The sequence below is a fragment of the Thalia democratica genome, chromosome 7 (genome assembly GCF_965202585.1).
Source record: "Thalia democratica chromosome 7, ktThaDemo2.hap1.1, whole genome shotgun sequence".
NCBI classification, from domain to species: Eukaryota; Metazoa; Chordata; class Thaliacea; order Salpida; family Salpidae; genus Thalia; species Thalia democratica.
Window position 1 is genome coordinate 61,236,975 of NC_139171.1, and position 72,089 is coordinate 61,309,063.

A 72,089-nucleotide genomic window follows, 5' to 3' on the forward strand; every position below is an offset into this window, starting at 1 on the left:
AAGGAAATGAGCTAAAAAGTTTGAAAAATTTCAAATAAAAAATATGAGTCATGTCATGGACATTAAACTGTTCTGGTGTTCGACTCGATAACTAAAAGGTTTTTTTGTACACCAAGTTCCCGAACCAAAGTTTTTGTGCTTTTTTTGCTATTCATCAAACAATATGCAATTAAAATTATTTTATCGATTACTGCAGTTGATAATTTTATACAAGGCTGGTTTCAATAGTTGCACCATTAAAGGTTCTTCTTTATAAAAACGGGCTTTTTCAAGCCTTTAAATGAGGACCATTTTTTAATAAAACATTGTATGAACTTAAGGGTAAATAGATGTATTACCTAATCAAAAGTATTGTAAATTTTTAGTAAAATTTAAAATGTTACGTCATTAACCATATCTGACGCAAATTTCAGTGCGCTAAAATTTTTTTTTTCGGGTTTTTGATTAGTTTATCATAAGTTCACTGAAAACGGACTTTTGTCTGAAAGCATTTTGAACTTAACTAGTGTGCAATAAGTTTGTAATTTTTCTAACCATGGTTTGATTTTTTAAAGATTTGATGCAGAAGAAAAATCACAAGTAAAAAATTGACTGTGTCCCGGACTGATTTGAGAATTTTATATAAGTCTTGTCTTTTTTTCCCTTAGTGTTTGTGTTGTACTTTCTGTTAATAATTTAATTTTTTTATATCGTAAAGCTACGAAATTGTATTTATTTACAAACTAAAAATTTGTTCCAAGTCTGTGCTTGATTAGAACTAAAACGGCAAAGTTTCGATGATCAGACCTAAATGGTATGATCACTACTTTGTATTAACTTTTGTCTAACGCTGTACAAAAGTCCAGAATAAGGCTCTGTATACATTCGCAAATGTTTTCTTTGATTTAAACTAAGAATGGACTTATAATTTGCTGATTTAAAAAACTGTATAAAACTGTTCTGAAAGTAGAGATTAATAAACTTGCTTTTAAAAACTTGACTTGTGTAAGTTTATTAAAAGTAAAAGGCCTTTTTTCTAAACTTGCGTGGATTAATTCAACAAAGTATAATTGTTTAAAAAGTGAAATTCGAAACATTTACCTACTCATGGAAAAAGAGAACATTTTTAAAGATACTAACAAAAACCATAAAGCTTTAACATTTACTAATAACTTTGAAGTGAACTTGAGTTATCAGTTAAAATAATATCAAATTTGTTTCTAAAGAAGACATTTTACCATCTGACACGAAAAATAACAAGTTTGAAACGTAAGTGATTTTCAAAACTGTTCTACATTAACATGATTAAATAAGATTTAACAAATTAGAAATTATATTAACTTTGAAATAATTTTAACTGTGTACGGAAACTTTTGATAGTTGAAAAAAAAAACTCGTTTTTTTTTTCAAACTATTTAAAATTTTTAGTGTGTAACACACTATTCTTATAAACACAATTAAACAAATTTAAAAACAGTTATTGTGACGAAAAAGATTAAAGTGTTAAACTGGTTCGCCCAATTTTGCAGTGACCCACAGAAATTATACTTTGAAGTTTTGAACCAAACGCTCAAGATAAAAAATTGAGTTCTCGGATATAAAAATGTTTTATAGTGCAAAGAACTTTCCACTTTTGATTATAAAAAAGTTATCATACACGAAAAAGTTTTGAGACAAATATAAATGGTGGATGTCAGTAACAATGAAAAGTTTAAAGACTTTTTTATTTAATAATTTTACAATTGTTTTATTTCTAATAAAAATTCCAAAAGTATTTTTTCAATTTTTTTTGACATCTTTAGAAAATGTTAATCTGCATGCAAAAGCTCATTCAGAAAAACTTTTTTTGCACATGAATAATTTCAACAAAGAAAAATAAACAACTGGAATACCACCAAATTTATCTTATGTTGTGAAAATAAGAAGGTACGCAAATATTCTGCTAATAAAAAAGTAATCCATGGAAGTTTAATAATCACTAATAAATTCCTTGGAACGCTTGTACTTTGAAACAAAGTTTGGTTCACGGAGTAGCATTTAAAAATTTTAACTAATTAAGAAAATGTGACACTTACAAACCGTTTAAGATGTTTTCTGTTAAAATTAAATGTATTACAAAAAACTAAAATTGTGAAGTGTAAAAACCATAAGAACATATTGTTTTTTAAAATCAGCTCACTAAATTTTATACTAAGGTAACTTTATAAATCAAAAAAAAAAACAGACAGTTTTAAACATATCTTCTAACCAAGTACCTAACTTATAAAACAATCCTGTAACATCAGCAAAGTAAAATAACGTTTTAAGTTAGTTTGTTTTAGATAAAAGATTTAAACAACAACACCACAAAATTGAAAGAACACCAAATAAGAGTGTTGTAAAACTATGCTAAAATATTTAGCTGCACCATAACTAACCCAACTTTGCCGAATTAGTTATTTTCATACCGTTTAGTCAAATGGCTATAAATTACTATACATTGTTTAAATCTGATAATCAATAACAAACTAAACTTTATACAAAAAAGTTTGGAAACTTGTGTTGGATCGTAGTGTTACGTCACCATAAGCTTTAAATGTTATTTATCTTTATTATTATTCAGATCATATTCCAGTTTATTTAAGTCATCTTGTTGTATTGCTCTATTCCAAAATGATAAAAACTTTATTTTTTATTAGTTAGTGTAACTGTTTTATTTCTAAACAAATTATTAAAAATTAGCGTGTGCAGTAAATATATGCTATTTTCTCAGATACTATGGATTAGACTGTTAGGATGATATTTTATATAAACCTGTATTTTTACTAAGCTACCTAAGTGACTCATTACCCAACTTTTAAATAATCTTTTTTAATTAGTTTAAACTTTATACTTGTATTATTTTAAATTAACTTTTAATTTAAGCGATCTTAAACAATTTATTTTTTTTGTATTATGTTTAACCGAACTTTTACAGTGAAAATAAATTAAACAACAAAGTTATATTTAAAGTTATGTTTTCATAAAACTTAACTGATTTTAGACTAAAGGAGATTTAACTAATTTGCAAAAATATTAAAACAACGAAATTTTATTTTACAACACTAAATTATCGCAAGAAATCAAAAAAAGGTGGTATAAATCGAAAACAAGTGGTAAGAATTTAGAAAAAGTTAATACTAACAAAAAAAGTTTCATTGCAAAAAAATAGTTCAACAACCATAAATTTTTGTATACCACATAAAACTAGTTAAAAATAATTTAAAATAATAAAGAAGGTTAGATAATAAAGAAATAACAAACAATTGCGACAATTTTTTAATTTATATAAATTATTTATGAGCTATGGACTTATATTTAGTTTTATATTGCAGTACATACAATAAAAATAATTTGTTTCATCACAAAAGAATAATAAAAGTATTTAAATATTTATGTACAAAATCACTAATCAAAATTTTCAACTTAAATGCATTTGATTGTTTAGTTAGAATATTTTTTCTAAACAAACTCTTTGGTAGAAATATGTAAAATATAAGCAAAATTTTAGATGTGTTTACACTAAAAAAACATTAATTTAAACAAAATAATATTGTGGCTTATGTTTTAAGAAAAAAAATTGAAGCTTTATCGGCAAAATAAAAAAGTTGAAGTTTTTAATAAATGAAGTAAAACAAAAGATACTAGAAAACTTAATATTACAAAATACAAGATTTTTAGATAAAAGCTTTACCAATTAAAATAAAAATAAATAAATATGATATTTTTTTATGAACCACGTAAATTAAACTGGAAAATGTTTAGATGAAAAAAAAACTTAACTTTTAAATTAAACAAATATACATGTTTAACACCATTGTAAATTTGCCTGTAAAAACTTTTATTTTTAAATATGTTACTTTAAAAAAAAACTTGAATATTTTATTTAGCAAACTTTCTACTGTCTAAATTGTAGTCAATAAAAAAAAAAAGTAAAAAAAAAAAAAAATAAAAGGCTAAGATAGATAAAAAAATAGACAGCTGAAAATAGTACACCAATATAATTTTGATATTTACCACATTTTAGTTGCAAACTAAATTATTAGTGTAAAAAAATGTTATTTTTTCAGACAAATTAAAAGTTAAACTAAGTACCTATTAATACAAATTTTATTTTATTAAATATTATATTACCAATTCAATCAACTACGTTCTTTACAGAAATTTAAAAATAAATCAGCTCTTAACTAAAGTTAGTAAAACAAGTTTTTAGTGTTTTAATAAGTTAGTTTTTAAAAAACTAATTGAGAATACAGGACATTCTTATGGAGAGCAGTTATTTTAAAATTGAAAACTTTTCTGTAAAATGTATTTTACAAATGTCAAATTTAATTATTATTTTATTTTTTATAATCAATCATACAATAACATTTTACTTATGACTTAACAATTATTTACTTTTTATCAAAAAAGAATTATTCTAATAACAATTTATTTTAATATAATTAAATCATTAAATTACAGATATGACGTCACAATCAATTATCGGCGGAACTCTGCAGCCAGCTCTTTATGACGTCATCCTTCTTCTGCACCCCCTCCACCACGTCCTCGATTTTCTCCATGGATCGTGACGTCACCTCAGCTGCGTCATCGTTGTGTGACGTCACTTCCTCCTCCTCGACTATCGTCCCGCACTCCTCGTTGTCATGGAGATCTTCCTCGTTTTGGGGGTTCCCCTCGTTCTGGTCGTTTATCTGCTCCATCAGCTTCCTCCAGTTGCTGTCTGTAAAAGTAACGGGACAGTTTACTGTTTAGTTAATTACTTTTTCCTTGAGCTTAATTTGTTATGACTATACCTCAAGGTTGAATACTGAACAGCAAGCTAAAATAAATAAAAGAGTTACAAATTAAGTACATGACTTAACATTAATTTATAAAGTTTTCCCCAACATACTGAAAATGCCCAGAAAAGAGGCGAAATGGAAACTATAACTTAAATTAATAGTTGCATTAAAAATTATAGAAAAACAATTATCATTAAATTCAGAAAAAAAAAACTTTATTACACTACATTTAAAGAATAAATTTTTTTTATAGGGACATGGGGGTAAATCACGATTTTTACAGCTTCATCTTATTTTGTTGAGTTTTAATTAAGTTACAAAGTTGCTATTTTGCAGATTTAAAACAGTTTTTGAGAGACAGCAGGTTTTAGTCGGAGAGTACAATAAGTTCTTTACGGGAGGAAAAAACTAAAACGACAGACAAATAGAAATCAATAAAAGTCAACCTCCTAAATTTTTGGGATAAATAGCTCAAATTTTTAGGAAATGTTCCTTGTAATTTAGAAAAATCTGCCGTAACAATTTGAAAAAATTATAAACAATTTTTTTATCATTTAAATTGAATACAGACTTTAAATTTTATACCTTAAATATTTATGCAAAAATTTATCAAAATTTAATATTACTAAGTTCAGCAATTTCAAATTGTTATAAATGTTAAAACTAACTATCATTGAGTTCAGATATCGGTTCTGATATGAAACTCTGCAATGATTTGCAACTCGCAGCTGAAGGGTTTCTCGAGTGACTCATGTGGAATCTCTTTCCTTTGTTAGGGGGCTTCCCTACCTGCTACAAATAGAAACAGTATAAAATATTTAAGTTGAATGCAGGGATTAAATATGTAGTGGGTATACCTTTCTGAGTTAATTTTAAAAACAATTACAGTAACCTCTCGCATCTTTACGCACTCGTGACGTTACGCTCTCTAGTTTAGTTACGCATTTTAGAATTCTAAATAATTCAAACAATGAAAATCTTAGTTTTCTTTAATATTGCACAAATTAGGTTTATTGCATATATTTAATGTAAAATATGTTTTTAAATATTAACTCACCACTCTATATCTTTATATTTTGTAAACTTATGTTCCTCGACTTATTGATAAACATTTAGTTATACTTCAGTATATCAGAAATGTGTTAGCAATAAAAGATTAAATTAAAATTATGAAAGAAATATGACTGTGTTAAATAATGAGAGTATAATGAAATAATGAGAGTTTGTAACACAAACAAATAATACAGTACTCTTGCCGTATATATGAATAAACATCTAAAAAAGAAATCTTTGAATCTTCCTAGCAGAAAGTAGCAGTGATACTTTATAAATATAGAGCTTACACTTAACACAAATCTCAATTGTTTCTTTTTAGTAAACATATAACTAATTTTCATTTAACGTTTTGTTTTATTTAAGTTCTTCTTCTGTAACACTTGCCTTGCACAGTAATTTGCTAAGGAAAATAGAATATAAATGTCGAGTATCAAATAAGTCAGATATAAGTAAAAGATAAAATCTACTTATTATTAAAATTAGTAAAATTTTTCTACAAGTATTATTATTTATATAAAATTAAATTCTTTTTTTATATGTATAGTTTTATCTTTTGTTTTCGTATTTATAAATTAAGTAAACAAATAGTTAAAAGTGGAAAAGTCCTCAGTCTGCTTCTAACTAGAAGCAATATCAAAAAACAGCCATTATAGTAAGTATATTTGGTACCTCTCGTATCTTTACGATCTCTCGTATCTTTACGCACTTTTTATGTGGACACAATGTGCGTAAATAAGCGAGAGGTTACTGTATTCATTAAATTATTTAAATTTTAGTAAAATTTTGTCAACTAAAAGTATTTCAAAGTTTGTTAGATAAACATAACAGAAATGTTAAAAATAACAAAAACTACTAAAAACACTATAAAACATAAGATTTAAAACAAGGTTTTCTTGCTAAGACTGTTTCAAAATAATTTTTTTTACTATTTTTTTTAACTATTTTTAGTTATTTTTTGTAAATTAAATATAACTATATCTACTTCTATTTGTGAGTTTAACATTATTACTTGAAAATAAACTAAACCTCATCATTATTTTTTGTTGAATTACTTTAATTGATTTACAATTTAAAAGACTTCTTTTTAATAAAAAATAATTATACAATTACCAACAAACCTCTTTATTATTCTCGGTAATTTCGTGCTGATAAATTGAAATCATTTCTTTGTATTTCTGTTGCGCATCTCTCACTAGGTTAACTAGTTTTCTGTACATATCCTGTTATTACGTCATAATTATAACTGAGAACATCATAATAATGCTTTACACCTTATTGTGAGTTGTCTATCACGGTTTCATATTTTGATGTACGCTGTAATTTTTTTTACGACGTAATGTAAGCTTTACTATCAACTTGTTAATCAGTATCTTAATTATCCATCATCTCTATATATTAGTTTTCAATTTCCCTTGTGGATCGATTACTGTGTCTAATTTGTTTCAAACTCAACATTTAAATATTATTATTATGCCGTAATACACAAGCTTTTTTCTTCATAATATGGTGTTCAACATTACATATTTTTACTTGGTAAAATTAAACAAACAAAAACGAATTTGATAGAAACTTTAATGGATTTTTATCTAAGACTTCAGAATTGTCATACAGTACATACAAAGTACATACATACTGTTAGCTACATACAAAGTTGTATTTTGAAAATTTTGCAAGTTATGAATATTTATTAAAAACTAATCCTGCTAAAGTCTAAATAAATTTTACTTTTAAAATTATTTTGATGTGTAAAGTATTTCTTAATATTAAATGAGTTTTCTTGAATAAGTTTCCGATTAATTGATAATACCTTTGTTTATAAACGGCTTTGAATTAAATTCCAGCTCTCCAATAATTCGGCCACATCTATGAAATTTATTTTTAATTTATACTAAATGAGAAAAGACACTTGAGTCAAACAGACTTGTTACGTCACTACGATATTCGAGTGCTGTTTTCCTCAAAAAATAAACTGTGTTTAAATTTCGATGGCTTGAAACAAGACTTTATAAAGCTCTCGTTAGTCAAGTGATTTGTTATTATAAGTTTAAACGTTTTGTAGCCTTATAATTACAAAAATAACTTGTTTGATTATATACCTGTTGACGTATAATAAACCTTAAGCCTTATAATGACAAAAAAACAACTTGTTTAATTACATAACAGTTCACATTAATAATGAAAGTATTTTTCACTTTGTAAAAATGACAATAAAAAAAAAGTAAGACAACAGCATAAACAAATTAATAACAGTTAAGAAATCAACATCCAAAAAGAATTATCAATTCTACAATCAAACATATCAACCGTTCAGCTTATCTTCTGCAGTAATATTTAATTAAATTTACATTCAAACTGCCATTTAAATATTCAAAGCAGCAAAACACAACGAATTGTTTGATTTTGACTGGAGTAAAATACTAAACTAACAATAATTTAAGTGGAAAATACTTTATATGGGAAAGGGTCAAAATTGCACAATTACAAAATTGCATGACGGCAATTTTGCACCAAGGGTCAATTTTGCACAAGAGTAAAAAAAAAAAGAAAATCTAAAAATCTAAAAGATAAATCAATAAAAAAACAAAAAGTTACTGACCGAGGGTAAGGGGTAAGAGTGAATGTAAAAATAAAAAGATAACTAATAAAAATTATTATCAAAAAGAAACAAGAAAAATGAATATATATTAATACATTAATTAAAAAAATAACTAATATATATTAAAAATAAAGAATAATTGAATAAAAAAAAGTTACCGACCAAGAGTAAGAATAAGAGTTTTAATAGTGATAACAAAATAAAAATTAAAAAAAATTATAAAAATTAAATAAAGAATAATTAAATAAAAAACTAATTAAAAAAAAAAAATAACCGTGCAAAAATTTATCCGTGCAAAATTGTCTGCTCGTGCAAAAGAGACCCTTCGTGAAGAAGTATCTTCGTGCAATTTTGACACCTCGTGTAATTTTGACACATACCCAATTTATATTATATAAATATAACGTATAAATAAACTTTTTACTAGTTTAGAGAGACTTAATATTTCTTCGCTATTTTTTTTTGTGAAAACAGCATTATTAAACAAATTTAAATAATGTTTTATATCTCAATTTTGTGGTTTTATTTTGAAAAGTCTGTTAATTTAAAATACATAAAATATTTGACTTTCAATATTTGTTTGTTTTACATTAATTTTTGTTAACTACTGTTTTGTTGTAAACAGTTACAAACTAAATTAAGTAGCAAGCTGCCTTTCTTTTAATTCCTGCTGCCAATTTCAATATATAGTAAAATGTAGTGATTATTTATGTCAAAATGATACACTACGTCACTAAACGATTAAAAATTCATTTTCACAAGATTTTTTTCAGAGCCTTATTTAGCTATGCACTGTGCTCAAATAAATTATACTGTTTTGTATCAGTTTCAACAAAACGTTTAATAAATAATTTTAGTTAACAAAACATAATAGTAACATTAATATGAAGGCAATCGAAAATTTTCACAACGCTAACTGGTTCAATTTTAAACTATTTTAAATATAATATATAATAATTAAGAAATATAAGAGAAAACAAATACAAAGTATATAAATTAAACCTGAAAAAAAAAATTGTTACAAAATTTCATTACTTCAACTCCGGAATAGTCAAAAACGCCCACTAATCAAAATGGTACGTTTTACACATCAAATTACTTAAAATACATAATTTACGTTACAAATTAATCAAGTTAAAACTAAACACAAGGCATGTAAGTTGGAAATTTAATTAAAAATAATTTCACTACAGTTCAATAAATACAGCTCAACATGAGTACATGAAATTATTCATTTTTAAATAGCAAACCACTAACACCAAAATCAAAATAATAAAAAATTCCCACGACCGAAACCGGCATAATTAATTTTCCAAGCAAGTTAAGTTAAAATATGCACAAATTATATAATTTAACATGATATAATAAACACCTAAAAGTTTAATACAAAGCATATAAATTGAACTAATAAAATTAGATAAAATAAATCAACTCACATCAACTCCGGAGTAATCGAAAATCCCCACTATCGAAACCGGCACTACTTTACCCACCGCAACTCCCATGGCTTTTCTGCCCAGGGCGAAGACGTAAGTGACGTTTTGTTGCTCGCACAACGTCAGTATTGAAGACATGGCGTCGTCCAGACCACCTGGAAATTAATAAAATTTGTTTATTTGTAAACATTCAAAAATATTGATTAAATTTAAATAATTAATTCTAAACTACCAAATAATTAATTTAATAAAATTACTTAGTTGTGTACCCCCAAAAAATATTTAAATTAAAAAATTTAATTTTAGACCACCTTGAAGACATGGCATCATCCAAACCTCCTAAAAACTAACTTAAAAATATATTATAATATCAATTCTCAAGTAGTCCTCTGGTACATCAATTATTTTCTAATTTTTTTTCTTTTACTTAATGATACATATAAAAATATTTGTATTTCAACAAAATATTCGACCTGTTTGCTGAAAAAAAACCTAAAGTATTCCAAACTTATGAGTATAAAATTAAGACTTTGTAATTTTCTTATTTGAAATGTAACTGTTTTTATATATTACATTAAAAATAAACAACTTGACTGTAAGTTCAACATTGATGATGTCACACCGTTTAACCCATTCAAAAATGGTAAAAAGTAATTTATATAATAAAAAATTTTATAACGTATATTGCATTCAGCCATATGATTTAAATTTGAAGACATAACATTGTCTAGTACACCTATCAATCAATTAAAGCAGTTTATTTGTTGCTAAGCCTCCTAAATAAAAAATAACTTGTTTCTAGTCCTTTAAAAACTAATTTAGATTAATAAACTATTTCAAAACTTCCTAAAAAAAAATATTTGAATAAGTTATTTTAAATGAAATTATATTTAATGTGTATTTAATTATAAAACATTTTACTTTACATCGTTTAGGACTCCTAAATATTAAATCAATTTATTAAATCAAACTAAGTTAAACAGTATTGATTAAATTGTACACTAAAAAAATATGTATGATGAACCATGGACCATAGATACTTAAGTTTAAATAAAAATATTTTTTTTTCGAAAACTTAAGCATTAGTTTAAAAACCTGAGACATTAATTTTTAATTATTCTTTATCTAAAAGCAGTTTTATTTTTTAAAGCGACAAGTAGAAAATATTTTTTTGCTATCTCATCTTTTAATGATTTTTGAGAAAAATTAATCATTTGAAATACATTAAAAAAAAATCAAGCATACTAAGCGCTTTTTTTCTCTCAAATTTAGCCTAGAATTTTTTTGCGAAATTACTTACTTTTTGTCTATACATCAATATATGGCATAACGCAGCATTTTCTTATACATAAAAAATTATCTTTTGACTTTAAAAAATAAATAATTCATGAGGAAAACTAGTCTTGCTAGAATTTCATCAATAAATCAAATTTACTATTATATTAATTTTTCAAAAATTTTTCCATGTTCAGTAGTTTAATAATTTTCTTATTTAATTTCAAATGCTTGGTTTAGAATATTTGTTTTAAAAATTTTTATACCAATAGATCCACCTTTTTTTAAGTTTTTAAAAATTTTTAAGATTTTTTTAAAAGTAAAGAACTAAGCTTTTCAAACATAAAATATTTAGTAAAAAAATCTCTAAAAAACCTCGGTATAATGAATATTTATTACAACAAACAAATTCAATGTTTCGCTAAAATGTTAAATATATCTTTAGACTGAACTTAAAAACAACTAAAACTTTTAAAATTTCAAATACTTCATTTAAACTGTTAAATGTTTACAAAATAAGTGAAATCATCACTAATGTGCGCACAAAATTTTAGTATTTATAATACTTAATAAAAATTCAAACCTTTAGACTGAATTTTTTCCAGGTTTGGAGATATGATGACGCACTTTAGTTTCTTCAGTTTCAAATGTTTAGTCAAATTTTAATAGTTTTAAATACAAACATTTAATTAAAAATTCAAACCTTTAGATTGTATTTTTTCCAGGTTTGGAGATATAATGACGCATTTTAGTTTCTTCAATTTCAAATGTTTCGTCACCTCCCTCAACCCCAACACGTATCTCCGTTTCATCTTCGCTTTTATCGGGTCGTTTTGAAAGTTCCTGCGAAAATAAAAATGAATTAAAAAGTTTCTGCAAAAATAAAAAGTTTGAACAAGTTTATTTTTGAATTTGTGTTGAAAACTTATTTTAATTTTAGCTTTTACAGTGTCTTAGCTTTTATCGGGTCGTTCTGAAAGTTCCTGTAAAAATAAATTTTAATCAAAAAGTTACTGTGAAAATAAAATAGTTTGTACAAGCTATTTTTATAATCATTTAAGATGGTTGAAAATTCGTGTTCCCGCAACAATAAAATTAATAATACTACTTTTTTTTATAATCGTTTAAGATGGTTGAAAATTGGTGTGTTAACTAAACTATTTATCTTATGTTTTTTTTTGGTTCGATAATTTCAAAGTTTTTGTGAAAATATATAGCATTAAGACATTACTGTTTTCAATTTTATAAATTATTATTTTTTATTAAATACATTTTATTACACACATTAAACAATAAGTAAAACAATTTGACAAGTTAATTTACTAAAATTTTAATAACTGTCAACTTGATTAGACAAACTTAATGATACAAAACATTGTTTTTACACGTAAAATATAACTAAATAAAAAGTTTTATAACTGACGAACCCTATCAGGGTTGCCACTCGTTTTTCCACATTTTTTCCAGGTTTTTAAAAGTACACATTTTTGGGTCTATTTTTAGTTTTAAGTTAATTTCTATAAAAGAAACTGTGTTAAATCGTATAAATATTGAAAAGATACTGTAAAGTTACTTTAAATGTGTTTTTTAATAAAAACATTTTTTGATGAAGACAAAAAATCTTAATTATATGATAGATTTTTTGTGTCAAATCAAAATTTTACAACTAAAAATGTTAAAATTCTTAAAAATTCTAGGTTTTTTTCGAAATTTCTCAAATTCCAGGTTTTTCCAGGTTATTTTAGCCTAAGTTGTCAAATTCTAGGTGTTTCCAGGTTTCCAGGTAAAGTGGCAACCCTGACCCTATAGAAAAAAACACTATATCTAACTTTTATACCATTAATTTTTTAATTGTAGATCATCTAACTTTAGTAACGTTTGGACAATTGTTCTATAAATATTTACTTTTATTCGATCATTTTAACAGTTTATGTGATAACTAAATAGTATTAAACTTGTGCATTCAACTTTAAACTAAAACTAAAAGTTTATATATTTGCGTTAATATTTCTAAAAGCTATTGCAGGGTTGCCACTCTTTGAGCCAAAAAATCTTCCCTGAGTGACCAAAAATTTCCCTGAGTAACCTTAAATTTCCCTGAGTTTCCCTGAGTATTTTTCAAACCTTAAAAAAAATTTTTCTCTTCTAACACAAATTATTAAAACCTTGTTCTCATTTTTCTTCTTTAATAATAAAAGGAAGGTTGTATGTGTATGCTTCTGCATTAAATTTATGAAAAAAACTGTTTTCAAAAACTCAATCTTAAAAGGTTTAAACCAATTAAAAATTAAAAACTAAATTTTTGCACAACTTTGTGTAAACTTGTTAGTCAACTTTCTACATAAAAGAATAAAGTTTAATTTGTTTGACATTTTTATTGACAAAATTTAATTATACTATAATAGTATTTTCACATGAAGAACTCACTTAAATGCATACATAATAACTTCATTATGACTTGTATGTCTTTCCTAGCAACTGTTCTGAATGCAGTAAATAAAACTTAAAAGCTTAACATTATTGTAAAAAAACCTGCAAAAAGAAAGTTTAAAGAAATAGCTATAGAAATATCTCATATCAAAGTACAACTTAATACCTAACAACTGTTACAAAATAATCTAAAATTAAAAAATTTTTATGTCTTTTAGATGTTCATACACAATCTATTTTAAATAATTAAAAACATAATTTTGATTTTAAAACAATTTCACATTACCTAATAAAAAAATCTTAATACTGTTTTTTTAGGTATGCAATTTCTAAATCAATAGTTTTAATTTTATTTTCAAGTTTTTTTGCGTTGTCCTTAGGAGCTATTCCTCTTGCTAATAATTCTTTCATTGCTTCTAAATCAGACTGTTTGTTGGCATCTGCAGTATACTTTCGTTCAACACTTGCCTGGCCATTGTGAAGCACAAAAACAGCCTCAAGGACTCTTGTTAAATCTTTATACTTGCTTGGGATATCGAGTGTGTCAAAATAAAAGGTGTCTAAACTGTGACTTTTTTCAAGAAATTTTCAAAAAGTATTTGAGTGTTAGAAGAACTTAACAAATCAATGTATTGATTAATGCTGTCATCACCCACTTTTGCTTTTAGTATCTTCATGCTGACAAGTTGTTGGACCAACCTTGTAAAGTTTCTGACACAATGGTCTTTACCCATTCCATTTAGACATGCCGGATTTAAAACAGCAGCCCTTCTTAAAAAGTTCAAACCAACAGTCATTCTTGTTTTAATTTTTTTATTATAGTAGGGGTAGGGAGTACACCACATTTTTTTGGTCATGTTGTAAAATTTATATTTTTCTTTTTGATTTAGATGTGTTTTAGCATCATTAAGAAGAATTTAATATTAAAAAAAAAAAATTGCCAAAAAAAAAAATTCCGAACCCAAAAATTGATTTTGACCCCAAAAATCACTTATTTTCATTATTTTTGACTTAAATAGTAATAAAGTCACTTATACATGTCCTATACTTATAGTTTTTATCTTAAATTAAAGTTTACAGTTATAGGCAAACATTTAAAGACATTTCAACTGTTTTGTTACATTATGATGTCATAATCACACAAAATATATAAATGTTTTCGATAAAATAGTACTTTTTAAAAGTTTAATAAGCATAGCTCTATTTAAAATTTTTTATTCTAAAAGTAACAGTTACTTTAACATTTTAAACAAACTTCTTACTTACCTTTAAAGATTTAAATGATGTGGTACTGGTATGTATATTAGCGTGATGTTTGATGTCATAATTCATTTAGTCATAAGTGTTTAAAAAACTCTTAGATAATTATTCAATTAGTATAACAACAAAATAAATAACCAAACATTAAAAAATTATAATGTATTATAGGCAAGATAATTTTTTATGGCATCATTAAGTTAATGATTAGTGCTAATGATAGTACTTCTACTATCATTTGAACTGGAAACTGAAGGTTCAACATCAACATCCGAAATGTATGACTTCTCACACATGTCTCGCTTCAGAGCTGCTTGTGCTAATTCTAACTCAGTTTGCTTTTCAGTTACATATTTCAAATCAACACCTTCACTTATACGGCCACAACGGGAACTTAGTTGATCAGTATAAAAATATGCCTCATCTCCAGTAAGAGTATCCATGTTTTTGCCTATGTCAAACAACTTGTTAACAACTAGAGGTACGTTTTTATGTCTACCTGTAAATATATTAGATTGTCTCCATTCTTTGTTGAGCTGCCTCAAACTCTTTTTGGCACCTGATTTATCTCGGGTCTGCTCCTTATACACTTTACTAAAGTAATTATTTACTACAGTTAACAACTTTGATTGTACTTGTTTTATTTTCAGAACATATTCTTCACCAAATGCTTTGGTCCACTGTAAAATGAGAGCTGTTGCATACGCCTTAACACAATTTTTCATCTTTTGTGATTTTGGGTTAGAACAAATGTTAAAAATGTTAATAGCAACATCATAAGTTGTTGGTAGGCAATCTCCCAGAATTATACTTAAGTTACTACTATTATTCATCTGTAAAAAATTAACAAAAACTGTTTTTTTTATCTTTAACAGTATAGTGAACTTTATAAATCTTTAGTACAAAAGCAACTAAGAAGTAAGTAATCAAATTTTTTTGAGTAAACTATAAAACACTTGAAGATCTTGTAGATATCTAATACTTTTCAAACCACTTAAACAATAAACTAAAAATTAAATAAATTTCTATCTAGTGTGTAATAAAACTATAAAAAAATTAATAACTATTAAACTTTTAAAATAAATAAATTAAAGCAGATAACATATAATTTAACTTTAACTTTTTATCTAAAACTCAAAATTAATATATTGATGATTTGTTGCACTAGCCAGTTTTACTGCACTGATAAAATAAAACTGATAAAAAGTTGCATCATTGATTTTAAACTTCATTTCTCATAACTGCAACAAGCTCTAAATATTCTCTTGAATTCAACAATGAATGATGCAAGCATTAGTTCATTATACTAATGTAAAAGCACAACAGCAGAATAAATTAGCTCTTTTTAATAAAATGTACCCTTACAGTCAAAATTTACATATTTTGTGTGATTATGACGTCATAATGTTACAAACACAGTTAAAATGTCTTTAAATGTTTGCCTATAACTGTAAACTTTAATTTAAGATAAAAATTATAAGTATAGGACATGTATAAGTGATTTTATTACTATTTAAGTCAAAAATCATGAAAATAAGTGATTTTTGGGGTCAAAATCAATTTTTGGGTTCGGAATTTTTTTTTTTAGAATTTTTTTTTTTTTAATATCAAATTCTTCTTAATAATGCTAAAACACATCTAAATCGAAGAGAAAAAAAAGTCTAGCAAACATCACCCAAGTACTCCCTACCCCTAATTATAGCAATTATAAAAAGTTTACATTCATTGTGAAATGACTTGAACAAAATTTTAGAAACTTTACCTTGATTTAGCAAATCTTGAATTAAAGTAGAAGCAGCACATCCTAACTCTACATCTTTTTTTGTGAAAACTTTTATTTTGAAAATGCTCATTATTTAGTTCAAGTATCTTTTTTCCATTTGAATGGGCTTCCATGAAAGAAGTAGTAAAAACAATATTCATTAACTTGTATACTAACTTCTGTATATCATCATACATGAAAGGAATGCTTGGGCTGTTTTCCTGATACCTTGTTAAATATGGAACCAAAATTGAGGCAACAAAGCAAAAAAAATTCAATTTCACAACTATTAATACATCATCCTTTATAGCATTGCTTATAGTTATAAAATCTTGACCTGGTGGCTGTTTGTAACCAGGCAGTTTTTTCCAGTACTGTACCATTTTAACAACATTAGGCCAAATTAAAATGGCTCTGTCAGCTACCTGCTTTGACTCTAACCATCTTGTGGCGCAAAATGATAAAGGAAAGGTAGTTGACCCAGTTTCAGTTACACAGTCATCTCTTCTGGCCGATGTGTGATCAAATAAGCAATGGAGATGTTTTAAAACTTTTTTTATTTTCCAAGGTGTAGCTTCAACACCGGACTTGAATGCACCATGAATAATGTGCAAGCTGCAGGACCCTGTCTTAATAAGTTGAGGTAGACCTGAAGCCTCTCTATCAAAGTCAACATTTTTTGCAAGAGCAACGTTCACATTTGGTCCATCCATATAAACAAATAACAAATAACTTTATTATTTAAAAAACAAGAACTAATAGTACAACATAGTGTTGTTTAAACTACATAAGTAACTAAAAATAAAAAGTTTATTAGAACTTTTCAATGAATAGTTAACAACAACTTTCATTTCTCTAAACTGTTTGATTTTACTTAAGTAAATATAAATTTAAAACTTAAAAAAACTACAATGTTAATACTAAGAATTTTGAAGAACTAGCCGCAAGGCTAAAAAAATTCTAAATAACCACTTAAATAATAAAAATTACTACTTTTGAACAAAATATTGAAACTGGATTAACTAAACCTCATTCTAGATCTAAAAAAAAATTCCCTGAGATTTTCAAAAACTTCCCTGATATTTAGAGAAAAAATCAAAACTTCCCTGAGTTTTCCTGAGTTAAAAGAAAAATTCCAAAATTCCCTGAGTTTCCCTGAGTTTCCCTGAGATTTTCTACAGTTTGAAAATTCCCTGAGATTCCCTGAATTCCCTGAGTGTGTGGCAACCCTGCTATTGACAAAATTTATTTCAAACATGAAGGTTCTCAAAGTTTTGTATGTAGATTAAATAGTCAGGCTGGTAATATTTATTTTAAATCATGTACGATGAAACAATAGGATTATTGATCGCTGTTATTCTAAAAGAAATACACGTATATAAATAAGTTATAACAATGTAAACAAAACTATTTATAAAACACACTTATTTCTTCGGGTAGATGTCAAATTTGCACGAGCGTACAAAATTGCACGAGTGCACAAAATTACACGAAGGGTCATTTTTGGACGGGTTAAACTTTATTTTCTATCTTAACTTTCTCACCAATTTTACTTAAGAAAAAAAAATTACTATCTCTGTTACCCTAACCTTTATTCTCGGTCGGTAAAATATATTGTTTTAATTTTCTAATTTTTTCCTTAACTTTATTTTTATTTATTTTTTTATTATCACTGTTACCCTTAACCCTTGGTCGGTAAGTTGTTATTATTGATTAATATATATATTTTTTTACTGTCACTGTTACCCCTAACCCTCGGTCAGTAGTTTTTTTTTACTTAATTTTATTTTTTATAAAATGCAATAAGTTAGTTAACCCTCGGTCAGTAACTTTTTTACTAATCAAAACTTTTTTCGTGCAAAATTGACCCTTGGTGCAAAATCGTCTTCATGCACTCGTTCAATTTTGATCCGTTTCTTCTTGTTCATTGCTTGTATAATAACTTGAGACCATTAAATTTAATGGCTACAAATAGATTTTACTAAAGATTATTTATTTGTAACAACATGTGAGAATGCAAATCTATACATAAAAACTTTACCATTTTTCATGAAAAAAACTATATTACGTCACTAACTATCTGACATTACTTACACTTCTTTCTCTGATTTACATACCATTATATTTAAAGTTTATGCCTATAACTAGATGTCTTTTATTTTTATAAAATATTCCTGTCCCGATTTATGTTTTGGTTTTTATTATATAAAATAAATTCCTCCATTGCAGAATAATATAAAATATGCTTATATTTTTAAATAAAACTTCATTCATATAATCGAAAATAGATTACAAAAAAAAGTTAAAATTTTTTAATCTGTCATGTGAAATTAGATGATACGAAACTTGAAACCAGATTTTTATTAGATTGAAAACTATAACAAAATACATATTTGAATACTCTTTGTATTTCTAAATAATTTTTCAATATTCATAATTGATACATAAGGTTTAAGTAGATTAATGTAAGTAATTTCTAAGCCAAAAAAAAATCAGGTTTTCAGAATAATGTTACTAAATACTTTAGACTTATTGTTTTATAATTGATTATTATTATTACGTTCTTAACGTTTTGGAATTTTCAAACTGATTCCAAGTTGAAAAGAATTTAAATATCATTTTAATAAGTTGTAGTTAGACCTTATCTTATATTAAATAAAATACGATTTTGGTATTAAAAATGAAAAAAAATATTTTGTAAATACCAAGTGAAAATCCTTGAAAACGACTTTATGTCAGCGAAAATATTTTCAATAAAAACTACATATAGCTGAAACCACTATCATTAGAGTACATCAATGTAACTTGTTTAAAATATTTTGTAACTTCTTTTTCTTCTACCATAGGCTTACTAATGTTTTTAATTTCTGATTGTATATATGATTAACAGTTGAACTAAAATTTATTTATATGTGCAACTAAGTTTTAAATGTAATATCTAACTCAGCAATAAAACATAAACAGTATAAACGCTACCAAACTAATAGTAGTCTGTCTTTTGAAAACAGTTTTTATTATAAAAATTATGATTTTTACTTAGATTTACGCTTTAAATTATAACATTATTTAATACCTGTCTTGAAAAATTAATAGCTTTTTGATGATATTCGCACAAGTTTCTATACTTATTTAATTAAATTAAATAGTGTAAACTTTGTGTGAAATATTTGATGGAAGTTAAAGTAAAGTAAACATAAAAATATTATCTAAAAATATTAAATACCTGTCTTGGAAAAAGACTAGTTTTTTGAGGATACTCGCACAAGTTTCTATATTTATGTAGTTAAATTAAATAGTATAAATTTTCTGTGAAATCTTTGTCGGAAGTTATTGTGAAAATATTAAACTTTAAATACCTGTCTTGGAAAAAGACTAGTTTTTTGAGGATATTCGCACAAGTTTCATCTATTTCTTTCTCCAATATTTGGGTGCAATACCTGTAAAATAAATATTTACAATATAATTAAATAAACTGTAGTACTATAGAAAGATAAACTCTTAAGAGTTCTAGTAAAAAAAAAATATACACCAAGTAATATATCAAGTTTTTAATCCATTTGAAGAACTTATAAAGTTTTGAATAAGTTCATACTTTAGTATACAAATGTTTTAACCTTAATAGATTTTTATAGAGTAAGCTGCTATTATAATTCGGAAACTGAACGCAGCTAAAGGAGCAAACTCAGCATAACTCTAGTTTTAATACATTGAACCAGAATGTGAATTTTTTCGCCTAATGCAATTTAAGGTTGCTTTTCAAATTTTAAAACACAAAATATTTTTAAAATACGAACTGAACAAGCAGCGCAAACTCAGGAAGTGTGAATTTTAAGCTGCAAATTTGTAAAAACTTTTACATTACTACTACTCTTTTTCTTCTTATATCACTTTCTGTGAGTTTATGATTTTGATAAAATACATTAATTTCATAACTAAATTAGCACTACTAAAAATAAAAGTATAATGAAACTCTGTATGCAAGTTCATCTCCCAAATATTAATTATTTTAATATTAACAAAACTAAGTCTTTATAATCTTTTAACTGCTGCATACATATTAACTATTACCAGTATTATAACTAGTTCCATGTATCTTATTTACAAAACACTATTAAATTTAATATTGATACATGCCTACTAATATTCTTTGTAAACATAACATACCACTTATAACTAATTCTATTTATCTTTACAAAATTTTTATTAATTTAATATTGATAAAACTAACTCTCTATATCTCCTGCTGTGAATCTGTGGAATTTCTGATGAATTTTTATTGTCTGCGTCTCCACCTACAAAATTTTTTTTTCAAATTTTTTCAAAATATTCTAATTTAAAGCAAGACAAGTCTATTTAATAAGTTGTTTCAAAATACGATTAGCTTGCAACTTTAAAAAATAATTAAAAAAATTATTAGACTAAAATACTAAGACTACTAGACCTCGTTTAAGTAATAGCTTAAAAATACATTAAAAAGATACTACAAAAAATTAAAAGCAAAAAGAAGCATTTATTATAATACAAACAGTATATAACTGTCTAAACTAGGTCTGGTAAAAAAATAACACCAATAAATACTTGTAAAAGTTTGTTTGAAAACACAAACAAACTAAGTTTATAAAAATTTAAAACATAACAAGTTGTACTACTACAGCGGTCACAACTAAGTCCGGATAATTCAGAATAACTTATTTTACTTAAATCATGTTTTTAATTTGTTTCCAATGATATAAATTACAAAATACAACCATTCAAACTCAATCCAACTAGTTGTTCAGGCAACTTGGGAAAATTGAAAGTATATTAAAAATAAGTAAACATTTATTTAAATTGAATACAAACCATTTAAACTGAGCCCTGCTAATTGTTCAGGCAACTTGGGAATATCATTTTCGATATTTTCTTCGGTGAACAAAACTTTTAGTCTTTCCTCTTTCTTCATTTCCCGCTCTTTTAATATTACCTGTGAAAAATTTATTTAATATTTATAATATACATATACATTTTTATATATACATATATATAAAATAAGGTTATTATTGAAACTTGAACACTTTCTGCAGAGCCCACTTGAAGGGCTTTTAAATAATTTATTTGAAAATACTATGTTTAGTAAAATGCTTTTATTTTAAATTGAACTGGCTGCTGATTAAAATATTTAGCTTAATGAAACATATGTACCAGTATTTTTTTTTTAAATCGTACTTTTCCAATAAATTATATATATATTCATTTATTTATTTGACTATATATAAACAATAGGTTTTCAATATTACCTGTTGAAAATAAAATTATTTTTACATATATAAAATATTGGGTAATTTGTACTTAGTTATTATAAGTTAATACATTTCAATACTTATTTTAAGCTTTTCATATAACATTATGTTAAGTTTTTCAATATTACCTTTATGAATATATGACATAATTTTGTTAAACATAAAATTCAAAACAAATATTCAAAAAATAGTTTTCATGCTAGAAAAAACAAACTAAACTTGGTACATAATAAAATGTTATAGTTCTACACAACAAAACTTCATATATATATATATATATATAAAATAAGGTTAATGTTTAAACGTAAACACTTTCAACTGAGCCCACTTGAAGGGCTTTTAAATAATTTATTCAAATGGCGATTTTAAAAATTCTGGAACATATGTTTCACAAAGCTTTAATTTTTCATAAAGCTTTGATAATCAGCCAGTTAAATTCAAAATACAAAGCACTGTACTAAACAAAGATACAAAAGTTATGCAAAAAAACAAAAAACAGTATGACGTAATATTGTACATTACAAATATTCAGTACAAAAACCGATCTATCTTCTAACTAATTAAACAACTAAAATTAACGAAAACAACAGTTAATTGACTATGAAATGTTTCAAAATTTGTTGTGTTTTAAAAGAAGCTTTTTTATATGTCGACAAGACAATATAAATTCGCTTCGCTTATTTAAACAACCTTCCTTTTTTAACGCATACATAACGGCTGTTGATTCTTTTAAGCACAGCCTACAAACAGGGTTGTTACCATCTGCTATTGGCTGTGCTCTTTTTATCACCTCCCAAGTTAATTTAAAATCAATGTTTTTGCGCTTAAGGCCGCAAACATACTTCGAAAGCTCAGTTTCATTTTCGTATACACCACCTTTAAAGGATTTTTTATGGTTGGCATACCGAAATCTGAACTGAGTGGAGCATAGGCCGATGTAGAACTTCTTTTCAAGGTCAGAGTTAACTGTTGCCTTGTAAATAATGTTCTCTGACCGGCAATTGCCCCCCTTCAAATTGTATTTACAGCCACCGGCGCAATTACACTGACTTTTGATTGAATTACTTTTGTTTAAAATCCTTTGATTATGTGACTTGATTAATCTCTCCAAATTCGCCATACATGAATAACTGATTCGCATATTATGTTTGTTAAATATCTTTGATAATGGGTTATTTTTGTTGAAATGTTTTTTTACTAGATTTATAAATTCTCTGCCGATGTTTGTTTTAACTGAAGTACAGAATGGGGGATTATACCAAATTATATTTCGCTTTCTTTTACTTTTATTGGTCGTTTTGTTTTTTTGCTCCGTTGTTTCAAAATTAAGTTTATCATTGTAACCGCATTTTTTCATTATTAGTTCGTAATCTTGTTTTGTCTTTAAAAAGTTTTCTTCGTTGCTTGATCTTTTATTTAAACGTTAACGGCTGCAGAAGAACACGAAACATACGGGTTCAAAACAACACGCACACCTAAGCCAATACAACATCTACAGGCATTTGAAGAAGACCTAATAAAAATGGTGCAAGACGTGGAGTTCAGAACAAGTAGAAGCCGTTTCCAAAATGAACTTTCAAAGATTGTGCAGGACATAAGTAAGTGCAAAAATTTGATTGTGCCTTCTGATAAAACTTCTAATTTTTACGAAATTTCAGTAAATGACTATAAAAAATTATTAAAAGACAATATTACTAAAGATTACGAAAAATGTACTGATAAAACTTTAAATGATATTAATGTAGAAGCTAAAAATTTAACTAAAAACTTAAAAATACACGATAGGATTAAAAAATTGCCTTTAAAAAACGCATACATAACGGTCAAAGACCATAAAGATAACTTTTTGACACATCCCAAGTGTAGATTGATTAATACTTCTAAGTCCGATGTAGGTCGTATAGTTAAGGTTAAGATTGACTGTATTAATAAGGCTGTGCGTTTAAAATCTAAACTTATGCAGTGGACTGATACAGACCAAGTCTTAAATTGGTTCACTGGTTTGGAAAAACAAACGTACAGCTTTTTAAGTTTGATGTAGTCGATTTTTATCCTTCTATCAGCGAAGAATTGGTAACAAAATCACTAAAATTTGCTGGTATTTATACTAGCGTACCTACTGAAGATTTAGGTCTAATAAAAAACGCATGTAAATCAGTACTTTATGAACAAGGAAACCTGTGGCAAAAGAAGAGAGCAAATAACACCAGCTCTCTTTTTGATGTAGCGCAGGGATCGTTCATGGGTGCAGAGTTATGTGAATTAGTAGGTCTTTTTTTGTTAGATGGGTTGAAGAATATCTTTGGTTTAGAAAGAGTTGGGTTGTACAGGGACGATGGTCTAGCTGTACTGCCCAATTCTTCTGGCTTTATAGTTGAAAGGCTAAAAAAACAAACGCACGCCTTCTTCAAGTCTATGGGGTTAAGAGTCACTATTGAATCACCAATGTTGACGACTGACTACCTGGATGTGAAGCTCAACTTGCATGATCTCTCCTATATGCCTTATAAAAAGAAAAACGCAAAAATTATGTATATAAATAAATATTCTAGCCACTTAAAAAATATTATAAACCAAATACCAAAAATAATTAATAAACGTTTAAATAAAAGATCAAGCAACGAAGAAAACTTTTTAAAGACAAAACAAGATTACGAACTAATAATGAAAAAATGCGGTTACAATGATAAACTTAATTTTGAAACAACGGAGCAAAAAAACAAAACGACCAATAAAAGTAAAAGAAAGCGAAATATAATTTGGTATAATCCCCCATTCTGTACTTCAGTTAAAACAAACATCGGCAGAGAATCTATAAATCTAGTAAAAAAACATTTCAACAAAAATAACCCATTATCAAAGATATTTAACAAACATAATATGCGAATCAGTTATTCATGTATGGCGAATTTGGAGAGATTAATCAAGTCACATAATCAAAGGATTTTAAACAAAAGTAATTCAATCAAAAGTCAGTGTAATTGCGCCGGTGGTTGTAAATACAATTTGAAGGGGGGCAATTGCCGGTCAGAGAACATTATTTACAAGGCAACAGTTAACTCTGACCTTGAAAAGAAGTTCTACATCGGCCTATGCTCCACTCAGTTCAGATTTCGGTATGCCAACCATAAAAAATCCTTTAAAGGTGGTGTATACGAAAATGAAACTGAGCTTTCGAAGTATGTTTGCGGCCTTAAGCGCAAAAACATTGATTTTAAATTAACTTGGGAGGTGATAAAAAGAGCACAGCCAATAGCAGATGGTAACAACCCTGTTTGTAGGCTGTGCTTAAAAGAATCAACAGCCGTTATGTATGCGTTAAAAAAGGAAGGTTGTTTAAATAAGCGAAGCGAATTTATATCTTCTTGTCGACATATAAAAAAGCTTCTTTTAAAACACAACAAATTTTGAAACATTTCATAGTCAATTAACTGTTGTTTTCGTTAATTTTAGTTGTTTAATTAGTTAGAAGATAGATCGGTTTTTGTACTGAATATTTGTAATGTACAATATTACGTCATACTGTTTTTTGTTTTTTTGCATAACTTTTGTATCTTTGTTTGGTACAGTGCTTTGTATTTTAAATTTAACTGGCTGATGATCAGAGCTTTATGAAAAATTAAAGCTTTGTGAAACATATGTTCCAGAATTTTTAAAATCGCCATTTGAATAAATTATATATATATATATATATATATATATATTAAAAAAGTTCATATACTTGTTATAGCAACCCTATCAAGTCAATTGGATACCGTTTTTTTTCATTCAGAAAAATGTATATATACTTTATATAAGTTTTACCATACTGATGTGAGCTTAGTTCATTTATTAAAAAAATAATCTATTTAAGTTGTTTTTTTTAAACTCTAGCTATATATTAAAGGCTTCAAATTTGTAAAATATTATCCCATACCTTCTTAAGCGAGCGGGGTTTCTCGTTTTTGGGCGCAACTTAATTTTAACATTTTATATATTTTTTTTAACTCATTTATACTTTTTTAAGCGAGCTGGGTTTCTTGTTTTTGGGCACAGCGCGCTGGAAACCCTTCTTGACAACGGAAGGAGCGCTTCTGTCCAGCATATTGTTGACTGCATGCATGTTGTTTCTCCTATCCAGCATGTTTGAGTGCGGGTTGCTCCTTACTAACGGTTTCATTTGCCTGTTAAGAAAAAATTAGTAAACAAAAATATTGATTAAAATTTAATAAATTAAATAAATAGTTAAATACAAATAGTTATAGAGTTAAGTTTTCTTTAGAAAGTTAAAAAAAAGTTTTAATTAAGCTGTAACATGATTAAACCGTGAATTAGAACAAATCAAAGTTAGAATATTTGTACAAGACCTTACAATGGGCCGTTATCAAAGGGTTGTCACTTTGAAAACATAATAAACAAAATAGTCAGACTATCCTGAGTTAAAAAAAACAAGTAAAATACGTCTAAATTTATAAAATGAAATACAAAAAGTGAGAACCAAAAGCTAAAAACAATTAATGTCATTCAAGGTTGAATAGTTAAAAGTATCACATAATAACAAAAATTACTTAATATCTAGAAAAAAAGTATAACAAAAAAATTAAAACCAAAAAATAGCCTAAAATTTTGGGAAAAAAAAATATCGAGTTTTGCATCAAATGAAATTGCAAACAAGTTTAAGTTAGTCTGATTTTTGCTATTAGTTTACACAATCAGATTCTCTATCACATGTTTGTGGTCAAACTTTTGAAGTTAAGTATTTGATTGAGTACCATTTAATATATACAGTACTTGATGTAAGTAAGCCGAATTTCATCAGCTGCAAATATGTATTAATCTAGGGCAGGGTTTCCCAAAGGGGCATGGTAGAAATTTAGGGCCACAGAGTGGCCATGTGTTAATAATTTGAAACTTAAACTAGATATTCTGGAGTTGATGATGAAGAGTTAAAAAAAAGGTCTTATGTATTTTTAATGGAAGTTTTGAATCTTACACTAGGTATTCTAGAGTTGATAATGAAGAGCTGAAAAAAAAAGTCTTAAGTGATTTTAAAAGGTAGTTTTTGAGTAACTTTGTTGGAGGGGGACATAGCTATTTTAGTATCTATTTAGGGACCTTTTGAAAAAAGCTTAGGAAACCCTGATCTAGGGTACTCATAATGATAGGGTTTCTAATACTTGTATACTTAGACTAGAATCGAGCATTTGTTGTGTAGTTTTTGCAGCGTCAGTAAAAGTTTCGAAGATAATTTCGGTTTGTAAGGAAATTAAAAGTTTTTAGAAACCGTTTGGTGGACGGTTACAAATTTACAACAATGTATTCAAAAGTCTCCATTTACTAGTTCATACAACAAATTATATACTCAGATTTGAATCAGGCGTTTGTGGTAAAATTGCAGTAAATGGGTGAAAATTAAATTGAAATAAAAAAGTAAACAAAACAGAGATTTTGATCAGCGTTTCTCAAACTTTTTATAGAAGTTTTGCGGGATAAACTACTAACTATTTTAAACGCTTTTCCTCATTAATTTTGTTACAGATTTATAACAAAAAAAACAAACCTCGATAAAAACATGCCTATTAAGCAATACACTTTTCTAATAAAAAATTGTGCACAGCAAATGAATTTAGTTTTTGGAGAAAAATTAAATTCTTTATTTTTAAACAAAGTATGTATTTTCTCAAAGAACTCGAATACTTAAAATATTTAATAATAACGGTAAAAATATTTCTACAGCTTAATTGCTTTTGCAGAACAGGACAAAATTTGATAAAAACTATAAATGAATAATAGTATTGTTTATCATCATTTGCTAATCGTTTATTTCATTGGGCCGCGTTTAAAACGGCTCAAAACTAAGATATTCTGAATAAAGATCTATGATAGTATTATGATCTATTTATATACTCATTATTAAATGAAGAGTTTTTGGTAAAATTAATGTTACACTAACAAAAGCATTAAACCTAACTTTAAATTTTTGTTCAATGGTTAAACAATGCAACGGAATTTTTTAAACATTGAACTAAATCCTTAATAACTTTTACTTTAATACGACGCAGAGTTTTAATTGAATTAAGTTCGCTTTAAATTAATGTAAATACTGGACCTAAATTAAGGGCATGGGGGGTCCACCTCGATTTTTGCAAGTTAATCTTATTTTATAGAGTTTTATCTGAGATATCAGACATTTTTAACCGCTTGAAAAATTCAAAGTAATTTTTGAGATATGAGCGATCAAAGTCGATGACCTCAACAGGTTCCTAATGGAAGGCGCAAACTAAAAACGCGAAAAAAGACCATTTCACTAAAAATCTATCTCCTCCTTCATTTTTCAAGCAATCTTCTTCAAATTTTCACAGAAAGTGTATTATTAAATTTAAAAAAGATTGAACGCAGAAATTTTTTTAATTTTGGAAAATAAAATTTTTATTAAAAAAAAACTACTTATTTTTTTTGTTTTTTTTTATCTAAAATTTTTATTTTTTATTATTTTTAAAATTCCAACATTCAAAGTCTTTTAAATTAGAAAAAGAACATTTCCTTTAAGTTTGAGGCCTTTAGCTCAAAAAATGAAGGAGAAGATAGATTTTTAGTGATTTTTTAAATTTTCGAGAAAATTGACCCTGAAAAATTTGCGGTCCATACGTTTGTATTGGAAAATTTTTATAAAAATTACAATATCTCAAAAGTTAAATAATATTTTTTTATTCTATAAAAACTGGCTTATAGTTTGTACTTTAAGCTTTCATATAAAATCCAATGTTATTTTTAGTAAAATAAAATGTTGGACCCCCCCTATGCCCTTAAACAGATTGATGAAAATACAATGATCATTACACCTTGGGTTACCAAAGTTTGATTTCATGTATATCTAGCTGTTGCGAATGATTACTTAATATGATATCCCAAATATCTGATATTGAGGAATTAAATTAAAAAAAAAACTTTTAGGAACAGCTAGATTCAAAAAGTCTCTTTTATAATAAATCTGCTTAAAAACTTGTGGTTTGTAAATAGCAACTATGCCTGGTATTTAAACAGTTAAATAAGTAACAAGGCAATCTAGATGGATAAGTTAAAACTTTGTGGACAATTGGTTTTTATATGCAGATAGACAATTATTAAAGACACACTTCGTATATGTTCAAATGCTTTTTTACCACCAAAAAGTGTATGATTTCAAAGATTTCTAGATAGAATACATGAAGAACAAAGTTTTATTGTAGATCACATTCATATACTTGTTGCGGTTTTCAGTGCTACAGAGTTTTTCTTAAAAACTGACAAATAAATCCAAACAACCCATTGGTGCTTGTTTATCACAAATGCTTTAAAGGCAACTTCGTGTAAACCTCGTCTACTTAACGTGGTTATTAACTCATATCATGCAGAGCCTCAAGTAAATATATTTTCAATATAGTAAATCAAAAAAAATAGTTTACAAGTTCTGATATTTTGAGTCGTTGCGTGGTTTCTTACACTCCCTACTTAATAATAACACCTTTTTAAATTTTGCCTGCTTGAAAGGCAACTATTCCGTCTACTTAACGTGGTTATTAACTCATATCATGCAGAGCATCAAGCAAAACCATTTTTAATATTTTTAAAAGAGTATACGATAGTGCTAATTTCCAAGTTTTGATATTTTCAGTAGTTTTTTACAATCCTACTTTACTTTAACACCTTTTTAACGTCATAAAATCGGAATATATAAACACAAAGTCATCCTGAAAGTACTTTTTAAAACACAAGGACGCCTGATGCTGATTTTTTATTTTTTGTAAATAAATCATTGTGACCATACTAATAATTCAGAAAAGAGATCAGCAGTTAAAAAAGACACCAAAAGTTTTTAGGTATACTGAAAGCTTTTAAAGTTTGAGCATTATAAAAATTTTCACAGTTGCAAAACCATCGCATGAACGAGTTTGTTTTCTGATATACTTAACTCTTGTTAATAGTTGTTATATAGACTTATTTCAGTATTTAAAAAGTTTGAATCAGCTGAGTTTGCAGCAGCTACAAATAGAGGTTAATGAAAAATTGCCATATTCTTTTCGTTTATACCTATTTATATACTGAATTATAAATGTAGTATTTGTGGTAAAATAGTTTGTTACGTCAGTATAAGACTCAAACATAGCTTTTAAATGTTAAGCAAAAAATTATATCCAATATTTTATTATAATACTATATGTAATTTATTTATCTAATTGTTTTAAACTTAGATAAAATTGAATAATTTCCTAAATAGCTATAGTCATTAGAAGCTTAAAAATGAAGTTTAAATAAAAAGTAAAAATAAGAGAGTAAATGAATTATATTACTACGTTAAAATTTAACTTAAATTATATATACTGTTATTATAGACTGTATTCAGTTTAAGTTTAGATAATAGTCAAACAACTTCCAAAGTAGCTATAGTCGTTAGAAGCTTTAATCGTAACTTTAAAGTTTCTTTTGCTCAGTGACATGTTAACAGAAAGTTTTCTGAATTTTTATTTTAGAAATCTAAGATCGCCTTATGTTTAAGTTTTTATCATAAAAATAATTATAATAAGTCATTGATGTCAAGATTAAGTATAAAAACGAAAGCAGATCAAAAAAGAAGAAAGAGACACCAAGAAAATTTAGGTAAGCTAAAACAGGTTGCTAAAACACGTTTTAGGGCCTATTTTTAGTTAAAGCTAAGTTTAAGGTAAAAAACTGTGTTACAAAGTATAAAAACATTGAATATATATATATGAAAGCTTCTTTAAATGTATTAAATTTTTTTTTTTTGATGATGACAAAAATTGTTTATTTATACCAGGGTTTCCCAAACTTTATTTTAAATGGCCCCCTTCAACAAGATTACTCAAAAAACTACTTTAAAAACATCTAAGACCTTTTATTTTTGCTTTTGCTCTTCATCAAAAACTCCAGAATGTCTAGTGTAAGTTTTGATATTTCCCTTAAAAACACCTAAGACCTTTTTTTTGTTTTTGTTCTTCATCAACAACTCCAGAATATCTATTGTAAGTTTCAAACTATGACCTCATGGCCTTAACTGCAAAGAATTTATATATATTTTTTTTTTTTTTTCAATGGAAAGGGTATTATGAAGAAGCTTTACTGACATTAGTAAGCTGTATTTTACACAGCTGTAAATATTAGATAGGAGCAGTTCAAAAATTATTATAATATTGCTATGATTTCTACTATAATTTATACACAGATTTGATGGAAGTATTTGTGGTAAAATTGTTGTTATATCAGTATGAGCTTCAAATTTAACTTTAAAGTATTAAACAAGACAACGAACAACACTTTATATAAATATTTTAATCTAGAATTAAATAAAAACTAACAAACTTTTTATTGATGTTGCTAATCTTTTTATCCTGGGTGTATGAAATTTAGAATTAAATAACAACTAACAAACTTTTTATTGATGTTGCGAATATTATTATCTTGTGTTTATATAGAAATTAATAAAAAATCGACAAACTTTTTATTGCTGTTGTTGCTAATCTTCTTATCCTGTGTGTATTTAATTTCCAGTCTTTCGATCAAATCACCGATGTTGATTGAGGAAGTTGGTTTGTTTTTGTTAGAGTTGTTCTTACTCGCTTCCGGCTTCTTGTTTCTTGACACTTTGTTCTTCAGAGCTTGCTGAACATTTTATTTTTAGTTTATTTTATATAAGCAATCTTTATTTTCACAAAATTTATTCAGGGTTCCCACTAAAATTATCAAAAAAAAATTATAGAGAAACCCATAAAATTAGCAAATTTATAAGGAAATTATCAAAAATAAAACAATGAATTTTAAACGTTACTAACATACTTTTAATATACATAACAAGAAATAAAAAAAAGTTCGAGGGTTTTTGAGCTCTAAATTTAGTTAAATAAGCTTACTTTAGATAAACTGTTTTAAAAATCAATAAGGAAAAAAATTATTTGCTAGGTGGCGCCATGGAGTGAAAGTTTTTTTACTGAGATTGCAAAGATTATAATTTTAAATAATAGTTAAGTTGATAATTAATTTTTTTGCTGTGTTTTTCATCGCGTGGTGTCATTGTTTTAGCTTTTAAATTTCAATCACCAACCAAAAAACGTAATTTCTAGGGATTTTCACATATTTTTGAATTTTTTCTACGGATTTATAGGGATTTTTCAGAACATTGCAATCTATACGGACTTAAAGGGAAGTGGGAACCTTGTTTATTGTTTAACCACAATCAAATAACTATATTGTAACATAATTTTTTAAGTACATAAAACACTAATTTATTATTTACCATTTTACTTTTTTGGACTTTATTGTTTAATATTTTTAATATATACCAATATATTTTTATTTATTTAACTTTATTTTATATTTACTATAAATATTATTCCTTAACGCATCTTGTGAAACTTCTTCTTAATTATTGATAATTTGAAATTTTATTCAAATAAATAATTCCTTATCGTTCGTACATTTTTTAATATTATTCTATTATAGCACTTTTTCATTATCTGTATACAAGCTTCAATATAAAAAAAAACGTTTTTACAATCTTTTAAAAATATGTATGTAGTTCGATTTCATTTTAATTTGTAAACCCGAATGAAAAAATAACACTAAAAAGCAGAATACCACAAACATCAAACTTAAAAATAGTAAAAAGATTGAAAACATATAGTCCTTAACATATGGCATAAAAATAAAATAAATTGGCAAAAAAATCGATAAAAGATCATTTTTTAGTTTATAGTAATCTTATCAATTAATTATTAAAAAGGTTATATAAACATCTCCAATGCTTATGCAACAATATTTTGCATTAACAATATTAAATAGCTTTCCAAAGGTCAAAGATCACAAAATAAATGTTAAAAAACAAGAAAATAACATTTAAGAATTTATGTTTTATAATTATGAAAATGTTTAAGAACAAGAAATGGTTTATTAATTGAAAAGTCAATCGATAGGGTTCTGGTTAATATATTATTCTGTTAAGAGATAAATAGGTCGGCTAAACGCGCAATTAAACAAGTAATTGCACAAGTATTTCGGGAAAATAAATGGGTTAATTTAATTAAGAGCTAAATAAAGCGTTAAGGTATTTAAGCAGAAGTTGACAAATTTGAAAGTTAATGTTTTAAAATATAAGTTCACTTTTAATAAAAAAAATGGTAACTGTATTTTTAATAATTGCTTAAGAAAGCTTTTTTTTAATAATTTATTTAATTTATACTAATAATAATATGATATAGAAATATAACATAGCGAACGTTATATAAACTGTACAACACATAAATAATAAAAAATACTTTAAATTAAAAACCTCCAATTTTTCTTGTTTATTAATTATTTGTTGATATTCCTTGTTTAAAAATTAATCAGTTTATTTAGTTATATTATAATTACAACATATTACACAGCTGATTAATAAAAGAAAACATATTTTCCTGCTTAATGCTTATTTCTTTATACTACTCATCATAAAAATACCATAAACAATAAAATTAAATGAAAATCTTTAATTTTTCCAGCTCATTGCTGATTTCCTTACATTCTTCATTATAAATTAATAAATAATAATTAAAATAAAAACCTTCAAATTTTCCTGCTCGCTACTTATTTCTTTGTATTCTTCATTATGAAATAAAAAAAAATAATTAAAATAAAAACCTTTAAATTTTCCTGCTCGCTACTTATTTCTTTGTATTCTTCATTATAAGTTAATAAATAATAATTAAAATAAAAACCTTCAAATTTTCCTGCTCGCTACTTATTTCTTTGTATTCTTCATTATGAAATAAAAAAAAATAATTAAAATAAAAACCTTCAAATTTTCTTGCTCGCTACTTATTTCTTTGTATTCCTCATTCGCCTCCATCGAAGCTTTTTTCTGCTTCTTAAGCCGCTTCTTGTTCTTGTGTGACGTCATATTAGGTTGCTGTGATGTCATAATATTTTGATGTGACGTCATAATGCTTTGGTTTTCGTCCTTGATTACCTGAGGGGATAATATTTTTATGTATAATAGTTATAAACAAAGTTAAAACAAATACCCATGTTTAAACTTAAACTCTTCTTATAAATGGTCGTAAAATTATATAAAGCATTAATAAATACTAGAAATGTCAATATTTAAAAACATATACAGAAAAAGAAAGGCACAAAATTGCGATTGGACTATAGAAAATATAGAAATAAATTTAGGAACAGAATTGTAGTTAAATTGTCCTATAATTGTCACTTACTGTCTACTCACAGTTAATTAAGAGCATTTTAGATTTTTTTTCAATTTTATTATTTTGCTGATAAGTAAGATGGAGTAACATTTAATGATGTTATTTGACAATTTATTTAGATATTTTTAGTAGGTTAACTATTTTTCAAAACTTGTATGGAGTTTAAAATAAAGTACAAAATAAGAGTTTAAATTGAAACTATTAAATAAATATCATTAAATAAATAAATATAATCAGTTAACAAAATTGATAACAAAAAGTCAAGACATAAAAATCTACATTTTGAGAAAAATAATTCATGAATACTTTTTACATTTTCGTTAAAGTAACAACTAAATAGACATACTTCATTATAAATAAATTTTATAACAATACAGTTTGTGTTGGAAGACAAACTTTCAGGATTTAAATAATCTAAATGTTTTATAAACTTTCATTTTATAAATAGTTCAAATAAACTGGGTTGAATTCCACAGATTATAGTTTACGTAATTTAAATAACATTTCTTGTGGATAATTTTCATACCTGGAACAAATTAAGTTTTAGGAATATTTGTCTAGGATTTAGTTGCATTACTTTTAAATTAAAGCATTACGAAAATTTGCGTATTTTCAAAATAGTATTTTTTTTATATCCTATTCAAAGTTTTTAACTTTTACTTATATAAAAAATGTTTTAGCACAAACGAAATATATTATTCAAACTTCAGCTGGCTTAAACTTAAATTAACTTCAAAAGTAGTTAATTATTTCTTAATTTAATTACGATTTATTAAGCCATACTTTCAATCGAGGCATGCACTTTGACTGGAACCAATATAAAAATATTCAGAATCATAAAGTAGGATTAAAAACAAATGATTTTGTTTTAAAATTAAATACGCGTAGATTAATAATTTTAAACATAAATAGCTTTGAATGTTAAAAATAAATTAAAACGATATTTCCCCTTTATTCTTATAAGCTGTAATATCAATCAAAGCTACTACTTCAAAGTGTGTTATTATAAAATATATTGTCAAAATATTTTAATTACCTATTTACCTGACAGTGAGACATTTTATCAACCAAAATTTTTTCAATAATTTTATACAAAAACCATATTTGTTATATATTCTTTATACCTTTATATTTTATAATTCATCAAAATTTAACAAACTATTAGCGGTACACGTCTGACTGATGTCTTATAAATTACTATTGCCTCAATTATTTATACATATATCATTTATTACCAACTTTTTTACTACTAGATAAGACCAGACTATTTGAAATCTCATTAATCATTACAATTTAAAATGTACTTTTTTAACTTATTTCTATATAATATATAATACAAACCTTTGATAACATATTACTATAGTTTTATTAAATACTTGTTATATGTGTTCTTAATATTAGTACATTTTGTTAAACAATAAATTGCAAACTCTTTAACTTGTTAAAACATAATTAATTGACTAATTTATACTTTTAATATTGCATTCTATATCTTTTTACTTAATAAAATCTAATTAAAACGAACAAAACAAATTATTATTTGATACATTATAAACAATTTAAATTATCAACCTTTCTAATAGATAACATTTAACTGTAAGAAATAAATAAATTCCCAGATAAATACTATTACTAATTTTAATGTTTACAAACCTTTACATTACCACTTAACATCTGACTATATGAAATTTTATATCCCGGATAATTAATATTATTTATTTTATTTATTGTTATATTTTACAAACCTTTTTACTACTAGATAACATCTGACTATAAGACATTTTATTTCCCGGATATCCGGATGGAGTCGGATAATTGAACGAGGCGGATAAATCTGGAAAATCATCTTTTGTCTGAAATAACGTTATAATGAATAAAACATTAAATAGGTGATAAAACTATGCACAATCTTTCTTTTGTCTGTGTAAATAACATATCAAATAATTTTATAAAATGATGATAAATCTTGAAAATAGTCAGTTGTCTGTAAAAAATTTTAGAAATCTTGTATAATCTTTGTTTGTATGTGATGTTTGTATTAAACGAAAACATCATTTTATAGAAATATTTCAAAATGTATAAATATACAAAATAGTTTTAATAAATAATTTAAATGACGATTACAAATTTTTTTGTACGCAGGAAGGAAATCGTATAAATAAAACTTATAATGTGGTTTTTGTTATTTATTTCTTTAAACTTTTCTGCATAAGTCAGAAAAATGGCCATTTATTTATTAAAACAAGTTATTTGAAAAATTACATGATATTGCCATTGTAGAAGGTTGAAAAAGTCTGTAGAAAACAAATAAAAGAAAAAAAAAGATTTTTTTTTAAATTGTCTTTTTTTTTTCTGAGATTGAAAAATCTACACACACATGGTTGCAACGAAAGTAAAAAAGTATAAATTTGCTAGACTAGGTATTAGAAATTTGCTATTGTTTAATATAAAAACTAGGCATTAAACATTTGTTTAGATGCTAAATCGTTTAAAAATCGAACCTATTTATGACTTTGTAAAGCTTTTAATACCAAAAGATTAATTTTTACAGTAAAATTTTTAGTTTCAACACAACAGAACGGATGCACAGATTTGTGTATTAGATTAGTCTTGGTCGAATGGCAGTAGAAAAAATGACATTTATAAAAATAGCTTGACATTTAAAAGAACTAGGGTCGTTTTTTAAGTTTTTTTATTTTAAATGCGTAATTATATATAAACAAATTTAACTCAGCACATGAATTTTATAAAAAAAAAATATTATAAAACACCACTAAATACTTGTTGAACTAAACCAAATTCTAGTAGTTTTTCTAACTTAATAAATTGTTTCATAAAAAATAGCAAGAAACACTACTTAGCATTTTTAAATATAAAAACAACAAACTAACAAGAAATGGAGCGATTTGGTTGACATTTGGTTCAAATTTTTGTTCAACATTTTCTTCTAAGGCGGGTTGTAGCTGCTAAAATTATATAAATCTAATATAGAAAATTACTTTGAATAAAAACTTAAAACAGCTTGTGAATTATTATATAACGTTTGCTTTAGAAAAATATATATCACTTCATCATTAGTAGGTCAAATTGCTGTAATAATATTATTTTATTCAAATGTTAACTGCCTATAGGTTTATTAAAATCCTATCAATTACGTAATAAAGATCAATCATATCTTCTTTTAATATGAGTTGTATTAGCTGTACATAGAAATAAAATAAATAAACATCATTAAAAACTACAGTACAAAAACACAATAAAAATAGTGTGTATGAAATAAACTAAAAAATCATTATTAAAACTGAAAAAAGATAATTCCAATGTCAGTTAAGGCTATAGGGGGGGGGGGGGGGGGTTAAACCATGTTTTTTACAAGTTGATCTGATTTTATAGAGTTTTTCTAAGCTTTAAGATGCTTTTTATCGTTTTAAAAAATTCAAAATATTTTTTTAGATATGACCAGTCAAAGTCGGGCCGCATAATAGGTTCCCTATGGGAAGGGAAAACTAAAACAGCGGAAAAAGACTATTTCATTTAAAATCTATCGCCTCCTACATTTTTCCAGCAATCTTCTTCAAACTTTCACAGTCTAATTTTTATACAATAACAAAAAAAAAACATTACTTTGGAATTAAAAAAAAAAACTGTAAAATTTTTTTTTTGAAAAAAAAAACACTTTTTTTTTTATTTTTTGTGATAAAACTTTTACTTTTTAAAATTACTTAAATTCTAAAGTAACGATTTTTCCTTTTATTATAAGGAACGTTCCTGAAAATTTGAAGAAGATTGCTTGAAAAATGAAGGAGGAGATAGATTTTTAGTGAATTTTAAAATTTCCGAGAAAATGACCCTGAAAAATTTGCGGTCCATACGTTTATATTGGAAAATTTTTACAAAAAATTAAATAACTCAAAAGTTAAATGGTATTTTTGAATTCTATAAAAACTGGCTTGTAGTTAGTTTGTACTTAAAGCTTTTATATAAAAGCCAAACTTATATAAACCCCTATGGCCTTAAGTTAGGAATTTCTATTTTAAAAACTAGTGCTTTTATGGTAACATTCTAAAATAGAAGCACGAAAATAGCAACATTTTTTAATAGTAATAAATAGGATAAATATTAAAAGCAGAACTAATAAAAATCACAATAAAAGAAACAAACGAAAGGTATAATTCTTTATACACTACTTTTAGAAAGTTATATTGACATACTTGTATTTAATCCTCTTTAAATGCTATTTGCTGAAAAAGATTTAAATAAGTATATAACAATGGGAACATTGAATTTTAAAAGTATAAAATAACATAATCAGCGAAACAGAACTAATTTGAACTACAAAACCAACAGATATATGTATATCTTAAACTTTATTCTAATAATTAAAAAAAATCTTTTAAGCCTTGAGTTTCTTCTTAAAGTTAAAATTATATCTTAAACAATGGAAACAAAACACTTTTAAAGCATTAAAAAAATATATATAAAATAAAAAGCAGAACTATCAAAGTGTAAAGCAAACACAACAAATTATCTAAAATAATTCTAAGAAACGTTATTAAATTGCTCTTATTTAGATGGTTTTAAAATACATATTTGTAGTAAAAATTAAAAATATATGTAATAATGGGAACCATATATATTCAAAAAACAACAAACAGAAAAAGCAGAACTATCAAAATGCAAAACAACAAACTTTATAGGTGGCCATTAAAATTTTTACTCCTTTTCAAAACTAGTTGAGCCTGAAGAACCAATGAAGTGTTTGGTCGACAATAAACTATTTAGTTTTAAAGAACTTGACTATTATTCGCGCTTTTAAAATGAAAACAAGCCTTTTGTTTGATGTTATTAATATTTTATTTTGTCTGCTTAACGGTAGTATAAGGAGTTTCAATAACTATTAATTGTCCGAGTAGAAAACTAAAGGGCTTGTATTTCTTAACATTAAGATGAAATTTGTTTAAAAAAAAATTAGTTTAGAAACAGTAGTTTCTTCTTTCTCATGTTTGTCAAATTCAAACTTTTTGTTTCTTCTAAAAACAAGTACCCTTATTTTAAAAGGTTAAAATAGAAACACATTGCAACATTGTATTTCAAAGATATTAATAATAATCAGAAAAATCAGAACTATTGTAAAAACCATTACAAGAAACAAAGAAAAACGATAAGTTCTTAGCATTATTCTAAGAAAATGTTTTTAAAAATAATTAATTTAATCCATTTTACGTGTTCAACTTGCCATAAAAGCTTAAAAGTATTCATATCAGTATTGAAATACAATACTGTGAAATGTAAAAACTTTTATAAATAGAAAGAAAAAAAAACTAATACGTACTAAAAAACTCTAAAGGTTATAAGAAAGTTCAATAAGAATACATTAAAGTTACAATCATTAAATGTTAGAGATGATTTGAAAAGTTGATAATAAATTTCAAAAAATAGAAACAAAAAACTTTTAAAAAATACAAAAACACATAAAAAGAAAAACAGAACTTTTAAAGTGTAAAGCGAAGAACAAATGTTAATTTGATAAAACGTTGAATTCGTTGTAAAAATAAAAACACAACAATGAAATAATTATTATAAAGAATTTTAATAACGATAGATAGAGAAAGCAGAACTATCAAAGTGTAAAAAACAACAAACAAAAACTTTATAGGTGGCATTAAAATTTTTACTCCTTTTCATGACAAGAGCACCCTACAATAATCGGTCGACAATAAATTACTTGAATTTAGAGAACTTGAGAATTATTCGCGCTTTTAATAAGAAAACAAGCCTTTTGTTTGAAGTTATTAATATTTAATCTTGTCTGCTTAATGGTAGAATGAGAAATTTCAACAAAATTTAATTGTCAGAGTAGAATTAAAAAGGGCTTACAATTCTTAATATTAAGATGAGGTTTGTTTTTGAAAATTTTGCAACAATTTTTTCAGTTTTACGCACAGTAAAAAACTTTGTTTTAGTTAAAACAAAAACAAAATATTATTTTAAGCTTGTTTGGGGATTATTAATATTTTATCAGAGGTTTAAAACAGTTTAAAAAAATTTATACCATTATAGATTTACATAATTTTTAACAGTATACTTGGTATAATAAAATTATTGAAAGTTAATGCAGTTTTTTAGCAATCGAAAAGAAGATGTTGTGCAAGTTTTAAAGGCAATTTAAAACTAAATTGAACTCGTTTAAGTTTCTCGTTTGAACGCGAAGTTTAAAAAAAACTTTATAATTTTAAAGTTGGAGAATATTAAATTAAATCTAGAACTTTGGACTTCGTTCATTTTTTATTTAAAACATTTTAAATGAAAGCAAATAACTTTTGAACTAATGAGTATCTACAGACAACCTATAGAGTCTAAAGCGAAAATAATTAATAATTAATATAGAAAAAATAAAAGCTAAAGTCTAATTTGTGTTGAAAAAAAACTAAACACTGATAAACAGACGAATAAGAAACAAAAAATTCCCAGTTGTATAATAAATTTTGAGGTTAAAACATCAAATATTAATAACTAAAATCAATAAACTACTTTTTACATTCTAAGTAAACAGATCACATAAAATACACACTGCATTCGAATATTTTTAAAAATTTGTTATACAGTATTTGTATTATACATTTTAAACTTTTAAAAACAATCAACTAAGTTTCATATTTAGTATATGCTAATAAGTAAATGAAAGTTGGCCGATTACTTTTTATATCAAACATACTTTATAATAAAAAAAACAATTAAACAATCGAAAAAATTAGTATTTTAATAGATTTTTATTAATTTTAAACAAAACTTAGAAAGAAAAATTTAAAGTTTTACATAAATAACATTTTAACAAGAAATATTAGTAGAGTTACAAAATAGCTTGCCTAACTAAATTCAACAAACTAACAAAATGTCAAATAGGTTTTTAATCAAACACAAACAAACCCGTAAAATTAATATTTTATCAAAATTACGCATAATCTCTTATGCTTATATATATTTTAGTAAAATATTTGTTAAAATCTACAGATAAATTTTCAAATAGAATCTATACTTTAAATAAAATATCAAGTAAAACTAACAGATAAGTTTTTTTAATATTTATCAACTTTACAAAAAAACCTGTAAGTATTCATGTAAAATATGCATTTAAATAAAATAAACAAAACTAACAGATAAGCTTTCATATTGAATACATTTTAAAAATAATAAAAACTTACAGATAAATTCTCATGTTATTAGTTTAATAAAATAAAATAAAACTCACGGATAAATTCTCATGTCATTTAATTCAATAAAATAATTAAAACTAACACACAAATTTTCATTATAATTATTTTAGTAAAATAAACTAACATATAAATTTTCATGTTATTAATTTGATAAAATAATTAAAACTAACAGATAAGTTTATTAAAATATATTAATTAAAACTAACAGATAAATTTTCGTGTTGAATTCCGGTGCTGACGAAATCTTTGCCTTCAATCTGCACTGCGTTGTTTGGGCTGAAAAAAAAAAAGTTAATAAAAAAACACATTAAATTCTATTAATTTTTATCTTTAAATGAATTATGTTGTAACAGATATTCATTAAAAAACACATATTAACTTGCAACTATATTTGCAACTATTATGTTTATAACTTCAATCTGCACTGCGTTGTTGGGACTGAAAAAAAAAGTATTTATATATAAAATTATATTTAAAAAATAAGGAAGAAAATAAGAATTAATTCTTTATATTTGTAACTGCTATCTTTTAAATAATAACGTTGTAAAAAATGTTTAATCTGCAGTTATAACTCTTTAACTATCAGACTAAATTCATACACAAACAAAACTTTACAACTATCTGTTAAAAGTAAAAAACGTTAATTGTATTTCTAGGTTATTTATGAGATTTTTAAATTATAAGCCGGCAAATTGCAAATTTTTTGTACTTTGAATTAAAATATTACGTGTCGATTGAAGCTTGTTAAAATGTTGCAAAAATGATTGCAGCATGCCAAAAAGTATTATGACGTAACAATTAGAGCGGTAAAACGGGCAATTGAAACTTTTCAATTAGAGGTCTTTAGAGTTTGAATAGTTTTTTAAGTATACTTTGAACTATTTTCTAATATAATTTTTAGTTTTAGGCATTTTTGACAAAAAAATAGTTTTAAAAGGTAAATGTACATTTTTATTTCCAAATAACGTGTTGTAAAATTAATTTTACAGGTTTGTTTTCTTTATTTTTAATTTAAATTAATCATTATTTTAACGGTTTAAAAAGAAATAAATAATAATTTATTAGTATTTACAGTTATGAAACGAGCATTAAAGATAAGCAATTTTTGATATTTACTTTAGATATTGTTTTAAAACAAAATTTTGAGCTGCGTTTCCAAAATTAAAACACTGTCTGAATACGTTGTCAAGGATTATAACATATTTTCAACCTAAAGTAACAAAACAGTTACTTAAAATAATTAAAGCAAATTTATACTTTATTAAACAATTCAGTCACTAAACTTACAATATATTTAATATTAGCTAAAAATTATTTAACAATGATACATTTTTAGTTATTAGTAATTTTTATTTTTTAATGATTTTATTTATTGTCCTACTAATACAATGGTCAACAATCATTTTTAAAGAAAAACTAACAATTTACTTATTGTTATGTTCAATCTAATCTGAAATATAATAAAACAAGTTTTTTATCAAAATACCTGTAATATCCAGATGAATCACTACTTTCCACTTCGTCTTTGAAGAATAAAGTTGGATTTTCCTTGTAAGATGTTCCAGCTATTTCTTGTGGAAAGTCTGTAAAATATTTTAATTAAATATAAAAAAAAGTATGATTTTCCTTGTATGTAGTACCAGCTATTTCTTGTAGAAAGTCTATAAAATATATTAACTTTTCAAATTTTTGTTTATCAAATTAAATGATAGTATATAAACAAGAAAATAAGTTTTTTTTTGTAAGATGTTCCAGCTATTTACTGGAAAAGTCTGTTAAATTACTTTTTGGATCTTTTTGTGTTAATGAAATACTATTAGTTTAAAAGTAATGTTGGACTTTCCTTGTAAAAAGTTCAAGCTATTTTTTGTGGAAAATCTGTTTAAATTAAATATTTATAACAATTTTGTTGGGATTTTTGCATCATGTTCCAAAAACTATATAAATAAAAACATTAAATTAATACTTAACGTAATTTTCTTGTAACATTTTTAGAGTATTCATATTAGTGATGTGAACAAAAATGTTAAAAATTAACCAAAAAAATAATCTGTAAATTGTGTACAGTTTATACACCGTAAATAAATAAAAATTATATGAAGTTAAATGAGTGTTTTAAACTTGTGTGAAAATTAAAAGAAACTTTTAAACTTGAACTTGAGTTTTTAAAATCCAGACACACATCATATTATTAAGTAGAACATTTCAAAATTTACATATACAATAAAAATAATACATCACTTTTATTAAGTAGAGTATTTCACAAGTTTTAAATGTAATATTCACGGATCATTAACTGTTTATGGTCGTTTAGTTTTATTAGTAATTTTATTTTATCCCACTACAAAGCTTAAGCTACGCCACATGAGTTTAAACAAATGAAATTGCAAAAAAAACTTGACAAGTTTATAGGAAAACTTTTGGACGATGTTTAAAATTTTCAGGCAGATTTTATTAAGTAGAGTATTTCACAAGCTTTCAAGTTTTACATGTAACACCTACGGATCATTAACTGCTTATGGTCGTATTTTATGTAAATTTTTCGTGAGGTTTTAAGACAGAAAGGCTTTGAACAAGCTTATTTTAATAGTATTTTATGCCTGTTAAAAACAAGTAAAGGTTATTTTTCTATAAAGACTTGTTTGATAGTAAATTCCCAACAAAGCTACAGCTTAAAACCAAGTCAGTTTGAAATATTAGACAAAATTTGAATAAAGTAAACTATATTTTAATAAAAAGTTATAAAACGACCTTTATTTAACTCTGAACAAAACAAAATGTTAAAACAACAAGTGTCTCGTGATATTTTAAAATCAAATTCACAAATAGTTTTTGTTCTTTTTCAAAAAAGCATGTTATTTTATTGTACTTGTGCAAAATATTATTTTTATTCTTTATAAGGTGTGACAAGCATGGAGTTTGTTTTAAAATGTCATTAATGTTTATCTTATCTTCTAACAACTGGTTTAATTAAACTTCCCGTGTAACGTAAACATTCTTTTGTAATGCAAACTTACTTGAACTACAAATTTAAATGCACAAAAAACTAAGTTCCAAAAAATGTACCAAAATTTTGGAACATTATTTCTTTAGCAGAAAAACTATGTTTTAATAACTTTTATCTTAAATAATATAGTTTACTTCCCTTAGAGGCTTTAGTTTAAAACTACAAATGTTATGTAGTGTGCATAAGAATAGTTTCCGAGATAATTTAAGCCAAAATTTTACAATTTTTTTTATACGTGACTTTGTAAATATTTAAGCTCTTATACTTTCTATAGACTTATTAATACAGACTGCAAAAAAACTAAATACTCACAGTGAAAGAAACCTTTTTAAAACTCATTGTACTTTTTAGAAAAATTCTTAATGCAGACTTTATAAGCTGATTAAAAAGTTAATTCGCTTTTAACATTAGGATATACTTGTCAAGAAGCAGACAATAAATTACAATGGACGTAATTAAAAGTAATTAAAGCGAACATTTACTTGGCTCACTGATATTCAGCAGTTTCAATGAACTGGTTAACAATGAACTAGTTGTAGTAAGATTGATTGCAACATAGATCATTTACATACTACTGAGATTAAGGTATTTTATCGTGTAATTTTGGTATGTAAATGTCTATGGAGGGAGTTCATTTCGGGTTTTTAAAGAGTATAAAAAATTAGATGACTTTACAGTTTCTTTGAATTTACAAAGAATTGCTGTTTTAAGTGGAAATTCTAAACAAAATACCTTTCAAGGGAGTTTAGGTGGAAATTTTATAAGCTTAATGTGAGGCTTAGATTTAATTTAATTTCAGTTAACAAAATAATGTACTTAAATTTATTTTTAAATACAATAAAGCCAGATTTTTGAATAATTCTTTATTTAAAACCTTATCAAAACTTTGTCAGGCTTAGAATTAGTTAACGTTAGTATACAAAACAGGTTAAAGCTCTAATTTATTTGTTTAAAATAAATTTAAAAGTAAGTTAACCAGTCAATAGTTTCAGTACAAAGTGAATAACAATTTTAACTTTTAAACTGATCAAATTTTAAACAATCTTGAAACAAATTTTTTAATGTGTAATTGTAAAAAAAACTTAATAAGTATAGTTCTATCTAAGTGTCTATTAAATTATGCCATAAAATAAAAATAGAAAAAGTGTCTAATTTAAGCTTTTAAATGCATAAAATAGTTCCAATTACAAATATAAACCAAATTAATGGTTTTTAGTTTAACGATAATTTTTTAATTTAACTTTGAACAACCAAAATAAAGTGAAGTAGTAAAAAATAACCTTTCAACTGAAAATAGAGTGAAAAAAAATCATATTCTATTCAATTTAAAGAATATAAAAGTTTTCACGTGTTATAATTACAATTTTTTTACAACTCAAACCACTAACTTAATAATTGTAAAAACAAAATGTATATTCAATATGTGTATCATACAATAAAGTTTTTACAATAAGTAATCATCTCTTTTAAATCATGAAGGGCTGTAATTTTCTATTACCAAAAACTAAAAATATGTAAAGCAGAAAAATAAAAATTTTATAAATGTACTTATTTAAATTTCTACAAAATATTTTTTCTGAAATTTATTAGCAATATAAAACTTTGCCACTTTTAACATAAAATATTGTAAATGTTATTTCAAAGGTCATTTTATTTTCTACATCATTACAATGCATAATTACTTTTACATTTCTGATATTATATTTCAAATACCATATAATAAAAAAATATATTTATAGCAAAAATTAAAAGTGCAAATGTTGATCTGAATGTCGTTTTGTAACTGGGAATAAGCAAAATGAATTATTAATTATCCATGTGTGGTTTTTCCACGGTTTTTGTAAAATTCAATAAAATAATGCCGAGCCCAAAATGTGCACTTGAAATTGAAATTAATTTAATTAACTTGTAAAAATTTTTATTAAAAATTTACTCTAAATTACTTTCGCAAACAGCATTTTAGTTTTACAAAAAGTTCTGTAACTGTATTTGTACATTAAACTTAATTTAATTAATCTGCAAAAATGAAAACAAACTTTTTTTTAGTGAAACACACTTTTATCTATTCCATGCTAGAACATAAAGCAGAATTTTATTTGAATTTTAACCTAGTTAAATTCGTAACTTTAAAAGTAATTTAATTTTTAACAAATACTTATTTGTTTAAACATTGTAAATAGTAAACACTGTACTATAATATCATGAAAACACCTACAAAAAATAATGAATTTAATATATTAGTCACAGAATAAAAACTTATGAATAAAGTACTAAAGTATAACATATAATTCAAAATACTTTGAAAATATAATCACATGTACAAAAAATATACTTTCATACGAATCAACAATGAAAATAATTCTAAATATTAACTTTTTTTTTAATTTACTATAGTATAAAGATACTAAATTCTTCAATTAGTATATTTCAATTAAATTTTCATTTGTTTGTAATCGAAACTTTTAATAGCGATTTTAGCTTTAATTAAATACAAACTAATCATTTAAAATAAATTTATTGATTCTATTTGAATAAGATTTTTTATATAAGCACTGACGAGGTCTTTGACCAAAACTGAGTTTGCAATTAAAAGTCTTGAAAGAATTAAATAGATTCATTCTAAATAACGTTACTTAATAACAATAGTTATTATTAAAAGAATTTTTAGCTAATATCTTTAAAATTTTTGCAAGTTTTTAAAGATTACCTTCAAACTACACCAAGTTTTAATTTTTTGATGATTAAACACATAAATATATATCATTAGTATGCTGCATAGTTTTCTAAACTTTCTACTACTTACATCAGTAATCAAACAAAAAAAATAATGAAGAAAATTTTAAATAAATGCATGTATAGTGTGTTTATTACATTGATATAACTTTGTTTTGTGAAATTTTATTGTTAATGGGTTGTAAATAGTAAACAAATATTTAGCTTTAAAGCCAATGAAAAGTAGTTTATTTGTGCTCTTTTTCCACTTCCCAACTTTGTTTAATGGATGACCTTAACCTTAGCAATCTTATATTATATATCATTGCAAACTGTTTAAATAACCTATATTCCTTATCTATTCATTGTCAAAACCTTAAAAGTTAAATTGGCCACAAATGCAAATAAATAACTTTTTATATTTTTTTATTTGTCAAAGAGAATTCTATGTGATAATTTTTCCAATCCTTCAAAGCTACTTGGCATAAAAAAAAAACTTTTCTTTTATTATTTACAACTTTTAAGTCTATCAAATGGAAAAAGCCTATCAAAAACTAGAATTCAAGAAAACAAGAGAAAATTTAAACAAGATGACCAGTTTTGTGTCAATCATTAAAAAAAAATCTGCCATTAAACAAATTTTCCCAGTGTCTTGTGTAACTGTTTGTACAACAGAGATTCAAGTTTTTGTTAACTTGGAGGTTGCAGATTATTTTTCCGATATTTAAGTTGTCATACAACTAGTGTTGATGAACTAAATTCAAAATGGTACAAAACTTAGAACTGGAGACTTAAGTAATCCTCATTTTCAAAAATAACTTAATTTTGCCATAAATTTGGGGCTAAAATAACATCCATGTTGTACAGAATCATTAAAATAAGAGAGAACCATAAAAAGGAGAGAACTATCAAATGAGAGAATAAAACGAGAGAAGTCACCTGTTTGTTGAGTGAAATCTTGTGAGCTGATTGGTTGATTTTCGTCACGTGACTTTATATTGTTAACTTCTTTCTGAACTCCGACGTTTCGCTTGTTGCCCATTGGCTGGTTCCGTTTGTCGTTGTTTCTTTTCTGTTTTATTTTATTTAAATTAAAAAAAAAATAATTGATACTCAATAATATTTGTAGGAATAAAACTATTTAGGTAGAAATTGGCTAGTTTCTCTTGTCATTATTTCTTTTCTGTTATAATATTTTGATTTTATAACGATTTACAAATTGTACGAACCTACACTTGATAATACTTATAAGAATTATTTTTAGTTACATGACTAATTGTTTCTTTTGTCATTATTTCTTTTCTGATTATTTTATTTTTATAAAAAATCATAAAATTCACACAAAATACTAATGTGAATGAAAGTATTCACTAAAAATGACTATTAGTTATGAATATTAATATTATTTGGTTGATATTTCCTCTTGTCATAATTTGTATTCTACTTATATTTTGATTTCATAAACTAATTTATAAATTAAAATTATTTAAACATATAAACAGCTGTAGAAAAGAAAGGTATTTTAAACATTTAAATATTAGTTGGTTGATGATTTCTTTTGTAATTTTTTCTTGTATATTTTTGTTTAAATGTAATTCATACACTTATAATTGAAATTTGCCATACTAGAATAAAGATTATAATGATATACTTTTAAAGTATAATATTTCACGAAAATAGTTAGGAATTATAAAAGAAAGAAATTATAAAATAATTAGCGCAGTAAAGTTATATTTGTCCTAAACTTTTGCTTTTTAAGACTGAATAAACAAACTTTGAATTATTGATTACTTAGCAGTTTGTGCAAAAAAATCCATTTTATTAATATTTAAATGCTTATGTCGCATAACTATTTTAATGTTACAAAAAATTTCATATTTAGATATTTTTGTTAGTTTTCCTGTTATTTCAAAATTCAACTTAAAGCTTACTAACCACAATATCTTATAATACCGAATTTTGTTTACTTTAGAATTTAGAGAAATTAAAACCTTTGTTATATATTTTTTTTATGGGTATTTAATTTTACTTGGAACTTTATAAGATAAAAAAGAGTCTTTTAATATTTTTAATACACAACATATTTGTTTATAACAGGTCTAAACAGACACGCTCTAATTTGATAATATGTGAAAATGTAACTTTTTTGTAGTTATATTTAATATATAAAATTAAATGTTTACTGAAAAAGTAAACTAACAACTAACAGATTCAAAAACTTTAAATACATGCAGTTTCATGCTATGTATTTGAAAAAAAAAGAGTTTTAAAATTGGTATTTTATCAAAGTTAAGCCACTGAAAACATTTGGTGAAAATATAAGTGAAAATTTTATTTTGGTAAGGTTTTTTAAAATTCAGTATGTACAAATAACACAGTTTATTTTATTTATAAATTTAGTCTTTTATGAAGAAAACCAATTTAGGATACAAACAAAAAACATTTTAAAGACTGTTTATTAATTTAAAAACTGATAATGTTAGGTTCGTTTCAAACTATTCAAGTTGTAGTTTATAATAGAATAATTTTATTTTAATTACTCATTAATGCTAATAAATTTAGTACACACATGTGTTATTTAATCTAATTTTGTTTATTTTATAACAACTTTGAGCTATCTTTAAAATTTTACAAACTTTAATGTAAATATAAAGCTGGTTATTGTTTAAAAGTAACAACTAATTTCCTATTTAAGAAAACATAAATATTTTATCTTGATAACGTTTAAATTTTTTGAACCCTGACCACAGTTTAACAGGTAAAACTAAAAACTGTGTTGTCATAACAAACTTAAAGAGATTGTTTCTCACCTTGAGAAAAATTCTAAACTTGTGATTACTTATAAAAACTTTAGTTTATCTTTTTTAACTTTTAGCCACAGATACAGAAAATGAGAAGCATTAACGAAATTTTTACAAAATATATACACATAGGTTATCCTCATCTACAATTTATTAAACTTCTGTTTTACAATACAGTTTATATTGAGAAAAGCTAAAAACAGGTAGTTCCTCTAAAAGTATATGTCAGAAATGTTTCTAAATATTTTAACAATAAAACATTACACAATATTTATGACCATATAACTATTCTTTTTTTACAAAAGTAGCAACCATGAAACACTTTATTTTAGAAAAGCAATTATTTTTAAAATTTTAACCTTACACACTCTTTAAAAATTCAAAACTGTGTTTTCACAATAAACTATACAAGAGGTCTTTTTTTTTTTTAAGTACTTTGAAATTTCAGGTACCGATGCTAATAAAGAAAATAAAAGTTTATGCGACAACTTCAAAATATTTAAAAAAAAATGTTATTAAATATACATGTTCTTACTAAGCTAATGTTTCAAAGTTCAGTTTTCTAAATATATTTTGTGAAGTTGTTTCTTAAAAATAAAATAAATTTCAGAAATTAAAATGAAAAATATGAAAAGTTAAACTAACATAACTCAATAAGGTTTTTTAAAAGCTACAACACATTTAGTAAAATTTGCATTGATGTCACAACTAAGCATTTTAATAAAACTAAACAACTTTTTATGACGTAACTCATAATAAGTGTTTAAAATATACATTTTATCAAACATGTTGCACTAAAGTTTAGTTTTCAAAACCCAGTTTGTAAAGTTATTTGTAAAATATTTGAATGTTGAAAACAAATTTTTAATAGGCGAGTTTTGGTAAATACTAATTGAACAGAATATTACCCAATCCTTTATGACGTATTTAAGAATTACCGTGTTTTAATTTCTTTATATTTTACATATGACACACATGCACGTAATAATGTATTCAGAATTTGTAAGCAGGTCAAACTAATTATGATGTCATAACCATTTCTTTTTTATGACGTCAGAACCATACATTTTAATATCTATTTTAGTCATTTTGAATTTCTAATGGGGATACTTTTAAATATAGAGAAGGGTTTTAAATCAATTACAATCTTTAAAATTCTATATTTACTTTTATGCTCAAAAGTGCCAAACTTCTAGCTGTATTATTAAATATACAATATACTTTAAAAATTACTTAGAACACTGATTTCTATTTTGAAAACTTTGACCTTTGTGAAAGAAGAAGTTAAAATATGAGAAAAGAATTTAATCAATAGCAAATTTTTCCTTTTAGAATATCTACTTCTCTAGTCAAAAATGTCAAAACTTCGACTATCGTGAATAAGTATACATTTCAATTGAAATTATATTTTGGGTAGTTTAACCTTTATGATGGGAAAAAATTCCTAAAATTTTCAGAAAGGGGCTTTATTAATAATATTATGCACTAATTATCTTTATTTATGCTTGTACACAAAAATATCAAACTTTTACTTTTAAAATAAATATATCAAATATTCAAAAAACATACTTAAAAAGTTAATTTTCGTTTTTATATATTTAAAAAGCATTTGTATATTTTTAACCTTTGTATTTTTTAACTTTTATGTCAAAGCACTTACTGTAATGAGCAGTGAAAAATATGTTTATGAAAAAATTTAGTAGGTTAATCTTTATTCATTTTAATTTGTTACACGACTTTCGTATTTAAATGTCAAAATAACATGTGGGTATTATTGTGTTTACTAACTTTGTATGTATTAAGTGGTGAAAAATATGTTTTTGATAAACTTTAGTGGGTTTAGTAAATTGTTTAAAATGCTTTAGAACATTAACAATTATAAAAACAAGTTTTTATTTAAGTATAAGCATCTTTTAATAATCCTCTTTATATTATATAATTTAGTGTGATGTAGTTATTGTGTAGAGAAAATATTTCACTCTAATTCTGGGGATTACTTTTTTAAGTTAAATAAGAAAAAATATATATAATTAACAATTTTTATTGACAACTTTTAACAAACAAATGATATTTTTCTCAACCTAGTAGACGTACAAATAAGGTGGACAAATATTTGGATTAATATAGGAAGTTTGGAAAACCCGTGACATTAAAAACAACTTTTTATTACGTTCCAGTCTGCGTCAGTGGTTTTTCTATAAATAGAAAACACTTTACTTAACTTTTAAACAATAAAAATAAATGATGCTTTTAAAACAGAAATGTAAAAATAAAGTTCAAAGCCATTACAGAAAACTTTAATGTCAGTTAAAAATACAACAATCATTAAATTACCATTTCTTGGTATTAAAAAAAGTACCACTTTTTGATAACTTTATACAGGTTTATTGTGATAGTTCATAAAGTTAATTTTAAATAATTAAATATACACTTTTAAAGTAATGAAATTTCTTTCATAACAAAACTTATTTTATGGTGTACAACAGAGAAAAAACTATCAATTGAAGGTATTTTTAAATAAGTTGGTACGTTTATAACTAGCATTGTAAAAATTTGAATTTTTTTCTGAAAACAATTTTTTGAAAATTTTAATATTGATTTTTACTTGTTTTTTTAAATTATTTCAAATTTAACAAAAAAAGTTACAGTGAACACCTAAAAACGAATAATTTTTTTATAACAACTTAAGTGTACTTATTTATAATACAAGTTATATTTGTTAATTTTACAAACAGTAATATGCAAATAACTTTGTTGTAGAACTAAAACATGCCTTGTGTTGTTCAAACGAACATGATTGTTGTAAGTAGTAAAACAAGATTTCTTCAAAATATAACTTAGCACAGTAGCTAACAAGTTGTTTAAACTTTGAAACTCAAATGTAACATACTACTTTAATAGTTAGCATGAACACTTTCGAAAACAATATTTAAAATACTTTAAGTTACTAGTTGCAAATGTTTTTAATATTTTATGACTTACCTAAACATTACAAACAGACACAAAAAAAATTCAATGTGTTAATACTTCCTTTATAGTACTGTAATAGCTTCAAATAACACAATTTTTTTTTACTTTAAAATTAACAAAGAGTTCTCGAGTGTAATGGGGTCAAGTGGTAATTATGAGCTTGTAAGGTAACAACTTGAATATTTCAAGGACTTCCTTAAAATGAACAATACTTTAATGAAGTTAACAGCTAACAAAGAGTATTTAACCATATAGGATTTTTAATCAAACTTAATCTCTTTCTTTTACCCACTCAATAGTTTACTAAGCTGTTTATTTAAAGTAGAAAAATATTTGAACTCTCTGTTATTAAGATGAACAAACTTTGTATTTATATCAAAATATGAGTGACTAAATTATTTAACAATTCAGTTGGGTATAATTTACAACCATGGTTGCTACTTGTTCAGGGAAGATTTATTTTCCAAAAACAAAAGCAAACTGGAATGCCATACTTGAAAAAAAACTAACTTCTACTATAAAACCCAAAATGAGTACTAAGTTTTGGAAACTTTTTTTTTAAAAAGGGATTATAACAAAGTACATTAATAACTAATACAAACCTTGTTTCTGTGTTGGTATCTGTTCTGCTGGTTGCGATTCCTGTTGTTGCCATGGTTCCTGTTGTTGAAATGGTTGTTTCCATGGTAACCAGGGTAAAATGGTGGATGGTTGCCACCATACTGGTTGTAAAACTGGTTCATACCTGTAGAAAAGTTATTTGTTAGTACAATAAGATAGCATTTCTTAAACTTATTTTCATAGTTGCCCCTTTTTAAGAAAATTTACAAATTATTGCCCCCATTCATTACAAACCCCAGAATATCTTAGAGTAAAATTCAAATCTTTAGTAAATTGTGTTTAGAGGTTTTTTTATGACCATTACGAACCCCAAATATATATAGTGAGTTAGTTGTTGCAGAAACCTAATATGAGAATTAATAAACTTCATAACAATCAAAACTATTTTTAGCAATCAATTCACCTTGCATCTGCCTGGCAAAGGGGTGCATGTTGTTTCTTGCCATCATGTTGTAGTAGTTGGCGTCGTAATGGAACATTTGCTGTTGGTTCATGTGGTGGGGTGGAAAGTTTCTGTACATATCAACATGCGGTGGGTAGTTTGTTGACCTGGAATGTTAAAAAATATTTAATCAATTAAGTAATATGTTTTAAACTTTTGTACATATCTACATGGGGTGGGTAATTTTTTGGCCTGTTTATAACAAGCTTTATCTAAATTAGCTCAATTAAAATGTTCTTTTAGTTATTAATTTTCTATTTCTGTACATAACAACGTGTGCTGGGTAGTTTGTTGTTCAGTAACTTAAATTACTTTTTATTGTCTGTTCCTAATAAAGCTTTGTTGATGAAACTGTTGACATTTTTTTTTCAATTTTATAAACTTCAAAATCATAAACTGTTGAATTGGTAGCGCAATTAGAACTTGTAGGTAAACATCAAAAATCAAGAAAAGTACTTTCAGGTTTACTAAAGTTTTTTAGAGAAATAGAGTTTAAAATATTATGTAAATACAATTTTTAATTTGTTTTTTAATATAGGTTATTATCAATAGAAATGATGTGTACTACTGTTATATCTTTCATGTTTTAAAGAGCAAGAAGATTAAAATTGCAAATAGCTAAAAATAAACTTCACAGCAACCTGAAATTTTCCTGAACAAAAGGGTAGCAGGTTGTGACGTAGGATGGAAAATGATCCTGATCATACTGACCGTTTCTATTATTGTGACCGTTCCTGTCAAAATTTTCTCCTCTTTCAAAACTGCTTTCGCTTGGAACAAAAGGCTCAACCTCTGGCCTCAAGTTTGTCTGAATAAAAAGAATAAAGTTAATTTACAAAAAACTAAAAATAAATTTATTTCTATACCACTTATATGAAAAAAAAAGTAAAATTAATTAACAAAAAACTGAAAATGAATTTATTTCTATACCACTTATATGAAAAAAAAAAGTAAAATTAATTTACAAAAAACTGAAAATGAATTTATTTCTATACCACTTATATGAAAAAAAATAAAATAAAATTAATTTACAAAAAACTGAAAATGAATTTATTTTTATACCACTAAAATGAAAAAAATGTTTTACATTAGAAACCAACATAAAAATTTTGTAGGTTTAAAATAAATAAGGAGCATAGGCTGTTTCAAATATATAAATGTTACAAATGTACTGATTACATATGTCAAATGTTTTAAAACAGTAAAAACTTGCAATTATGATAATAAGGTACTTTTATATATTAAGTTTTAGTTTATTTTTATTATACAAATTTGATATCAAAAACAAAAAAAAATGTTAAAAACTTTTGGTAAAACAGATTCAAACACATTATCATTTACATAGTTGTGAATCAATACAACAAATAGTTGCAATTTAATAAGAACAATGGTTAAATGTTAAGAATAAAGCAATTAACTAAAATTCAGTAGTGTGTTACATGAAAATTAGTTGAATTTTGCAAATTAAAACTTTTTTAGGTTCTAAGAGTTTTTATCAGACAAAATTAATAAACAACAACCAACCTCATTACAGCTTTTTTGACTCATTTCAGTAAGTGAATATACTGAGAATTATTTTTCACTTTGAACAGATTGTTTAGCTTTAACAAAGTTTATAAATTTGTTCTGCAATACAAAATAACTTCAAATGGTTTTATTATTTTTAGAAAAACCTAAAAAAACTAATTTAGTGTTTTAGTATAGTTGTGCTTTTGATTCCAACATTTCTCAAAGAATACCCAAATGTAACTAATTGGATTATGTATTAATACAAAATTATTTATAGTTGTCTTATCTGGTTTAGACTAACCTAATAGATTTTTTAAATAGTTTTAATCAGCTTGTGCTTTGAGTAATCAATAACTTTAGACAACATATATATTTCTTATTAAACAGTTGTTCTATATAATTTACCAAGATATCTCTTTAGGAACATTTTTGGAATATGTTATTATCTAATTATTGATTTTGTTCTGCAGAGTTTTATCTCAGATATCAGATATTTTTTACCCCTAACAACTTAAACTTATATTTAAGACACAACTTATTTAAGTTAGTGAGTTTGATAGGTCATAATGGAATGGGAAAACCAATGTTGCAAACCAAAAAACATTATTATTATCTTTACTTTCTAACCATACTTTAATTTCATCACATTTTACAATAAGTCATTACCAACAGGGTTGCCAAATGTTTTGGCAATTTTTGAAAATTTCTTCCAGGTTTTTAAAATTACACGTATTTGGATCTATTTTTAGTTAAAAACCAAGTTTTGGTAAAAAACTGTGTTAAGTTGTTAACAACATTGAAAAGATACTGTAAAGCTACTTTAAATGTGTTTTTTTATTTAAAAAAATTTGATGATGACACAAGTAGTTTATCTATAAAATACATTTTTGTGTCAAATTAAAATTTTACTACTTAAATGTAAAAGTTGTTTAAAACTAGTGATGTACCAGACTCACTATCCGGGTCCGGCCAGATATTGCCATTTTTGTCTGATATCCGGATCCAGCCGGATTCTAATTTGAAAAAAAGTCCGGATCCGGTTCCGGCCGGATTCTAATTTGAAAAAAAAAAGTTTGGATCCGGACCCGGATCTAGTTAGTAAAAAAGAGCATACTGAAAAGTCTTTTTTCATAAACAAACCCTGTGTAAATTAATAAGAGTCATTTTCGTCAGTTAAAATTAAACACCTACCGTGATTGGCTCATTTTGTACACATGACTAATTTAAATTTATTTACATTTAAGCTATGAAATAAACATTTCATGAAATGCAAATCTTTACATTTTCTAAACTAAATACTGATGTAACAAAACATCAGAACATGACAGGCAGTTTATATGTAAGCAGTTAGTTAGTTTGGTGTGTAGCTTGAAGCAACAAAATATCTTGAACGTTTTTGTGATAGCTTATTGTAAGTAGTGTTTTGTTTTAAAAGTGTATATTTCAGCAGGTGCTTAATGGTTTAAATATTTAAGCCAGGTTTATAGTTTAATAGTTTATTAAAAATTTTACAGTTTCTTGTTTACTAAAAGTTTTATTTAATTTTTAGTTTTTTGTTTTAAGTCTTTTGATATAGATTTAAATAGCTTCCAGTTTTTAAAGTGTTACTAAAGTAATTAATAATTTTGTATATGCTAGTATTTCTTGTTGTGTTTTATATAAAAGATTCATTTCTCAAAACTGTCGTGTCTGATTATAGAAAGTAGTTTCAGTTAGAATTTAGTATTTGTTAGATATTAATTAAAGAAGGTAGGATTTAATTATGATGAGTAGTACTAATAAGTTAAGTGTACCACAATCAGTCCACAACTTTACTACCAAATTGTCAACCTTTGCTAGCTGTTCTACTGATTATTAGATTAAAGTAATTTTTTCAGTTTTTAAAAACCTCATTCTGATCAGGCTTGTTTATACTCACTCAAGCTAGTTTTATTGACTTAAACAGTAGCAACCCTGCTAGTTTGAAATTTTTTGGGAAATAGAAAATCTTGGACTGCCTCAGGCTAGTTTAGTTTTTATAAAAACTCAGGCTAGTTTTCTTTTAGATTTTGAATGAGTTTGAGCTGATCCAGTTTTCATATTTTGTAATTTTCTAGTGTATTTTGTTCAAGAACTTGATTTCAGATTTTTAATTGTAATAACACCTAAATTTGTAAACCTCGTGGCTAGCTGTTCTACTTATTATTAGATTAAAATTTTATTTTTTTCAGTTTTTAAAAACCTCATTCTGACTCAGGCTAGTTTACTCTAGTGATGTACCGGACTCACTATCCGGGTCCGACTGGACATTGCCGTTTTTGTCTGATAGCCGGGTTTGGCCGGATTCTAATTTGAAAAAAAAGTCTGGATCCGGTATTGGCCAGACCCGGAATTGTGGGTCCGGTACATTACTATTTAAAACTCTGAGTTTTTCCAGTTTTTTTAGTAATCCAAGTTCAATAATTAGTTTTTTTTTTAATTTTTCAAATTTCAGGGTTTTTGGCAACCCTGTACTTATATTTGATTATTTCTAATTGGTTTCAATTATGAAAAAAAAAATGTTTAAGAAACCTTCCTAATTTAGTTTTTTATTTAAAATTTGATTTGTTTTTTTTTATTGAAACAAATAAAATCTTTTAAACTATTAAAAAATGCTTCTTAAACATTTGATCTCTCTAGCTCAAAAAAATTAGAAAGATTTTTATTGAATTTAAAACTTACAAGTTAAGAAGGAATAAATTGCAATGAAAAATTAATACACAAATGATTACATGCAAAAGATACTTAATCTTTTTAGAATTATCATCAAAAAAGTAGGTAGATTTTTATTAAAGTTTAAAATTACAGGAAAGTTAATAAGGAATAAATAGCAATCTTTACTGAAAAATTAATACACATATTACTACATGCAAAAGTCAACTAATTCTTTTACGTTCTTTAAATAAATACATGCGGTTTCTACTATTGGTTTTCTAAAAAGACATAATGTTGATTTTTGTAAAAAATCCCACCCTATGCTCTTAAGCAAAGCAAATTAATATTTTGAATATCTGTTTTAGGTTAAGCACATGCTAAAGATACTTATAAGTAATATGGTAGTGATGTTAGGTAGTTCAATATTAATTATATTACAGTTATGACTTTATAAAAAAATGTTTAAACTTTGCAGCTTCAATACCAAACGGTCCTTTTTATTAAAGTTTATTTACCATAATGTAAATTGCTTTTCTTTTTTATAGTTAATTAAGAAAAAAAATCATTTGTACTGATATTCCATCAAATCAGTAAAAAACTTTTCATGAAAATACAAAATTTTGAAAATAACCATTTCCTATAACTTAAGTGACTCTTTTATGATTATTATAAATCAACAAATTTTTCGGATAGTGGACTAGTGACCTAAAAATATCCTGAGTTTTAAGGACCAATATGTAAAATTGACAGGAATAACTGAAAAACTATTGTAATTTAAGGTAATGTTACTTACTATCTTATTATTAAATAATCTATTATTAAATCTAAATAACAATATAAGTATTTGAGATATAAAAGAATATACTAACTTATAACAAAATTAAGTTTGAAACAAAAAACTGGCTTGCAGTTTCCATAAAAACAAGCCTAAAGTAGTATGAGTATTCAATGTTTATGATTATAAGTTTATTAGTGAAAAATACTTTTTATAACTCCCTGAGTTTTTAATACCTTGAGTTTTAATGAAAGAAAAAAACAGTTATGATCAATGAAGTGTTATAAAAAAATACTTTTTGGTCATTGAGCTTAGACTTGTTTGACATTTACTATCTAAGCATTGTAAAAAAATATAACATTGTAAATAAATATATTTTCTATGAAATGTTATTAGTTTTTTTTTTAACCTGTTACTGTTAATTTTAACAATACAAACCCACAGTCTATCATAATTTTAATCTTCTTCACTGAAAACTCAAAATTATTTGTTTAATCAGGCTTTAAAGCTGTTAATGTTCTATACATTGTTCATCAAATATTTATAGATATTCAGCTAGGATATCAAATTACAATGTTCATTGAAAAACTTTTATAGCATCCATAAGTAAACAAAAGCTTTTCTAAACTTTTATGGCATTTACTATTCACAATACGTAAGTAAATTCAAACAAAAGAGCTTAAGATAAAAAAATTAAAAGTTAAGCTGTTAAAAAAAAAGGTTTTAAATAAATGTAGAATATGTTATGCAAACATTTTTTTTTTATCCAAGTCCGTTTACAAAAATAGTTTTCTTATTTTTTTTTTTAGAAGTCTAATTTTAGAATTGCCTTAGTACATTAATAGGCAAACAGAAAAAACTAAGGTTTATATCACGATTAATTAATAACACAAAACTAGTTTATAAGAGTAAAATACCTATAGTTTTGAAAGTGATTAGTTTATAATTTTTTGTGTAAAACCAAAAAAAACTAAAACCCTTAAAAACAGCTTACTAATCGTTATACTTTAAAGTCAAATTTTTGTTAGTAAAAAATTTTGCTTGTTTAAGATATCTTACACAGTTGCCAAAATAAGTTTAAAAGACCAAAAAGTATAAATGTTAGAACAAAACAAACATGTATGCAGAACTAATCGAAAACTGCAGTAAACATATAAGTATTTCACTTAAACTTAAAGTTAGATTTTCAATTAATTTTTAGACTTAATTTATCGCTATATCTAATTAACTTTGATTCTGTTTTTTTCTATTTTACTGAAGAGTGAAGACTACTTAAACTAAAAAAAAATGAATTTAAATAGGTGGAAACATGAAAAATTAATTTTATTAGCTTTAAAAGACTTATTTTGAATAATGATTTTTATAAACCAGTTCGCTGTCAGCATTTCTTGAGTAGTTGCTCAATTTCTAAACCAGTTTCGATTACTATTAGGCAAAGTACAGTAAAAATGTGAAATTTTGCAAAAATTTGACACTTTTTAGTTTATATCGACCGTTAAAAACTTTTCAGCAATTAATTGTTTAGTACCTGCCGTTTTCAAAAGTTATTACAATAACCTCTCGGATCTTTACGCACTCGTGACGTTACGCACTCTCGTTAAGTTACGCATTTCAGAATTCTATAAAATTCAGAAAATAAAAATTTTATTTTTTTTTAATATTGGACAAATTAGGTTTAATGTATATTTCTAAATTAAAATACGTTTTTTAATGCTAACACACCTATCTATATCTTTAGACTTTGTAAATTTATGTTCCTTGACTAATTGATAAACATTTAGTTATACCTCAGTATATCAGAAATTTTGTTAACAATAAGAGATTAAATCAAAATTCTGAAATAAACATGACTGTGTTTAATAATGAAAGTGTAATGAAATAATGAGAGTTTAAAATACAAAGAAATAATATATCAGTCTTGCCCTATATATTAATAAACACCATTTTATAATTGTAAAGAAATGTTCAAATGTATAAATTGAATTTGCTAAGTAGAATAGAATATAAATGTCACATATAGAATACTTAATATTAAAATAGTAAAAATTTTTCTACTCGTATTGTTATTTCAGAGAAATTCAAATCCTTTTTTTTAATATATGTATAGTTTTATCTGTTGTTTTAATATTTATAAATAAAGTAAACAAAAAGTTAAAAAAAAGAAAGTGCACAGTCTGCTTTTAACTAGAAGCATTATTAAAAAACAGCCATTATAGTGAGTATATTTGGTACCTCTCGTTTCTTTACGATCTCTCATATCTTTACGCACTTTAAATAAGCGATAGGTTACTGTATACTAAAAAATTAAAATAGTTCTAATAAAATTAATTTAACGGATCAAAAGTTAAACAACTGGTATTTGTTTATTTTTAACAACTATTGGTGTTTAAGTCAATGTTTTGTTTATTTTTCCAAAACAATCAAATTTGATTTTTTATTTATATTAAATAAAAAGTTTTAGTTTGTAAGTAAGTACTGAATTTGAAAGCTTGAACTTTAAGTTGAATTGAAACACAATATTTATCAAGTCAAGTAAACTTCTTTCTTTTACATGAGATATTTCTGCTTAAACTAGTTATCTAATTGGGTGGTGATTTACCAATAAAATTAAACTTTTTCTGGAAATTATGACATAAAAAAATTAAGTCTCAAAAGAATATCCGTAACGTGAAATACTACTTATACTAATCGTAATTTTTTTTTTCAAACCAACGATAAGTCATGAAACTGTTTTTGGTAAGCTTAACCTTTTTTTTAACTATCTTTAAAATTTAGAAAGTAATTTTTATGATATAGAAACGAAGTATTATTTTTGACAAAAAATATACTTTTGTTATGAAAGAATAATTTGTGTTCTTAAATAATTATTCTGTTAATTTGTTTATAAGCTATAATAAAAAGTTTAAATTTTAGTTACTTTGTAGGAAATTTAGAGAAAATTAAAAGTCAATTAGGGTTACAACTTGCTTGTAACAAACTATCAACTGATAACTATTTTACAGTTTTTGTGTTAATATAAATACTTTTTGTTATCACGTTTTTATAAATAAGTAGCAGTTTATATTAAAAAAGAAACCAATAAGATAGAAAATGTTTGTTTTGTAAAATCCTGTTTAAATTAATGTAAAATAAGTTCAAGAGAATCATGTAAATACTCATGTTACAGGTTATTACAATCTGCTTTGTGGTCAATGTTGCATGCAGAAAGAATGTTCCTGCAGAATATTTCAAGAATGAATACACCATAACTGCTAAGGCAGAATTGATATCTTCCTTGTATTTTGAGGAAAAAAATTCAACGTTAATCTTTTTTTTTTTTTTTTGAAAACTGTGTTTAAAAGTTGTCTAAACACTGAACACAAGATTAATACTTTTTTATTTAAGCTTTATTCTGCTAACTTGTTAGATAAAACATAAGTGCTTGTTCAATACTTAACAAACAGTTAAAACTGTTTTCAAAGTTAAATTTATTTAGATTTTATGATTCTAAAATAACTAAAAATTGATTCATAAGTATTTACAAAGTTTAAATGAATAACTAAATTTATTTTGTATTTCATAATGTATTTAATCCGTTATGACTTCAAGTTATTTAAAAAATACATAGAGCAATGTTTTAAAACTTCATATATACATGCAGACAAAAACAAATAAGTTATATCATGAACGAATGCCAATTATCCAAAACAACAAATTCACCATCAAATTATATTCAAAAGTATAAAACTGGTAATATATAGTGTATAGATGGTGAAAATATAATCGAAATTATCTACACAATCTGCACCAGAGAGGTATTTTTTATTTAAAAAAACAACATTCCATTGTTTTTGAATTATTTTTAAAATTTATTTCACTAGTTATGAGTAGCTATATAAACGTAAAAATAAGAAAAAAGCTAATTTATGTTATTTTATATAATTAAATATACTTAACTATTTAAACTTTTATTAAAAAGTAGTACAAGCAACTATTCTTGTATTCTTAAATTTAGTTTATTAATTTTTCGTTATAAACTTACCCATGTATAATAAGGATGAAATAAATAAATATAAACTAAAACTACACTTAAGATAATTAAGTAACTGAGTTTTACTACAGGGTGCACAATACTGCAAGTTTCTAGGATTAAAACTAAATGTGATATTCAAAGAAGTAACGATGAGCGATGGAAGTGTTTATTATATTGCTGACTGTTGCTCTTGTAAAAAGTTTAAATATTGATAAAACTGATGCGTAAACTATTTTTCAATTACTTTAAATAGAAGTATTATAAGTTTTCAAGTTTTTCCTCTTGTAAGTAAATTTAATGCTAGAAATAAAACCACAATAAAATTGTATTTGCTTTTGTATTGACTTTTGACAATAAAGTTCACGATCTTATTTGAAATCTTTGAATTGAACTATAAATAAACAAGTTGTATAAATTTGTTTAGTTTTTATATTGTTTTAAAATGAAACTATTTCCATTTTTCGAACTGTAGTTAAAAAACATTTTATTTTAACCAAGTATTTATAATCTAAGTACAATATAGTTGCGTGGTTTACGACTCGATGACCTAATTTTTTTTTCGAACACCTTGAACCAATTTTTTTTTATCGTTTAATAAACAATATATTGATTACTTTTTTGACTTATTATTAAGCAAAGCAAGCAGTTGTGTTTCACACGTTCATAGAATATCTTATTTACTAACTAAAAGTGTGTCATGTTTATTTTAATTTAAAAATGGCAACTATATTCAGTCAGGTCTATGTTATTAAACTAACAAGGTCCCGAAAAACACAGTGTTTCAAAATTAAGTGAAAAGAACAAAACAGTTGTTTAAATTAAGAAATACGTCATGCTAAGACACGTTAAATTAGTTTTGTATATTTATTGTTAGTAATTACGGGCCAAAAAAAACTTAATTAAGAATCAGGCGAAAAACTTATTTTGATTTTAATCTGTCTGGTATCTAGAAATGCTGCAAGAGTGACGCACCGTGCTAAAGTGACGCACCGTGCCATAGTTAAGCCCTGCTAATCTGACCCGTTCCCCTAGAAATGTTGCCCAAGCTTATTTAAAAGGTTAAAAACCTGTTTGAAAATGCATAAGCCGTAATTTCTTAAACAAAGCTCAATGAGAATTTTGCAAACTTTAAAGTTTAAGTTAGTACCGGTTATCTTTGCAACTTGTTTTTTGTTTCCAGTGTGCGGTTCAGTTTGATTGTAGTTATTAAAAGATTCATTGTTTACTTTGAAAAAAGTCTTATTTTGTCATAGAGATGTAGTAAATTAAACTAAAAGAAGTTTAGAATTTTAGCTTTTAAAGTTAATATAAAAGTTTATGAACATGATTATAATTTGTTCAGTTTTTTAGTACATTTCAAATTAAAAGCAATAAGTGTGTTTATGAACCTAACACTTATAAAGTGTAGTTTCATTTGTAAGGAAGGTAATACATGTTTTAAATTTAAAACTAAAGTATTTTTTAGAACTTAATGAAAGAATTGGTTGCTTACTTTAGGGTAGGTTTCAGAAAAGCACAGCGTCACTTTAGCACGGTGCATCACTTTGGCATGGTGTGTCACTTTAGCACGGGGTGACACTTTAGCATGACATCACTTTAGCACAGAGTGACACTTTAGCACGGAGTGACATTTTTGCACGTAATTTAAATCTTTTAAAATGTTTATTTAAATAATATTTAATTATCTAAAATAATTAACTTAACAAACAAATAGTTGTGAAAATTAGAACTAAAACTTTTAAAAGTATCGTCATAAAAAAAAATAAATACTTGCTTTACTATGGGCTTAAAATTAAATTAGTAAGTTTTTAATCTTTATATATTTAACTTTTTTTTTTAATTACGCTTAAAGTTTAGCCTTATTAAAATTATTTAAAGCATTAAAAAAGGGTTTTAATAATCCTAGAGCTTGTATTTATTGCTAGCTTTATTAAAACAGTTTTATGTTGAAAACTTCAAAGTAAAAGTATCAAAATATTTTCATCTAAAATTAAATAGTAAAACAAGTTAATAAAGTTTTTAAATTTACTTTTGTTTTAGTTTTAACTAAAGCTTAAACTTGTAACTCATTTAAAGCTTGTTAACTCTTAGTTTACATGTTGCATAATTCGTTTTTAGTACCTAATGTGATTTTAGCAAAGAAAAATGCAAAATAGACTATCTGCTAAAATGTTACTCCGTGTTAGAGTGTTACACCGTGCTAAAGTGTCACTCCGTGCTAGAGTGTCACTCTGTGCTAAAGTGTCACTCCGTGCTAGAGTGTCACTCTGTGCTAAATTGTCACACCGTGCTAAAGTTTCACTCCGCGCTAAAGTGTCACTCCGTGCTAGAGTGTCACTCTGTGCTAAATTGTCACTCCGCGCTAAAGTGTCACTCCGTGCTAGAGTGTCACTCTGTGCTAAATTGTCACACCGTGCTAAAGTGTCACTCCGCGCTAAAGTGTCACTCCGTGCTTAAGTGTCACTACGTGCTAAAATGTCACACCGTGCTAAAGTGTCACCCGTGATTTTCTGACCTGTCCCCTTATTTTAATTGGAACGTGTTACTAACTTGTTTTTTGACTTAATAATTCATATAAAACGATTTAAAACAACAAATTTTTGTTTCATAAATTACTTTATTGCCAATGATATTTGTCATTATTTCATTTACCATAATACTTTTGTTTTGCATGTTTTACTTAAATGAAATACACTTAGGTAACAAGATTATAGTTTTTAATACAAATAAGTAACTACAAAAATAATATAAAATAAGCTAGTTTGCAAAAACTTCTATAGATATTTAAAGTTTTTTTTACATAAGCTACTTTTAATAAGATGAACTCAGTTGATACAACAGTACAACAAAATTTATTTAATTTTTTTTATTGCTAGTACTTAATTATACAATACACTATAACAATAGAAATTTAGTCTGTTCCCGGAAAAACAGTACGGAAGCGTAATTGTTTTAATTAAGCTTCAAACTTGTACTTCCGTGTAATACTTCCTTGTACTATAACTATATATACTGGTACAAAAACAACAGTTTACAAATTCAATAAAACTGTTGAAAGCTGTTGAAATAAAATGAAAGCATTTTTGGTAAGTGTGATTTTGTGTTTTGTGTTAAACTTTACCAGTTTTTTATTGAATTGTTTTTTTGATAAGATGAAAACAAAACAACAAAATTGCAAGCATTTGTTCCTAATAAAAAATGTACATTAGCTTTAAAAATATATTTTTTCAATTAATTTCATAATTGTTGTGTTGTTAACTATGTTTAAAATTTTTTAAGCTAAACTGATTACAGTAATTTAAATAGAAATAAATTAAAGTTTTTCACGTTTTAAAACAACCGCGACAAATGTTTAACTTCAGTATTTGAAAATATTTTGATGAAATAATCTTAATGTGTCACGTTGTCTATTTTTTAGCTAATAATAAATTTTGTTTCAAACATATTAGAGTTTACTAAATAAAATGTTTTAATAAGTAAAGTCATCAATAAACATAAGAAAAAAAATAAAAAAAAGATAAATGGACAAAACGTTAAAAGGCATCTGTGGTGTACGACTCGATAACCGAAAGGTTCTTCGTGCACCGGGTCCTAGCACCATTTTGATTGCTTTTTGCTGGTCGTACAACAAACTAATACGCAAACGTATTCCAGGTTGTTGCCATTTGTCTCGCGTTGGGAGTCGCCTCCCAAGAAGAACCCCCCAAAGTGCGCATCCTTCAGATGAACGGTGACGATCTGAACGTCGTCGAAAAAGAAGTTCCCGAAACCGCCGAACCGGAAAATCTTCCCGCGGGAATTATGGCGGGCGGTGGTGACGACAAGTTTACCGAGAAAACTGATCTGGTGGCGTCCTTGTATTTGAACCCAAAAGTCATGACCCTGGAAGATTTGCAAACCAGGTTTTCGAAAAAAATTTCTGATAAATAATTAATATGTTTAAATGAAGTTTGTGAAAAGTTTTTGTTTCATTTACTTGCTCGAAATTAGTTTTACTGTTTTAGTTAATTTCGATAAGGTTTCTTACTTTGCCAAACAAACAGACAAACTTCTTTTGCTGTATTTTGATCAAAAGTATCAGATCTAGTTTTGAAATTTACTACTTCAAAATGGCAATTTTTTTTCAAAAACGAAATTGATATTTTCAAATATTTAACATACACGCAGACAAAAACAAATAAGCTTCATCATGAATGATTGCGAATTATCGGAAACGAGAGATGGATACCAAAACATAAAGTCGTACACAATCAATACAATAAAAATTGGTAGTATGAAGTGTACCGATGGTGGAAAAAAAGTTACAATTCATTACGAACTTTGTACTTTAGAGGTTTGTTCTTGTTTGTCATCTATTTTAAATATAATGCATATGTTTCATATTTTGTTTAATGCATATTGTATGTAAAACAAATTGTTTTTTTGTTGAAAATAATGTTATGTACAATATCTTTTCAGCTATTAATCATCAGTTTTAAAAATTTTTAAAACAGTTAAAAGTTTTCAATTTCTTTAACATGTAAAAAAGCAATATTTAACTTTTTTAAGTATAAAACTATGTAAACAAAAGTCTTGAATTGTTAAATGAAAAGCAAAAAAATTAAAAAAAGAAAGTCTGTGATTTGCAAAATTCAATTTTATCGTCAAACTTTCAATGTTGAAGTAGCGATATGGGACTGACCAAGTTAATCAAAAAAAAGTTTTATAAACAGTTTATTGAACGGAAAAAAATCCGCTAAAAGTATTAGGTCCTTGGCCCTAACGCACTAAAAAACCTTTTGTTTATTGATAAAAATATTAATCATTGATAATTATTTTCAATAATAATTATTATTCAATTTTTTGTTTAATAATAATAGTTCAACTATTTAAATATTTAAATTGATTTATTCAAGTTTACTAACTCTCCTGACGACAGATGGCGCAATATTGCGACTGGTTGGGAGACAAACTCGATTTGGGATTCAGTGACGTCACCATGAGTGACGGGAGTGATTACACTTTTCCCCATGGTTGCGACTGTAACGAAAAATAAGGACCATGATTGTTCTCTTCTGTTTCTATGTTAAATTGTTCACTCAGAATTGCAAACAAAACTGCAATGGTGAAATGCATTTGATAAAATTATAATCTTTATTTTTAAAATAATTCATTAAAGGAAACACTAACACTTTTTCGCTTTGTAAATTTACAAGTGATAATGTGCTTTTTAAATTAATAAGCTTTGTAACTTTGAAATGTTTTTTCAGTGTGTCAACGCAAAAGTGTTTAAAGTTTATACTTCACAAACCTCTATACATTCACGTTGATGTTTTCTTTTTGATTCTCGTGTTTAACAAACTTTTAATAAAAGCTAGATATGTGTAGTCTGAATAAAATGTATAAATTTATTTCCGTTGCAAACCAAGCTTTAAATATTTTTAGATATTTAGCCTACATATTCTTGAACAGCATATTATTCAATTGAAAAATATAAACAAATACTTAAATACTTGATTAAGAAAACTTCATTTAAAGTTTTTGCTTGTGAAATAACAACGTTGTTTAACACACTCTTTTAAAATTCAGAAATGTGAGGTTTTTTTTTCTAGATAACGAAATTACTTCATGTTAAAGAAAAGATTTATGATAAATTAAGTTGATCATTCCATAACTTGAAATGTGGTCCGAAACAAATCAGTTTATAGTTGCGCTTGTCCTACGTAAATACAAATTAACTTAAAAGCAAATTTTGGAAACGAAATATATTGACCATTTTTACATGAAGCACTTTTAAATGTTCTGTTTGTTTAAGCAGTGCTCATTAACTTACTTTTTCTTTTCAGTTTTAATACTAACGAGTTTTAAAAAAAGTTTTACAGTACTGCTGTTTTAAAGTTTCAAAACTGCCCGGCCCAAGATGTTTTCAACAAGTCCAGCCGGCGAAATGTTTTCAAACAAGTCCAGCCGGCGAAATGTTTTCAAACAAGTCTTGCCGACGAAATGTTTTCAAACAAGTCCTGCCGACGGAATACCTTTTGTTGTAAAATCGGTCTGTTGACTAGAAAAAAGTCCAACCCAAAATATCCAAAACTTTGTTGAATAAGCATATAAATTTTTATAAAACTTGATATATGTTGTTTATTGAACGACTAACAATGGCGCTCAAAATATGTGGTCCTAGGACCTGGTGCATGATAAAACCTTTTGGTTATCAAGTCGCACACCATGGATACATTATTGTCTTAATAATAGAAAAATATATTTAAAGAAACTTTTAAGTTTTGAAATTATATTATCTTAATATACTGTTGTCAGTAAAAAGCTGTTAAACGGCTAGTTAAATTTTATATTTTTATATGTCATATCAACTTGTTTTTAAATTTTACCTTAAGTTTTTATTTTCTTTGGTTTAAAAGTTTATTACAAACTAAACAATTTATGTTTTTGACGAAAAAGTAAGGTTTTAAATTAAGTTACTTAAACGCATTAAAAGTTTTATACAAAGTTATGTCTCAAAACTTTTGTGTGTTTAGTCTAGTGAAACTACTTTAATTAAAAAAGAAAGTTTTGAAATAATAAAAATAGCAAAAAACAGTTTGTTTAATTTAAGTTAGTTAATGGAACGTTATAAATATTTAAAATCATATTAAAAGATCAAAAACAAGTTTTATGTTTTTATTTTGTACATGTAGGATTTTAGTTAAACTAACTAAATGACGTAAGTTTAATAATGGTTTAAACAATTTGCTATATATTCTAAAATAAATACGGCAATAATTTTTTTAGTAAACATCAAACAAAACTTTACAAGTATAAGCCTTGCACTATACTTATAAACTATTATGTTAGAACAGTTGAAAATGTTAAATTTTACTAATAACTTTTAAATGTATTGTACTTACTGTCTTAGTTATTTAATCCTAAAAATTGTATTAGATTAAAGCATATTGTAGTATAATAATATACTACTAGTTGTAGTTTAAACAAAGCTAATGCTCAGTGTTACTCAAAGCAACAATGATAGTTTTTATTGATAACTAAGCTTGTAAAACAATTATAAATATTATGTAATACAAAATTTGTAACATAAAACATTTGTGCTAAAATGATCTTTGAAGTTAATAACGTATAACACAAATGTATTATTAACTATCTCTATTATTAGCACTAATTAAAGCAAATAATTTTACAAAAATCAAGTATATAAATACGAAAGTATACATAGATAGCTTGATTAATTTATTCAAGCTTTAAAACAAACATTTCCTTATAAAAAAACTATATATATCAGTTCAAAAATTAAACTTTTTCAGTTACAGTAACTCTGTTAAGGATATCAATAAAAGATGAAAGAATTTTTGGTGAGTATTATGTTGTAAAAGTTTAAAAGTAGTTTGATTTTAGTTTTTTTAGTATTGTTTTATTGATCGACCTTGTTTATTAATGCTTAATAAAATCTTACTTTTAGACTTTTGAAATTTTCAGGAACATCTAAAGTATTTCTTTATTTTATGTAGTAGCGTTACTTAGTAAGTTGAATAACTAAAAGTTATAAAAATGTTAAGATAAAAGTTAATTATAACCATTTTTCAGTTAAAAAAAAAAGAAATTAAAAAGTACTTCAACTTTTTATATTTTTAATGTTGGAAAAAATGTATTTAAATAAAAAAATCATTATAGGTTCATATTTTTAAATAACTTAAAGATCAATTACAACAAAAATTATTAAGAAATAAAAAAACTGTTCTACAGTGTAAGAGATTGTCTATTGTAAACAAGTTTAACTTAAACTAAATTTAATTCTAGGTAACTGTTGCTTGCATCTTGGTTTAAGAGTTAAACAGTAAATACAGTTAGAAGCGTAAAAAAAAGTACAATTTTAAAATTCATACAAGTTGAAAAAACTAAATTAAACTCAATTCAGGTTCAGGTAATTGTTGTTTGCATCTTGGCAAGCACCACTTCCGCCGTCCCAAAAAAGCGCGTTTTACAAATGAACGGTGATGAACTGACTGTCGTCGAAAAAAACGTCCCCAAAATCACCGAACCAGAAAGGGCTCCCAAAGTCACCGAACCGGAAAGCGTTCCCGCGGAAAATCTTCCCAAGGTGCTCATCCTTCAGATCAACGGTGACGATCTGAACGTCGTCGAAAAAGACATTCCGGAAACCACTGAACCGGAAAACGACAATCTTCCCGCGGGTCTACACGGTGGCGGACCAGAAAACGTTCCCGCGGGACTTCACGGCGGCGACTCGGAAAATCTTCCCGCGGGTCTTCACGGCGGCGACTCGGAAAACGTTCCCGCGGGACTTCACGATGGGGAGGACGACATGATGACCGAAAAAGCAGCGCTGGTGTCGTCCTTGTACTTTGGCAAAAAAAACATGACTCTGGAAGATTTGGAAACCAGGTTATTGTAACGCTTTAAATGATTAATACGATTAAATACGAAAAAAATAATTTCATTTACTTGTTCGAAATTAGTTTTATTCTTTTTACTCGTTTAATTCCGATAGAAATTATTACTTTGCCAAACAAACAGACATGTTTCTTTTGTTGTTTTTTGAGCAAAAGTACTAGATCGATCTAGTTTTAAAATTAAATTAGTCATTGTAAAATTAAAACTCAGAAAAAATTAAACACTGTTAGACTCAAGTTCAAACAGATTTTGCTCACTTTTAATATTTCAAAACGGTAACTTTTTTCAAGAATGAAATTATTATTTTCAAACTTCTAATATACATGCAGGCAAGAACAAATAAGCTTTATCATGAATGATTGCGAGTTATCAGAAACAACAGATCGATATGGTTACATAAAAAAGAAATATCTAAAGGGTATAAAAAAGAAAAATGTACTTGAACATTTTAAAGAACCAAAAAAGCGTTATAAAATCAGTATATATAAAAGTGGCAAAATGAAATGTAATGATGGTGAGAAAGAAAAAGTAATTTATTACAAACTCTGTACTTTAGAGGTTTATTTTTGTTTGTTATTTATTTATAAATTTATTCATATTTTGTTTTATACATTGCATGTCACGTAAATTGTTTTTTTTTGTTGGAAATAATGTTACATATGATTTGATTTAAGGTTTTAATCATCAGTTTTCAAAATTTGTAGAACAGTTAGAATCTTTAATTTTTTTTACATGTAAAAGTAACTAATACTTAATTTTTGGAAAGAAAAAAGATATTGTCAGTGAGTGGCTGATTAATAAAACCATCTAAACGTATGAACAAATAAAAACTTGATAGACTCGTGTTATAAAGTATAAACCTC

The 72,089-nt window shown here is 25.4% G+C and overlaps 1 protein-coding gene across 3 annotated transcripts; it reads right to left on the reverse strand.

Annotated features, from left to right (window-relative positions):
* Nucleotides 1-4,274: 4,274 nt before the first annotated feature.
* On the reverse strand, nucleotides 4,275-55,482 carry LOC145840608 (uncharacterized). Of its 3 annotated transcripts, none has more exons than XM_082947920.1 (20): nucleotides 55,379-55,482; nucleotides 54,496-54,662; nucleotides 53,816-53,961; nucleotides 53,394-53,536; nucleotides 47,960-48,092; nucleotides 42,788-42,884; nucleotides 41,508-41,577; nucleotides 36,979-37,050; nucleotides 35,833-35,940; nucleotides 33,676-33,849; nucleotides 31,348-31,511; nucleotides 25,873-26,038; nucleotides 21,439-21,559; nucleotides 20,825-20,888; nucleotides 19,953-20,033; nucleotides 11,851-11,990; nucleotides 9,873-10,027; nucleotides 6,959-7,060; nucleotides 5,453-5,576; nucleotides 4,275-4,723 (listed from the first exon to the last, which is right to left on the reverse strand). In XM_082947920.1, the coding sequence occupies exons 1-20, from the start codon at nucleotides 55,400-55,402 to the stop codon at nucleotides 4,476-4,478; spliced, it is 2,499 nt and encodes an 832-aa protein (XP_082804046.1). In that variant the 5' UTR covers nucleotides 55,403-55,482; the 3' UTR covers nucleotides 4,275-4,475. The 3 variants fall into 3 exon arrangements, with proteins under 3 accessions (XP_082804046.1, XP_082804047.1, XP_082804045.1); XM_082947921.1 differs by having other exon boundaries at nucleotides 5,453-5,573; nucleotides 36,979-37,053; XM_082947919.1 differs by having other exon boundaries at nucleotides 36,979-37,053.
* Nucleotides 55,483-72,089: the final 16,607 nt, after the last annotated feature.

Coding starts and splice junctions, on each gene's coding strand:
- LOC145840608 (XM_082947919.1), bottom strand. CDS start 55,402: ATGAGTCAAAAAAGCTGTAATGAG. Junction 11,991..19,952: donor CTAGTCTTTTTCCAAGACAG/GTATTTAAAGTT, acceptor TTATTTTCGCAG/GAACTTTCAAAACGACCCGA. Junction 5,577..6,958: donor TTACCGAGAATAATAAAGAG/GTTTGTTGGTAA, acceptor TTCTATTTGTAG/CAGGTAGGGAAGCCCCCTAA.